The 72089-nt window shown below is 37.3% G+C and overlaps 3 protein-coding genes across 8 annotated transcripts in view; 1 reads left to right on the plus strand and 2 right to left on the minus strand.

Annotated features, from left to right (window-relative positions):
* Positions 1–13879: 13879 nt before the first annotated feature.
* On the minus strand, positions 13880–17548 carry socs3b (suppressor of cytokine signaling 3b). Its single transcript, XM_060857435.1, has 2 exons — positions 16898–17548; positions 13880–16159 (listed from the first exon to the last, which is right to left on the minus strand). Exon 2 carries the CDS (start codon positions 15998–16000, stop codon positions 15329–15331), a length of 672 nt encoding a protein of 223 aa, XP_060713418.1. The 5' UTR covers positions 16001–16159; positions 16898–17548; the 3' UTR covers positions 13880–15328.
* Positions 17549–19476: 1928 nt separating this feature from the next.
* Positions 19477–37604, plus strand: LOC132837656 (CDP-diacylglycerol--glycerol-3-phosphate 3-phosphatidyltransferase, mitochondrial). 3 transcript variants are annotated; one of them, XR_009647552.1, is made up of 12 exons: positions 19477–19621; positions 25082–25268; positions 26177–26254; positions 26468–26564; positions 26792–26981; positions 27497–27675; positions 29164–29576; positions 30760–30835; positions 32109–32257; positions 33108–33273; positions 35298–35373; positions 37374–37604. XR_009647552.1 is itself a non-coding variant. In XM_060857461.1 (11 exons), the coding sequence occupies exons 1-10, from the start codon at positions 19506–19508 to the stop codon at positions 33225–33227; spliced, it is 1605 nt and encodes a 534-aa protein (XP_060713444.1). In that variant the 5' UTR covers positions 19477–19505; the 3' UTR covers positions 33228–33273; positions 37374–37604. The 3 variants fall into 3 exon arrangements, 2 of the variants coding, with proteins under 2 accessions (XP_060713444.1, XP_060713434.1); XM_060857461.1 differs by lacking the exon at positions 35298–35373; XM_060857451.1 differs by lacking the exon at positions 37374–37604 and having other exon boundaries at positions 35298–35935.
* A 5033-nt stretch (positions 37605–42637) lies between these two features.
* Positions 42638–72089, minus strand: part of cyth1b (cytohesin 1b) — a 36955-nt gene continuing 7503 nt past the window's right edge. The window contains exons 1-13 of one of the 4 annotated variants that reach the window (XM_060857473.1): positions 71222–71724; positions 52253–52335; positions 49384–49448; positions 48427–48493; positions 47935–48053; positions 47203–47283; positions 46983–47095; positions 46654–46802; positions 46428–46539; positions 44919–44995; positions 44687–44758; positions 44437–44591; positions 42638–44134 (exon numbers count right to left, since the gene is read on the minus strand). In XM_060857473.1, the coding sequence (XP_060713456.1) occupies positions 44056–44134; positions 44437–44591; positions 44687–44758; positions 44919–44995; positions 46428–46539; positions 46654–46802; positions 46983–47095; positions 47203–47283; positions 47935–48053; positions 48427–48493; positions 49384–49448; positions 52253–52335; positions 71222–71300 (1251 nt within the window). In that variant the 5' untranslated portion in view covers positions 71301–71724 and the 3' untranslated portion in view covers positions 42638–44055. Of the gene's footprint in view, positions 44135–44436; positions 44592–44686; positions 44759–44918; positions 44998–46426; positions 46540–46653; positions 46803–46982; positions 47096–47202; positions 47284–47934; positions 48054–48426; positions 48494–49383; positions 49449–52252; positions 52336–57951; positions 58232–60717; positions 60891–71221; positions 71725–72089 lie in introns of those variants that run through there. The other 3 variants (XM_060857480.1, XM_060857497.1, XM_060857489.1) reach the window with 3 other exon arrangements.

A 72089-nucleotide genomic window follows, 5' to 3' on the forward strand; every position in this document is an offset into this window, starting at 1 on the left:
ACTGACTATGGGGGGATCGGTGGGGGTCTCACTGGCAGCATTGCTTTCAAACTCAACACTAGTAGCCTTCCAAATGGTCCCCATGTTGCAGTGCCTAATACAAGCCTCCCTGCAAACCTATCTGTACATATTTGCAAAAGAATGTCATACTAAATAAAGTGCAGCACAAAATTGGTAGCTATAAAACTTTTAGCCATTATAGCACAGGGAAGTAGGATGCACTATAATATCTCTAGCTCAGAGCTATAAAGGATTGATGATTGAAATGATGACTGAGACAAAATCAATGGGAACACAGTTTAACCTCTAACTCGTCCTGATGTTTTTAAATATCACACTGTCTGAGGCAGGACCTATTGAAATATTACACATATTGGTTAATATAATGATTGCCTGTTAGAGGACAGATCACTCTTAGAGGACATTTTCACACCCCAGGTAGTGTACAGCATACAGTATACATCAACCTAACAGAGGAAATAGCAAGAAATATTTTTCTTCACAAAAACTACAAGAGATATGCATTCATACTGGATGTTTACTTTTTGATTTACCACAACTGCCAAATTATTTCAGTTATTCATTCTTTCAATCCTAATTTTTCTTAGATGCATATTTTATAAATGGAACTTCTCTATATTGCATCAATGTATTTTTTAAATATACAGAAATTACAATGAATTATTGCCAAGATCATAGCCATCATAAAGTCACCAAATGTGTTTGTAGAAAAGTGTTTATCTATGCTTTCATGTTAACATAAATTGCTATTATTAGGAACATTATTAAAAAAAATTTCTCTATACGATCAAGCAAAAAACCTGTTAGAGAGACTTATCCGTTAGTATTAGTTAATACATCAATAAAAACTGTACAGTTTGAGTTTTTATTTATTTATTTATTTATTTTTAGATATCAGCTGTGACTAGGTGCACTGTAGTATAGTGTATGTGGCAGAAATGGGTTAAAATATTAAAATCATTAACAATATAAAATAATATTTAAAACATTAAATCAATATCTATTAACAGTTCACTCCACATATACTAGTTGGGCTGATCATGCACTTTTAAACCGAGTCTCTGGCTCTGCTTTAATTCTGACTTTTTTCTGTTGAACAGTATGAGTCCCATGGCAGCAGAGCTATAGTCATTCTGGCAGATGCTGATGCTGTATGAAGGAATGTGGCTGAAAGTACTTCTGGTTCCTGGAATGCCTTTGGCTTTATCTGCAGTGACTTTAATGCAATTACCTCAGCTCAGGCTCACAAAGAGGGTTTCCTGGAACTCCAGAGGGGCCTCTGTTATGACAGGTTTACCGAGTTAACATAAGTACACCTGTCTGCAGTATTCAATTTTATGGTAGTTACTAATTCATACTCACAGAGAACTCTCAACGACACACACTCCCTCTGTTAAAGCCAGAGATATGATTCATTTAAGACTAAAACGTAGATTTAAAGTGTGAAAGTTCAGAGCCAAGCTCTCAATCATTCTTTCAAACTTCCAAAGACAAACAGGTTAAATAAAAATCTTTGGAAACTAAAAAGATATTAGTTTTGTTGAAGTTTACTTAATCAATGAAAAAACATATTTGACAAAGATTTTGGTAAATGGAGCAAAACAAAAAGCGCAACCCATAAACCAAAAAAAAGCATAGAATCTTGACGTAACAGAACGTGTTTCAGACAGGTTTCCTAAAGACTTACCAGAGAGTCAGGCTAAAAACGCTTTTCCATAGCTGAAACTTTTGCCTGAGGGAGGAATTTGCCATAGTTTTGCACTGCAGGGAAGCCATGAGTCATGCTTATTTGGCTTGAGCTGGATGGGTGGCTTTTCTTCTCTACATTTCTTATTCTCAGCAGATCTCTCATTACTTCAGGCAGAGCAGGAAAATAATGTTGCTATGGGGACAAATTTTATTTGTATTTATTACCTTTAATTTAAATCCAAATCCTGTTTGTACAGGCCAAAGAAATACTTTAAATAAACAGCAAGTATTGAGAATGAACCAAAATGAACATCTAACGATTAACGAGAACTTGAAACTACATTCCACGAATGTTAATCAAACCATCAGCCAGTAAATCTTATGCATTGTGTTTTATTTTCCGGTAACAAACCTTGATTTTATGATATGTTGTTGTTTAGTGTCACATTAATGCAGTTAATTGTGCAGTTAATTTTAACAAGAATTTTATTTATGCATACTGTGTTTCTTCCAGAGAATAACTGGTAAACTCCACATCATAATGTGAGTCAAAGGATGGTGTGATTCAGATATCCTCTTCCTTTAAACCCTCTTTCAAAAAGTCACTTGAGTGACTTACAGTATGTCAAATTTCCATTCATAAAAACTTTTAAAATCAGACTAAAGGCTAAGCCAATGGCTGCCCCAACAGATGCCTTTTCAATCTCTGCTAATGCCAGTCATATCTATATTTTGGTTCTAAAAGAGATTAATACATGAACAGTGGGGAAAATATTAGCAGCATATACATAGAAAGCACTATGCATTATGCCATGTATAGTTTCATTGACATCATCCTAATGAGAAGAGCTAAGGGAGGAGTGTGGTCAACCACAAGGGGAGGTGTAAGGTGACCCACTGCTAGTCACACAGCCTAGCCTGAAGTTAGCAATCTAGCCTTACAGGACATGTCTTGCTCAAGGCACTTTGTGGTAAAAAGGAAAAGGGCTTCCTGACATTGAGTATGAGTCATCTTCTCAGTGTCTGAATGCAATTCCTTGAATGGTTGGATTGGGCAATGACTGGTTAGAACATCTCCTTACCCACATGTGATAATTGCACCCCTTCTTACCAACCCTCCTCTCCACACCACACACACACACACACACACACACACACACACACACACACACACACACACACACACACACACACACACATCAAAAAGAAACAGCTGATAAACTTGAGCAATGCATTGTGCCTCATACAAATGACTAGGTTATAGTGGGTTACAGTGTAAATAGACCTCCCAAAAAAACAGTTAAATGATTTTTTTTAACATAACAGATAAATAGCAGATAAATAACACTACAAAGGATTATCAGTGAAAAAAATCCTTTTAGGATTCAATTATTCTAACACAAAGTGTACACAAAATGCTTGAGTACTAATTCTGCCAATGATTCAGATCAAGACTAAGCCGTACCAGTCGAGGTTATTTGCTATGAATCATGAATCATCTCCGAATCAAACTTTTAACACACTGTAACCTGTCCCATTTTAATTTGACACAGTGATCATTGTTGTTTGAAAGCCTAATAACACACTGGTTTGTTTTGTTCATTTTGGTAGTACATGACATATTAATGCCTGTGTCCTGTGTCTTAATCTGTAATTTCAGTCAGCTATCCCAGCTCTTTTGTGGCAGAGTAAACATGGACTGACCTTCCTGAAAATAGTGTCTCAATCCTGTAATGATCTATGACCCCTCACTCAATTTCAACAACAGGATACAGCATTTACACAGAGCTGTAACATTAATATGAAGCAATCAGTAAAATAATAGCAAAGAAATCATAGTGCTTACTGAAACTGGGACCTCAAGTGAGTCAAATTCTCAAATGTCACAGAAAAAAAAATATACAGCATGTGCATATACCAAAAATGCATATATACCAAATCTGTATGTTTGTAAATGTCAAAAGACCAGGTAAGGTTTTAATGTAATGTTTAATCTTCAGCTGTCCAGTTTCAGTCAACGCATGTCTACGATAGTCTCAGATTCCTGTTCTCGTCTGACAGAAGTGGAGCTCAAAGTGTTCTTCTCTTGTTGTAGTCTATCTACCTCAGAGTTTGATGTGTTGTGCTCATCCCATTGCAGAAAGGGTGATTATTTGAGCTACCATATTGTTGTCATCTCAAAAGACTGCCAATTCTCCTCTGACATCTCTCATTTGCACCCACTGCATTTTACCACTGAAGTTGCCTTATACACAAATATACTTTTCAATAATAATTATCTGAGTTTAGTCTGAAATTCCAGTGATGTTGATGTTGTAAAAGGGCTTTAGTAATGACGCATGGTGTGCGCACATGAAGACTGAGTGTAGCGTGTGAGGACACATCTGCTCCTGAAGGTGACTCACACCATTCTTGTTCTCTCCCATAGCCATTTAAAGTCTGTTCGAATCTCAAGCAGTGCTGTGCTCATCTTCACATTGGAAGAACTTTATAAACCTAAGAGAAAAGTTGCAAGAAAGCAGTGGTTTTGCTTTTTTACTCTGCTACTTTAGACTTTGTTGTCTTTAGTCTTTCAAGTTCCAATTTCAGTAACATAAATAATTACACTTTAGGCCGAGGGAACATTTTCCACACTGCTTCAGCCTGTGTATCTAAATAAGTGTAGGCAATTAGTTTGTGTGAATGGATAGATCAAATGTTCATTAAGCAAGACGTTTACCATTTTTTTGAGAGTCTTAATTACTTTTTCCTACTGTAGTGGTTAGTCTGTAGTTGCTCAGTGAGGTTAGATATAATCTGTACTCTACTATGCCACTAACTGACTCTGAATGTGCAGTTTATAGTGAGGTGCAACTGCTGGATCACACGTGTGAAAGTGAGTCAGAGGGAGCCTGTGAGTCTGTCCCATGGCCCCCACACAGCCTTGGCCATGACCTTATTTAAACTCGGAATTAAAGCCACAATGTAAACTGGAGCCTAGTCACCAGCAAGGTGACAGACAGCCCAGTGTACCTAATCTACTGTTACAGCATTTTAGCTCAGTGTATAGGAGGTGCTAGAAAGTGGAGCTAAAATAAGCTGAGCTAAAAGTATTAAAGTGAACGCACAGTTATGTCACTCCTACCTTATTTAACAACTAACTTACTTACTTAACACTTTGAAGATGTGAGGAAAGTCCTGACACAGTGCTTCTGATAGAAAAAAATGTGGATAATGCTTATGCATCTACACATACAAGGATTTTTATGCTTATTTTTCTTCTTTTATTGCAAAAACATGGATGACGCCCTTCATGTGTAACATCCCAGAATGCAATGCATTCTCTTTTTAACTCATCCAGCCTTACAGTGCGGGAAATCATGCATCATCCTGGAGCTCATTTGTGTTTCCGCTAACCCTGCTGTTGCCATAGAAATCAGTGTTGGTTTTGAAGGTTTCTATACATTTCCAGAAAGATGGATTCACAAATTTTTCTTGGCAGTCCCCCTGCTACACTGACACTGAGAATATGGCGGTTTTGCCATTGCAACAGCTCTCCAAAACCGAATGAGTCATTGGGGCTGTGTCCTCTGGAGTGTGGATTTCCAGCAAAGATTTCTGCCTTGCAAGAATCTTCACTTCTTCCATTAAAAATGTGATTAGTCCACCTTAAAAAGTGTTTCAATTACAGATGTGTTACTGATAAACTAGTTTAGTGTCAAACAATGCATGTGAACATTAGCATAGCTAGTGGCATAAATTTCCTGTTGCTCCTAACATGACTCATCACCACCAAGGCCACAATGACCATTTAGCACAGCCAGGAAAATATGCTCTGTTCACTGAACAAGTCATTTCCAATGTGCTTTGTTTTATTTTCCCAACAATGAGCTTCTTATATCTAAGTAACTAACACACCCTCACTCCACAGGGAAGAATCAATGACCTCTAGTCATTCTGTCACATAACAACCATAGCATCTGGGAAAATGCCTGACTGATGAATGCTGGGTAAACTGTTTCCAGGAAAACTGGCAGAGTAACAAGTATTTACAATTACTTAATAGCAAATTGTATTTACTTAGATTTCAGCATTAATTCAGCATTCAGCATTTACATTAATTGTGATTAATCTCATTCATAGCAATCTTCTCTTCAAAATTTACCCACGTCCTCTTTGCAACATTATTTGTTATTTTGGTCTGTCTTTTCTCGTATGTAAAACCCTCTTCAGATTCCTTCAGCATATCAACAGAACTTCATAATTCTCTTTAATTTTAGTAGACTGCAGTGTTGATTGCATTTATGTTTTGAGTCATTGTCTGTTTGCACCACATTTGCATAACCACAAATTGTCCTTTCCCAGAGACAGCAAAGTATCCCCAAATGATACACTATCCTTAATAGGTAGGATGACAAGAGGTTTCGGTGGTGGCGTACTTGGCTTTTTTTTCTTCCAAAAATAGCATTGTATATTTTTTGCCAAGAACATTTTTCTCATCCCAGCACAGACTTATTGTGGATGGTTAATTTCCATGTTCAGTAAAAACAAAAGTTTGATTTTATGATTAATGTAGAAATCTAGATAATTCCAAATGGTTTACAGACTTTTTGTTGTAACTGGAAAACTACATAGTATTATACACTACACTATTTTACACTACAACATCCAGTGGTTATGCAACTATTTTCAAGAGCTCAGTGTTATCCACAACTGTCTGAGTGCCTTTCTATTTTTATCACAGTTTTTAGGGTGTATTTAGGAAGGAAGGCACATTGTCTTACAGTTGTTCCTTTTGCGTCAGTTGCTGCTTACATCCACACCAGCATTCGTCAGCACTTTTTGCATCACTGCAAAAAAGAGAATATAAATTGTGAAACCCTTCAGAGGAAACATCTTTTTTGTGCAATTGGAAATGTTGATTTCATGAAAAGCAGTAAGAGACTAAAATAGTGTGATTTCAACATTTGCTTCTTGTCTACCTTTATGTGTTTGATGGAACAAACAAAAGCTCTCCAAATATATTTCCTCAGATTATAAATCTAAATAACCAAATTCCAGTTACATCCCAGTTAGACTTGATGTGCATATGTCTACTTAAATTATTGTACTTTTTGTAATCCTAAATTCTATACCCAGAAATACACCGTAATGATTCAACCCACAAGCTTGATTATATATAATGGACAATCAAATCATTTAGTGCTAGTGTCCAAATCTATAGATGCATTGCTGTGGCTAATATTTATACGTCTTTAGATAAGCAGAGTAAACCAGTCAAATTAATAAGAGACCAAAATTTTATTCATGCCAAGATGCAGAAGTGAGCATCTGAGTACAAAACATTAAGTACAAAAGTGGTGTTTTACAGCATGATTTAGCACTGGCTTATTCTGGCTTATTATAAACATGGTGAAAATTCATTTCACTTCATTAGCATCAAGCTGACACATTGCCAGTAGTTCTAACAGTTCATGTTAAAATGTATTAATTTGCAGAAATGCACAAGTTAATATTTTTACTTGGCTTAAGTAAACACTATTCTTTTTATATAGTTTGGAGTTAAATTAGTGCTGTGAATATTGAAACTTTTGATACTTTTTAATAAAGATGCATAAATGTAGGAAGACACAGTTTAACAGACTTATCCACAAGTCTCAAACTTCTGATATGTTATCAGTTTCACATTTTCTAAGAACAAGGATCGCCATTCAGACGATACACATTCACAGGATACACATAATATTTTTTCAAGGCATTAAGCTGTTTAAACATATCCCATTCCAGCAAACTATCAAGTATTCCTGTAAGGGATCAAGCTTTAGCTAGCCATCACATCTATCTAGGAAGCAGCACAGTGTTGCGGCTTCTCCATTTTCAGGAAATACGGGGGTTCAGATGTGGCCTAAACCAAGTTTTTCTTTAAAGCTGTAAATGGGGGTTGTGGTTACTGTTATACGAATATCTTTGGGAATGGGAGAGGAGAAAAACCGTGTCACATATCAGTTTGAATAGAAAAGCTGTGCACTACACATTGAGGTAAGTTCTTTGTGTTCCAGTAAGCTGAATCACCCCCACCACAGGAATAAAGGTGAAGCAGATGTCAAACAAAAGTAACAGCTTTTTCACATACTATTTATTCAAGAACCGTTTTATTTATTTTCCTCTTTTCTCATGTTGTCCTTTTGTTTTTGTCTCTTAAAACTATCATTTCTGTCTATGCATGATGCTGTTCAAAAATCTGACACTTTTATTTCACACACACACCTTTTGTAAAACAGTGCACAAAGGTGTGTGTGTGTTCATTGCATGTGGCTTTGTGCTTGTATACACATTTGCAATTGGTTTCTTGGTACAGCTAGCGTATGTTGTTTTGATGGTGCTGTAGGTGTATGCGGTAAGTGGTTTCATGTTTATGTGTGAAGAACTTTACTCAAGTGTTCAGGTGTTACCTGTATTCTTTTCAACTGAGCAGACAGGAAGCCCCTTTCATTTCTCTGGTTTCCTGTCCGCTCAAGTCTAGAATGCACTGTGCTTGCAGTATCTTTCTTTTTGTCTCTGCCAGTTGACAGCTTTTCCTGACTCTTGTGCTTTGATATTTTGATTGCAACCTATTACATTGACTCAGTCCTTCCTGGGTTGTTATATTGTAATATCTTTGTTAAGCTGTATCATCTTTGTGAAGTTGTTGCACATCATGGCTTAATTTAATGAGCATAGAAGTCAGAAACGCAAATCATTTTTTGACAAATCATCATTGTGACAGTATGCATACAGACTTTGTGCAAGTTCACAAAGTGTACAATGGACATCTCTGGTGGATTTCTATGCACAGTTAGTATGACACTAGTTTGCCAGACACTCGATTTATTTTTCCATCATGTGAAAGTCACTAGATTTTTAACTTCCACCACATTGAGTTCATGTGCTTTTAAACAATCTATTCTCTTATTTATTTCTTTATTTCTTTATTTTACCCACAAAGACAATACTAGCATGTCTGCATCTTCACACCTTGATTAATTATCATATCATTGATTTAGGCTGTCACAGTGGATTACATTAATGGATATAGCAGGCTTACACACTTCACAAATATGAATCATTTTTAAATTGTGATACACACTCTAAAGTGAAAACATATCCGTTGTCAGGACATTGTTCAAAACAAAGAGAAAAGAAAGCAGGGAGTAAGTAAGAAAAAAAGTGAGTGGTAAGGAGGGGGAAATGAGTTCTTACAGTAAAGGAACGTGAGTTAGAGCATGAGCTCCCGCTCTGTACCTCCCCTTCCTGCCTTCCTACCTCCCCTTCCTACCTCCCCTTCTTGACTTGACTGTGTCCTCTCTCGCTCTCGCTCTCTCTCTCTCTCTCTCTCTCTCTCTCTCTCTCTCTCACACACATATACACACACACACACACATTTTAACTCTCTCAAACACATACACTACTTTTATTCTCTCTCCTTCTTTCTCTTGCTTCTTTTTCTTGCTCACTTGTGCAAATACAAATTATGTATACAGTACTTTAATCAGCCTCTTTTTCTCACAGGCACACAAACACAATATGCAAGCAGTAAAGAGTCAACTCAATTAAAAAGCCTCTTTCCTGGAAACCAGGCTCTGATGGCACAGGAGGTATGTAGGGAATGGGAACCATGTGTTACTAGGGGAAGGGTTTGTGTGTGTGTGTGTCTGTGTGTGTGTGTGTGTGTGTGTGTGTGTGTGTGTGTGTGTGTGTGTGTGTGTGTGTGTGTGTGTGTGTGTGTGTGTGTGTGTGTGTGTGTAAAAGTGTGTAAAGTTGAGAGACAGGTTACAATTAAGGAACACTTATAGACATGTACTTGAGGAGTTAAATGATGAGAAATATGAAGAGGAACACAGTGTGCAAGTAACATAGATTCACCTTGAAATTTACATAGATTCACCTAGAAGTTTGTCATTATATATTACTTATACATTATACATAACATTTCTTTCTCACACTTTCTTCTCAGCACACTCATTTAATGGCCCTAAGCCATTAATTGTTTGGCCACACAGACCCCATTTTAAATCTTTCCCATAAACAATCTTTCATCCCAACCTGCACATGGTGACCTCCCACAGAACCAACACAATCAACAGATTGTGATAGGATATCATAGGCCCCTGGGAAAACAATCTTAAACAGGCTGGATTTAGTCACATGTAAATCATGTGTGTACTGGTTGTCTGTAGGTGTGTGAGCATCACTGTGCAAGTCTTGTCTGGACAGTGTCACTGAGTTCCTCACTGTTTTCATAGCAGTTTCCTGATGCTGATGTCACTGAGTCTGCAGAAATGATGGTAAAGCTGAACTGCTTTGCAGATTCACATTAGCCACATTTGCAAAATGAGGTTGAGGGAACTGAGACAGTAGATTAGAACAGTAGATTGTCTTTGAATATTTGGTCAGGTTCTTCTCCCCAGTAGATTGTCTTTGAATATTTGGTCAGGTTCTTCTCCCCTTTAGGCGACTGTCAATAAATGATCTGTTAAAAGGACACAAAGTTCAATAAAAATTAGTCAAAGGACAAGGAGCAGTTCTTGCTACTAATCAAAGTTGTTTTTCCAGTTCAGAAAGCTTCCGCTCTTACATTAGCATTCAGTCACTTTAGCCAGTGGTACCACAGTATAATTGGTTGGGTGTACCCAGCTAACCCTAACCATCAAACTGTATAATGTTGGCAAAAAGTATGTTTTCCCATAGATATTTGTTTGCTGTTGAGGTTATTATTTCAAGTGGCATTTTGGTCTCTTTAAACTTTATTATAGTAATTCTTTTATGAAAAATTATTGAGTTGGGATGCCACATAACAAGCACTGAAATGGTTTTACTAAGAGCTTTAACATAATAATTCAAGAACAAGTCTTATTTAGCACCTTATATTTAATTGCTTCTAATTGTTGTGCATCATATTCCATGAGAAACTTGGCTTATTGGCTCAAATTATTTTCTTAGCAAGTAATCCCTAAAAACAAGAGATGGCACATCCCAGAACCCGTGTGCGAACACTGCAGTGACGAATGAATGAACACACAAAAATGAATAGGGGCAAATGCTAACAACTCTCTTTGGTTAATACCTTCATGGTTCTAGCTGACGTGTTTTGGGGGTTCGGCTTTAGAGACAACACTGAAGGGAGGGGTTGAATTTGTTTGAATGTACTGTTTCAAACATCTACCAAAATCCCTGACTGTAACTTTAAATCATATGGTGCACTGTGTATACAGTGAATTTCTTCTTCTTGAATGCACATAAATATGCAACACAAGCAAAGCATTCATTTTCATATACGTTCCACATTTCACACATCCTCTCACACTCTTGCCATATGTACACACAAACACACGCACTCAAAACAGTCTTCCCTGAGCCTCTGCAGTCGTACAGGATGTATAAAAAAATGACCTCACATTCCTTTCCTGTTAGGTCAACCACAATATGGGACTGACACACGAGAGGACTGGACTGCTTCCCAGCACACACCAGCCCTCTGGAGTCCTGTTACTCCCAGTCACTCAGTCATACACACACACACACACACACACACACACTCTTTTGAGTGCACACAGCAAAAGTGGGTACACTGCTTCTTCAGATTCAAACTCTGTAGACCCACAAACTGTGTATTATTCAACATCTAAATTTTAGACGTTTCTAAATATTTAAAAAATTATTAAAATATGAAATAGATCAATTTTGTAAATGTTTTAACCCATTTATATTTTGTTCTTCAACAATGTGTGTAACACCATAAACCAGTTTTTTTTTCATATCAACTATTAAAAAACATTGTGCCTTCAGTGTACAAAGTATGTGTAACAAGCAGTGATTATGTGCTTATCTTGCACATTTATTGATACCATGTACAATACTACATTAGTAGTATAATCTATTAAGCCTGTCTGGGTGAATGTAATTACAACCATTCACACAGAATGCATATCTACTTTACAGTTCTTATAATCGTGATAGCCATTGGAGCGTCCGGCTTCAAGTGTTCTGACTTCAGGAAATGAACAGTGATTGCTGAAATCTTCATAATAGAAACTCAGGAGTGTGCATTGCAGTAGTGAACATCTCCCATCAAGAGGCTTACAATAGGCCCCTCAGAGGGCAGAAAGAGATCAGTAAGCTGATTTACAGGAAAGTCCTGATTAAACTGTGTGTTGATAACTGTGAAATGTAAACTTCCTGAATTGCAGTTCTGAAATTTTTTTCTTTCTCTCTTCATTTTCTATCCTATGTAGAGCAAAACTGGTGTGGGTGTGTGTGTGTGTGTGTGTGATATTTTGTGTACATACAAACAATGCTTTATTTGTGAAGTGGGGGGGGGTGATTTTCGGGAACTCAAAGGCCCTGGGGCTTTGTGTTTGGTGGGCGTTGGCTCTGACTACTTCAGCTGTGGACCTGGTGACTACAGCTTTTGTTTCTGGACTTTGAAGGAGATGCATGTAAGAAAGGGGGGGCATAAACAAGTGTATGACATGTGACATGAATGGAATACACTAGATTACAGTAAGATGCTGCCATTGTGTGTGTCTTCGGGATAGCAAGTGTATGCCTCATTGGCCAAGCATTTCCCATAATAATAAGCAGTTTCTTAATGTACAACTTTTCCCTCTGTAACACCCCAGGCCTTCTCATCTCATTCATAAAAGCACGCCATGGTTTTTGTTTGGATGTCTGGTTTTAATGAGCATGGAATTTACCCACAATGCTCTGGCAGGAATAAAATTGAAGGAGATGAACACTTCCACTGTACTTTGTGCAAATGTATAAGTGATGCCTGAACTTCAAATTATGCTTGCACAATTACAAAAAACAACCTCCAAATTCTACAACAGCTGGTAAACTTGGTCAACACTGACAGAAAAACTGCATGGTTGAATATGAACACTGTGTGCTATTGTTTATGTCCTGTTATGAGGTGGGGCCTCCATGTATCTGACTTGTTTGTCCAGTGCATATCACAGATGTTTGACTGGCCTGAGATCTGGATTTGACTGGATTTTAAGCTTCTGCAGCAATGTTTAGGTAGGTACTATGTGTCAAAGAACATTATTGCTAGTAACCAAGGTTTCCCCGCAGTACATTCATTAGAGCATCATCTTGCTCTGCTGGCTTGACTTCTTCTCATGTGCATCTTGGTGCCATCTTTTTTCAAGGTAAGTGACACACACACCTGGCTGTCCACAGTATGTAAAAGAAAACATTATTCAACAGGCCAGACCTATTTCTACTATTACTCCATGGTCTGCATATGTGTGTGTATTAATCTTCATGATTTATGTTTAAAAAATAAAAAATGTAATCTATATCTCCCCACTCCTTCTTTGTCATACAGAAGGACTAAAGTCTTGATGACTGAGTAAGTCAAGACTGGGCAGACACACATTACAATCTTCTTTAATAATACTTTAATAATAGCACTTGACTCTGTATGTACTCTTCATTTCAAGGGAAAGTATGTTTTCTTCTTGCTCAAATGCTAACACTTATAATGACAAAAATCTTTCTATTTCAAACATCTAGCTTAATTTGACAATTCACTGTGGATCATTTATTTAATTTTCAATTTGACATTAAGTGTTTTTTCATCTGCATCTTCTTTTATTATGTGTCAATTAAAATAAGAAGTGAAAGAGTTTTAATAACAGCTTTTACTTACAGTGCAAAATAATCAATCAACGAATGGGTAATCAATGAGACATTAAGAGTCAGGAATTGGAGTCTCATCCTTAAAGCTAATGCTTTACAGAATGACTATGACCTGTAAACAAAACAATACACTAAGCCCATGCTATACATGTCATGGTAATCAAAATAATAATCAAATTTATATTGTAATGTTTTCACATTACACAGACATTATGGCATGATGTATGATGTGGATTAAGCTATAAAACAAATATTCAGCACGAAAAAGTGTCAAGAGTTTGGATTAGGGCTGAACAAAATGTAAAATGTGGCGTCCTGAGAGCACAGTTGTGGAATATATAGGCATGATGTGAGCTTCAGACTTTTGTTTATCATAGACAGCGGTGATTGGTTACATTTGTCACTGTGCATGCCCATGGGCATCACAGGTATTAAATAGCACTTTTTTTTAAATGTGCATGTAATAATGTAGTAACAAACTTAAAATAAGTTAAGCACACAAGATCCATTTTGTAAAAATAGTATTCTTTAATATAAATTATCGAAATATTTTATAAATATAAATATGTGCAAAGTTCCTTGCTGCATTTTCTGTTGTAATGCCATTGTTTTCAGGTTTTCTGATTTTCAAGCTTGCACTGTGGGTCATTAGACTAGACCTTAAGATGTCAAATCTTTATAAAAGACAGAGTACAAAAACATGTTGTCCTCTTGTGGTGACACATGTAAACATCGTCTCTATATGACAAAAAAAAAAAAGAGAAAGCAAAAAGAAGTTGAACCATAAGCCCTTCCATTGACTTACAATACATTCATTTAATTGTAGACAGCATGTGCTGCTGAAGAAACACTACGTCATTGTTACTGAATGAGGGATATGAGGCATGACTGATTACTTCTTAGCACATACAGAAAGAACGATTCTGGTTTGAGAGGAACACAATCCTCCATGTCAAATTCCAGGATTGGTAAATAAGGGTTTTGCATACTGTGCTTGCCTTTTTTTCACAGTACATAAACTGTCAACTCTTGAAAGTTTGTGTTGTATTGTAATATCATCATAAGCATGTTGAATGTTCTATAAACAATTTCCCAGCAAAACTAAGACACTTTGCCTGTCAAAAATAAAGCAACAACAGTCCACTGAGCTTTCCTTCTGAGACTACAGTAATATCGGAGTCCTCTCTTGTCTACTTTAATCATTTGTATTGATGCATTTTCAAACATCAGTCTTGTCTTTTAACCCCACACAGATGCCAGTGTGAACACACCGGTGCTAGTAATGAATACCCGCCCCATTTGCTTCCCCATCTCAACCTATGAGGCAATTACACTTGGCAGCCCACTGTGGAAATGTATATGTCATTTAAAACAGCCGACGCTAGGCACTCCCTCAAACACAGACGTCCAAAACTCTTCTTTTAAAAGTGGGTCGAGTGGAGATATAACTGTGCGAAACAGCTTTTTATTCATATAGTAAAGGCTGCAAATCAGCCATAGCAGCACATTCAACCCTTGTACTGATAAACTATCAACTGTGTTAATATTCAACAGGGTTTGTGTTTTTTTTCCAAACAGACGCAAGAACACACTCCAAAGGTAAGAAGATAAAACACTATGACTCTGATCATCTGCTTTTGGTCCTGGCTGCTCTGCTGTTCATCCTATTGCATGCAAGTCCATACTTTGTGCTGTCCATCACATAGCAACCCCTTGCCAAAGGTCGCACTATAGAGAGCGAAGGCACAGTAAGCCACAGTTGGCCTGCAATACTGATAGATGCTGAGAGCTTCTCAGAGCAGACAGCTCACGTACTTATTGAACTCCAGAGCTTTGTAACACTGTACTGCTTCCCATCCTCTTGTGGTCTTTTGCTGGTCAATTCCACCACTGCCCAACATACAGATCTGTATACGTGGTTATCTGTTCACTGTGCTCCAGAACCATGTGATGGTTGTTATATAGGTGCATCATACTCCTGAAGAAACTCTTGGAGCGACTGAGGCAGCTGGTCCCGTTTACTAGACACATCTATGTGGCCATTAAGTGTCTTGCGGCAGAGATGCTGCAGTGTGGACATGCTGGAGGCCAGAGGACGGAGCAGCTCCAGTGGGATTTTCTCTCCTCCAGAGTAAATGAAGTATGTACTCCCATCTGCCCCACTGCTGCCACCTTCACTGTCCACTCCAGATGGGACTACAGACACGGCCCCCGCTTCTCTGGCAGAGGGCATGTAATGATGAATAAGTTTCAGCACACAATCAAAACGTGGCACAGTTTGCAAGCTGCGTGGGTCTGTTTGCAAAAAGAAGGAGCAGGCATCGCATTGGATGCGCAGGTTCTTTGTGCCTGTGGCCGTCTTCACGCTTAAAGTGAAAAAGTGGCGGTTGTCAGAGCTGTCACGCACCAAAAAAGTGCCAGGTGGCTCACTGCTCAGCAAGGCACTGGCCTCCTTCCCACTCACAGCGTCCCAGTAAAAGCCGCTCTCCTGCAGCTTACGCACAGCCGCCAACACCATTTGATACTGCGCCCTGGAGCTGAAGGTCTTGTAGCGGTGGGCAGGCAGGCGTACTCCGCCTTGGAAGGGGCTGCTGCTCATGGCGCCGTCGAGCCTGCTGTGTGTTACCATGGCGCTCTGCCCGTGCCCCGTCCCGGCTTGGGGGTCCAGGGCCGCAGGCTCGTCCCAGCCAGGGTGCACAGGCACCACACAGCACCAACACAATGCCCACAGCTCCGGCGCCTTCTCAACATCCAGAATCAAGGATGGCTCAACGGGTATGGGATGCAGCTGGAAAAAGACAAAGTGCACAGTTTCAGTATTTGCATGAGTGATTCGTGTTAGCCTAAAGTGTATCCCTTGTAAAAAGGCTCAGTTTCATGTCCATATTAAAATATAAGGAGTATGAATTAAGCAAATTCGCCTAATAATCATGGAGACAGATAAACTGGCGTACAAACGACGCTTTATTTTTAGTTAACTGCCGAGTGTGTACATCTGATACAGGCAACACTTCGATCGCAGAAAGGCTTTTGGAGCGAGATGTGTGAATGGGCTGCTCCAGTTCATTGTGAATGACCCATTTCCTCATTCGTGCCAAGCGGACTGTTTCTCATGTTGCACTGGAGAGACTCTGTGCTCGACACAAAAGCACAAAGGGACAAGCGAGCACCTCTTTAACCACTAAACACCAAGCTGCAGTCTTCATAACGAAAGGTGGTGTGATTTACAAACACAATCACGGAATATTTCAACAAAGCGCATTCTAATAAATAGCAAAAGCCCTGAAACACCAAACCGCCGCTGCGCAAATACGCAATACAGCGCATGATTATTGATTTATTTATTTACTTATTTATTTAAATCATGCATTGATTTTTTTTTCCGATTCACCCCGAAATGTAGCAGTCATTCATACAGACCCTTAAATACACCGCTAATAGACAGTCCACCTGTATGATTTACATACAATACATTGTTAATATAGGACAGAGAAAAAGCGCAAAAATAATCAGCTTGTATAGTTACCTTGAAAGTCTTATCCGAGCCAATATTGTAGTGCTGTTTAAACAGATCTCTTTCTCTCTCTCGCTCTCTCTCTCTTCTGGAGGGCTCCTTTTAAAACCTTTGTAAATGCGGTGTTAAAAGTGGTGCTGTCGGGAAACGTTTTAATGGCAGACGAGTTTGTGTAGAGTGTGATAACGTTCTCACGTCTCCCCCTGATGAGGGGTAGTGGAAGTCTTGCTCTCCACATCTAGTGGGAGCCCACTGATATTTCTGAACGGCTCCACCCCTTTGCCTTCCAGTAAGCAAGCGCGCGCGCGCGCGCGCACACACACACACACACACACACACACACGTTTTCGCTCACTCACTTGGCGGATTGCCCATAAATAATCAGCATGACCTTTTTCTACGAGACGATTCCTGGTATTCACACTCCTCCCTTCCCCCACTTCTCTTCCCCGTCAGGCTACAAGGTGAAAAAAGTTGAAGCGCCCTTGCAGAATAAAGCTTCAACAGACCGCACTGATGTAACACACCGCTTCCTTTTGCTTTTGTTTTTTTTCCGAATTTTTGCAATTTCCTTTCATTATTCAGTCGCAACGATGTTTTATCGCTTAGATTACTGAAACTCTATTCGATTCCAGGAAATCAAATATGTATTCTACAGACAAATAAATTACACGTCTGTCTCTCTCTCTCTCTCTCTCTCTCTCTCTCTCTCTCTCTCTGTGTGTGTGTGTGTGTTTTATCATAAACTTCTGCTTGTCGAAGCCCATATAGGACCCATACCTATAGACAGATTTAACATGGCAGCTCTGACTCGGTAAAGCTTCCCTGTACGCCATCTATAGGATGGAGAGAGCAGGAGACTAGGAGACTGCATCCTAAACCGTATACTACAACCTTGTTTTGTGTGTGTGTTTGTGTGTGTGTGTGTATATATATATATATATATATATATATATATATATATATATATATATATATATGTGTGTGTGTGTGTGTGTGTGTGTGTGTGTGTGTGTGTGTGTGTGTGTGTAAACAAACACACACACACACATTTAATAATATATATATATATATATATATATATATATATATATATATATATATATATATATATATATATATATATATAAAAGAAAGAGAAAGCTAAGGATCCTGTATCTGTAATAAACATCTACTAATTTTAATTATTTTTATTTATTTCACTGCTCAAAATCTAGAAAGAAAATTATTCATAATCCATCTATGAGAAGAGAATATGCTGTTCAGTTGATCATGAATATTAGGATCTTAAATCGCAGCTTCTGAAAAATTCCACTGCTTTTTATAAAATCCTCCCTGTTGTCAAAGCCCATTGTGATCTATATTATAGGACATCAGGTATTAATGACAAGCTGTAATCTTGATACCCAGTAATTGCTGATACACATCCAGGTCGTTCAAATGATCATTGTTAAAAAAAACCAACAACCGGGAAATATAATAGCTATTAGTAATACTTCTATTATAAAGCCAAATATTTTGATATATTTTGCTTTACATTTGTATTGTGACAGAAATTTGTATTTTATCTTTTAAGGGAAAATATGAATGAATATTTCACACCTACCTATTTGACGCTCCAGAAGGTTAAGTTTCAAGTGAATTAATAATTATGTTGGCATTGTAGAAGCCAACGTTCTGTTTTCCTATTTAAGCTTAGACAAAAATTGATCAAGAGTAACTCCTCCTAGGGCTTTCGAGCCACATGAAAAAAATTCGGATATGTTGTAGACGCTGGTCTGAAGTTTGTTGCTATTAATTTTCTAAGCGATCCGAGTTCCGGTACTTCCGGTACCAGGTCTCAAAATGGCCTTTTTTCCCATAGACTTGCATTATAAAGTTTGGAGGTTTATAACTCGGCAAGCTTTCGAACTATCTACACCAAACTTGGCCAGCTCCTTTAGGGTGATACTCTGAACAAAGTTTTAAATTGGTGTACCGACTGGCCTTTTGGTTGTCCCACAGCCACGCCCCCAATTTATGCTAAATCAAAAAACTTTTTACAACATGGACATGTGACATATCAAAACACTCAGAACAATGAGGGGAACTTCCTCACGCGTATTCTGATGACGTCACGTTAAAATAAAAAATTTGTACAACATGGGCATGTGACATATCAAAACACTCAGCACAATAAGAGAAACTGCCTCGCGGGTATTCTGATGATGTCACATGCTCGTCTCCACTTGCCTCCAAAAAGCACCGGGCTTTGCGAATACTTGCCTCATCAAAGCCAACATCAAAGTTTGTTGCGACGAACTTTATAAATCTAGTTAATCATTATAATTCTAATTAAATAATCAATGAATGAATGAAAGAATCACTTTTATAACTCATTATAGACAAGTAGGAGTATAAATTTCTCATCATTAAAACAGTCTAATACAATATTAAAACATGCCTAAAGACCCCCCCAAATAATAAAAACATCATGGTGAAATGCATTTTATTCGCCATTCAGAGGTTTATGTTTTGTTCACACTGAACACGCGTTAATAAACATACTCTGAACTAGTTGGCTTGTTGCACCGAACAGTCGTTCACATAAAGTTTTGACTTTTCAAACAGCTTTGGAAAAATGGCGGCCCCCATGACATGGAGGAGACTTGTGTACTCGCTTTACACTCCGGCTGTCTCTGGAATTTTATCTAAAATTTCGGACAAGTTCTGTAGGACACGTGATAGAAGAAGAGGGTAATTGTTAAGTTATTGTTTGCCTGATTTAAGAAGTTGTTTTGTCGTGAAGCGTTTTATTGTTTGCTTGTCTGTGTGTCGGTTACACGCTCTGCTTTAGCATCTTCTTTTCACTTACTTAGTGAAATCACTTGACCTGCTTAGTTAGAGCTATTCGTATTATTAGTTTGGGTTTCATTTATATCGAGTTGTTTGTCTTGTTTGAATGTTTAACTGTTAATTTACGTATATTCTTTTTCAATGAAACCTGAAATATCTGTTGTTTACCTTTAGCTTAGCTTAGCTTAGCTTAGCTTAACTTAGCTGGACGTTTGACATATTCATAATAAATAACGTTAAGCATTATTGTGAGGGTTTGCTGGCGTTAATAAGGTGGATGCAGTGTGTTCTCTAGCCTGAGCAACAGCGAAAAGCTTTGCGATCTTTAGTTGTGTGTCAAACAACTAAAAAGGAACAACTTTCCAGAGCAAAAAATAAATCTTTATTTGTACGTTTTATATGCAATGGGTTTGGAAAACAGAATTTACTGGTAGTAGTTTTTCCATACTTGGTTCTCGTAAATAGCATTAAGTACTTTATGATTTGGCTTGTCTGTAGGTATTAAAAGACATGAAACTTAATGAATGAAGCTCACAACCTTGGAGTAACCATGGACAATCCACTGTCCTTTTCCTCGTAATGTGACATGCTCATGTCAGTTCCTTCTCTACAACATTAGAAGGATTCGGACATTTTGGTCCACACAGGCTGCTCAGGTACTTGTTCAGTCTCTTTTCATCTCAAGACTACACTACTGTAACTGCTGGCAGGTCTACCTATAAACGCAATTCATCCCCTGCAAATGATCCAAAATGCAGCTGCACGGCTTGTTTACAACCTACCTAAGTTCTTGCATGCCACCCCGCTGCTGCGGTCCATCCCCTGGCTTCCAGTAGCTGCACGCATCAGATTCAAAACACTGATGATGGCCTACAAAGCCAATTATGGATCTGCTTCCTCTTACCTCTTATCACTCCTCACACTGCACCTCACACACTCAGAGCTACCAGCACTGCTCGACTGATTCCACCATCTCTCAGGGTAAGAGGGGTAAATATACAAAAAGACTCTTTTCTGTTCTGGTACCAAGGTGGTGGAATGAACTTCCCCTAGGGGTCCGGTCAGCTGAGTCACTGGTTATCAAATCAAATCAAATTTTTAAATCAAATTTTATTTGTCACATACACATCCGGTATTCAAGCATAGAAAGGAATGGAATTATGGTTAAAAATAAAACCAAAAGGAGTTAGATAAATAAAAGTATAAAATATATGAAAATATATGTGAAAGGATATTTGCAGTACAAATTAAAAATGATTTTGTAATTGGTTATCTTCAAACGACAGTTACTTATTCATGAAATACTTGAACTAGCACTTCCTTCCCTGTTTGTTCTATGTGTATTTAAAAATGTTTTTAGACATGTTTTGGTGTGAAATGCTTCCCACATTGAAAGGTGAACAAAGTGCAATTTAGAGATACTAGTTGTATAGGCAAAGTTGTATAGTACAGTTGTACAGTAGTTGTGTGGGCCTTTGAATCTTTGTAAAGCAAGCAGTTGCTGTGAGCCTTCCTATCATAGTAGGAACCATATCATGCCAAGGTGGAAATAGTATTACAACATATTCAATGCTATCATTTAGTAATGAATAATCTATTATTGAACACCATTAAGTGGTTCCCTACATTTACAGTATGAAAAAAGGAACAATGACAGTCACATGAGCCTATGATGGTGCAGAAAGTAACTATTTACTTAATAAGATGATTTTTGTATGACACTTTTGTAGAACAGTCTGTTTAGGGAGCACTGTTTTGATTGCATTTTCAAGCATTTTGTAATATTTGAGGATGATATCCTGCTAGAGCCAGCTGGTGAAATCAGTATCGTTTGCAGTGCATACCTGTTTTACAGTGCTAAAAATATTTGTTGGTTCATATTTGTAAACAAACACAGGAAAAGGCACCCTTTTAACCACATCGTTAAAGCAATATAAAGCAGTTTTCTTCTGCTCTGGATTCTTTTATTTTGTGAATTTTATTTCTTTGGATCTGTCATTTTCTTTTATCTGCTTCCCCATGTGTCTGCTTGTGACGTATCTGCTTATGTTCCTGATCTGTCAGTAAAGGTATTTTTTGCGAGTTTGCCTGCTATTATAATCCTTGTTTCACTGATTTCTCTTCCACTTGAAGGGGGCACAAATGAATCCTCCTAGATTGAGTCAACTCTGTGTATGACATGGGTTGTGTGTGCAGTCTGGTTGAACAGGTGAAGTAGCTGGCAGTCCACTGCCTTCCTGCGTTTCTAAATTCATTTTTAAGAATACTAAAGAACATAATGTGCACTGTAAGTTATGATCCTGCATTTAGTCGACTTGTGTGTATTGAGACTGCTGGTGGGATAAAAAATAGTTTGTTTCAAATTTATCCAACTATTTCTTTAAATTGATTCTGATATTTGTGTTCCAGAGGATTTTGATGTGTATCAAATGGCGTGACTTATTAACACTCCTGCCTTTAAATCACAGCATGTACCTGGATGTGTATTTATTCAGATATAGTTTAAACATCTTTAATTACAGTGGATCTAATGTAATTAGTGGAACACTTATTGTGATCCAATGCACCATAATGTCAACATGTGTTTTGCAGTTCATTTTTTTAAAATCATTATGTACAGGACTATAAATACATTATGCTTGAATGCTGTAATGACTAAGAACAGGTGTGAACACACTGCATTAGTGGGACTGGTTTGTAAGCGAGTGACAGTTATCAGATAATAGAAGGCAGGAGTTAATTGGTGCAGACACAGCCAGTGACTCATTCCTGTCTTTTGTTTTATTTGATTTCTTCTAGGGTGTTTATAGCATGTATAGTGTAATGGTTTCCGGAATCATAAAAGGCACCTCCTTTTGTTTTGAGAAGAAAAATTAGAATTTGTGTGGTCAGAGTGGGTTCAGCCGAGAAAAACACGTCTGGGATCGGTTTGTGTGAACTCCGGATAACCTTCATGTTTGGCAGAAGATCTGAGTATAAATGTAGATTTAGACTTCATGCTGTCTATCCCAGGCCAAATTATTGCCTTCCCGTTATCTGAGTACTGTCGGTTTTGGCACTAGCTCTTGTACTCTGTTTAGGTAGCTGTGCTGTGCTGCGTTGCTCGAGAGTGATAATATACTGAACGTATCAAGTGTTAAAAGAAAAGAAAACGCTTGACACAAAAACAATTGGTAATTCTGGTATTTATTTTATTTTATTCATAATAAATACATACAACTTCAGCTTTCACTGATATCTTTTGTGCTGGATATTTTAATGTATTCTATAACAATCTCTCTTAGTCTTCTAGTTTTTTTCTTTATCAATGTTTTATTGAGTTCTACATTTGGGAAACAGTGAAGGAATTCTTACTTGTATTTGTTACTCTTCACTTGGCCTTTTTCAACCGAATTACTGACTCTATTATTGTATAACAACCAATTCAGTCTTGTGTTCATTGAGTGACTCATACGTTTGACCAGTGACACTTGAGTTCTTTATGGAGTTCTTGTGGTGAGGGACCTGTAGTGAAATTGTTAAGGCCAATTCACACCAGCCATGTTTCTCCTACTGAAGCATTTTATAATGCGTATCAAGTCCATAAAGTTAATTTTACAGCAGACACCCGTTTTACACCACACCACAGCACTGCACTGCAATTGCACAGCTTCCAGTACAGACCTGTGTGTTAATCAGTGTCGTAATAAACTGCACTTCACAAGTGTCGCGTGCAGGACGGGTGTGGGTTCCTTTCTATTAGGATAATACAGTGTCATGTAGTGGCACAACATGAAATGAGATGAGAGCAGTCACATGACCATGTAGCAATAAGTTCAGGTTTTATACTGGAAATGCCCTTAACTCAAAATTCTAGACAAATCCTGCTTTTGAAAATACTGCTTTAGTTTAGAAGGCACCAAAAAAATCTTGATGAGCGTTGCTGTTTGAAAGTGACAACAACTAAGAGAGCTGAGCAAAAGTGTTTAAAACTGCATAAATAGTAAATATAGTAAAAATGTATAGTAAATATAAAGTATATTTATATTTTTATATGTTTTGAGAATCTGAAAAAATGGTCAGCTTTTATGATCAAAATTCAGACATCATTTATTTTCTTATGGCCGAAATCCAGAGTCCTGACTGCGAAGTATTATTTCTATTTAATCATTTAGTCAGTCCTTTCACCGAAAGCAATAGCTTGTATCTCAAGCATCGGCAGTGAAGTGCTGATGGCTGGTTTTGAACTTATAGTCTTTTAGTCACTAATGCACATTCTAAACTTCTGCTTTTCTATAAAAAACAGTGTAAGCAACAAAAACTTCAGCAGCTTTTTACCTTGGAGGATGTGGCACATGGCTGTATTGTGTCAGATATTTTGTAATGCTGTAATTTAGTGTGTCTGTGGTTTTCTCAATCTATGTTCATCATTTTGCAAACTTTGAATTCTTTGTAGCCATTGTCAGCATAAGCCAGCAGGGTGTTGAAACATCTCCATTACATACTGAGGTTTAGGAAACATTTTCAGAGTACAGTCACTCTTTAGCAAGATGCTGAAGTCACCCTGACTGTATTTCAGAGTGTGAAGTTTCACTCTTTACTGGAAAAGAGAAGGTTGAGTGTGTAACTAGTTTTTTCTTGCTGGCGTTCACACCTTGTGTAAGTCTACTTTTTTCTATGGTGCATGTATAGGTCATGTGTATAATGATAGAATTGTAGTATTGGTTTTAAAATGACTTCAGGATATTTTAAGCAATATTACACTGTCCTAGCCATCAGTAGAAACTGGCCTGGGAAATTATTAATAGTACAATTTTGATAGAATTTGGCTTATAGGTAATGGGTATGGGTAATATTGTCATTAACCTGTAGCCCAATCCATGAGACCTTATAAAAACTTCCCATCAAAGCATGTCAGGTTCTTCAACAATCAGAGACGAGTCTTATTTGCAAATGCTTTGATGCCCAGAAATAGTTATTTTAAGTGTAAAAATCTAATTGTATTCACCTCTAAACCTATTGTTATCTTGAAGTTAAATGAGTGCAAATGTATTCTTTGTTCCCTTTTTAAATACTGCTGTCATCAAGATGTTGAAACAGGGAAATCGGGTCTGAAGAAATGCATTAACCAGAAATGATCTCATTCTGGCTCGTTGCTCACGCATGTTCAAGCTTCATCACCGTTTCAACACATCCATGTGTACAGTTTTAGAAGGAAGAGTATTTCCTTACAAACATTTTCCTTTTTGTTTTATATCCTTTTATTTTAATTTGCAGAATAGTTTCTTTCCCTGTATAGGATGTTCCCCTCCCTTTTTAAAAAAGAAATAAAGAAAGAGAGAGAGAGAATTATTTATCTTCCCTGCTTTGTTCACTCTGTAGGTCCTCACTGCTGCTCCTGGCACCTCTCTTGGCAGATACAGACTCTATGGTGTCCAGACTGCCAGGCTCCACTGAGGGTCTCCACACACGCTTCCACTGGATTGCTGACCATGTGCCAGCATTCAGAGTTCCAGGGGGCCACATACACATCCTTCACTCCCCCAATGAGTTCTATCAGGTTATGAAGGTGTGTGGGGGTGGCTATAGGTTGAGTGGGTGTAAGCGGGTGGCTATACGTTGAGTGCAGAGAGAGTGCTGGTCGTGTTTGTGTGACCAAAAAGTGTTAAACTTCCTGCATATCTGTCTGTTAATGCATTTAATTTTTTTTTCAAACCAAAATTTGTGTGATGCATGTTTCAGGTTTTTTGTGTTTGACAAAAGTAATAAAAGTAATAGAAACCAGATCTCCAACTGTAATTTTGAGATGTTGATCTTCATCTCCTCTAACTTGCTGGTGGAGAGACCTGATCCACTGATTCCAGCAGGACACATTTTGCCTGAGCTTGGCTTTGTGAGAAAGTTAAACTTACTGATTTCATTCTATAATCAATGTGGGACAATTTGAATCTACAGCTAGAGATCAGACCAATGTATAAAAATCTGGCAAACTGTACATGTATCATGACTTTAAACCAGGAAACTACTACTATAGCATTTTATACAATTTATGTACAATATAATTGTATATTTAACCATTTTTATTTATCTAGCTCACAATTTCAGCCCATTAGGTAATTAATGTCTAAGAGTTGGAAATGTAATGTTTTTCAAATGTGCAAAAACAAATCATGTTCATTTCTGGGAAATAATGAATAATATTTTTTATGGGATGAAATATTCTAGGTCAGTTGTCTATACACTGTATGGCCAAAAGTATTTGGCAATCTGACCAACATGCTCAAATATGCATTTTAGTCCTCCTTTTCTGTTCTACTACATTTTGGCACGTGACTGTGGGACTTGGCTAAGGGAAGGTCCATGAGTTCAAAAACCATATATTTTGGCCATAATAAGCTATTTATGAAACACAATGTCAATGTAACATTAAACACCAGTGCCTTTAATTTGTTGTCTGTGTGTTTTGTGTTTATACAGGAACGAATCAAGACAGCCAGAAGTCGAGTAGTGATTGCGTCCTTGTATCTTGGCACAGGACCACTAGAACAGGATCTTGTATGTTTTCATCAAGTATTTTATCTTTCAGGTGAAGCGTGTATGAGTTGCAGGAGTATTGTGAATGAATTATCTCTTAGGCTAAGCAGCTAATAAATTCGGCAACAACATAATGGTGTTTGCAGAAAATAATTACTTGAAATAATGCAATAAAATATTTCATTATATATTTAACAGTTAGGTATTGATTTATCTTTTTCACTTTTCTGGTAGGTTGAGTGTATGGAGCAGGCACTCAAACGTTCTCAGGAAGAAGCTTCTCCTGATTTAAAAGTGTCTGTGCTACTTGACTACACAAGGGGATCAAGAGGTTTGGAGTACTGTTGACGCTGATGGTTTTTTTGTCTCTTATGTTCTCTTTGCCATTCAAAAAAAAAAACTGTTCATAACCAGTATGACAGCATACCATACTCTTCCTGAAACACCACATTCATCCCCCCATGTCTGTTTTTGTAAAATGACTGAGCTGTCAGTGTGGAATGTGTGTACAGGCATCTGTCTGGTTATATTAGTGTGTAATATTTGTGTTTGCTCCAGGAAAGAATAACTCTCGAACAATGCTGTTGCCGTTGCTGCAGCGCTTTCCAGAGCAGATGAGAGTGTCTTTGTATCACACTCCAGACCTGCGTGGGCTGCTACGCCTCCTGGTGCCTGAACGCTTCAACGAGACTATTGGTGTACAGCATATCAAAGTTTACCTGTTTGACAACAGTCTCATCATCAGTGGGTATGAACCGATGAACAACTCGTGCATACGTTGTCTGAGCATATACCTGCAGTACATTCACATGCAATAAATGACAGCATGCTAAGCTTCAATATATGTGAGAATGCACAGAGAGTATCTGAATGTTGCTTGATGCATACTGTATTGGCCTTCAAACATGTATTGTAGAAGCTTTTATAAATGTTAAAAATGTTCAGTGAGCTTTCAGATGTTACAAAAAAAAAAAGCATTCTGTGTAAATAAAAAAAAAAATGCTTAAATGAATGCAGGCCAAACATTATCTCTGAAATGTCACAGGTTTCTCAGGAAGTTTTAATATATTATAAAGTTAAGGAAGATCACAATCACAGTATGTCACATATTTGTTCAGTTTGATATTCTTCTTGTATTATATGTAATAATCATTACAGAGTCGGTGTATTTTTACCAGTAAGGGCCGGTCATTTGTATTGTTTTGTCATCTGTAACCTGACACATCAAACATGTTTGATAATTCATATAATCCTGTTTCACAGAGCTAATCTGAGTGATTCGTACTTCACTAATCGTCAGGATCGTTACGTGCTGTTAGAGGACTGCAAAGAGGTGGCTGATTTCTTTTCGGAGTTAGTGGGAGCAGTGAGTGACATATCACTTCAGCTTGCACCTGATGACAGCGTTCACATGTTGGAGGGAATGGTGCACCCTTACAAAGGCAAGTGGTTCTGTCCGCTAAGATGGAAATCATCAAAATATTGCACCAACAATGTTACTTAATTACTGTGATTTAAGAAGTGCTTAAGGAAGAAGAGAGACACTGATGAACACTGGATTGTTCTTTCTGATGTATAGTACATTACAAAACACTCACTAACACTGTCGAATTCTGAATATAGTCACACGTTACATTTTCCATATCAGATCCAGTTCCTGATCTATAATATCCAGAAGCCTGAAATCTAGAAACCTGGTGACCTTTCTTTCAGTTGTGTGTCTTACATTCATACTGCTCCCCAAACCCATAGACAAGTGAATGAGTGATTTACTCTCTATAAGCCCAGATCTGTAATTCAAGCACCATCATGGAGAAGCCAGCGCCGGACCATGACATAACCACTCCAGAAGGAGACAACAGTTCATCACACATCCCAGAAATAGAGTGGTGATGTCATCTTTCTGGTGGTAAACGATCTGCGAATGGAGGGAGGTAGGGCGGGTGGAATGGATAGATGAACGGGAAGGTGAGATCTAGGTCTTGCTGGAGTCTGCCGGGATGGTAATAAAAATAATATAAAAAGAGATTAACTGATGTGCTGGAGGTGAAGGAACAGCATGCGGGAAAACAATGACTGGAACATCATTAAAAAGAATAACAAAGAATGACCAGTAGCCTCATATGTAATTAGATTATTTTTTATGCCATCACACATTACAAATAAATTAAACAGAGGATAGAGAGCGCCTGAGCATACACTTCATACACACTCAGTGAACTGGAGAGATGGCTCATTGAGAAGCCCATCTGCTGACTGTGCACTTCATTGCCTGTGTAGCTCCAGTAATCGGATCCCCCTGCTTGTCGGTAAAAGCAGCTGAACTCCACAGCCCTCTTAACTGGATGTGTTTGGTCCTCCGAGGCTTTAGAGGCTTGGGGTTTCTGGTGCACTGCCTGCGGGGAAAGCCCCTGTGTTCACCATTAAAGCAAAGCTTGTTTGCTCGACTCATTTGTGGCTTTAATTCCAATCAGCCTGTCCCACTCCATTCTTAACATATCATCACTGTGGAGACTGCCACCAAACTGGCCCTAGATCGGTTAGTTTTGCCTGTACGTTGAAGTTATTCATTATTTACAGATTGCATCTCTTTCTCTGACTCACTGTGCCACATTATGTCTAGCAGAGGCGCCAGGCTTTGACAGAGCGCCTTTCTAGATGGTCAGCAGTTATTGACCTGCGTCTCTGAGGTTTGGATCATGCATTTGCAGGATCCTTATATGAGCAACAGCCTCTCATGGAGGGCCTATCAAATGAAAAAGTCATTATGGTGGTGGTGTTTAATAAGTATATACATCAGATTTAAAAAGACTACACTGCTGAAAATCATGAACACAAAAAGGAAAGGATAAGAGACCTCGCCTAGTTGCCTCTCTGAGATTATTGCTTTAGCCAGCATTTTACCTCTTATTCTATTTTTTTATTTTCAGGTAATCGGGTAGATTTCTCAGCTTTAGCACAGCAGCATATTATGGGAGTAATGAATTCAGCCAAGACACGACAGCACATGCTGGAGATGGATTCCTGCTCAGAAGTGGAATGTCGAGAAGAGCATAGTGACACCTGGGTCTTCCCACTTGTGCAAATGAAACCTTTGGGTATCCAGTTGGATGAGGAGGTAACGCAGAGACTGCTGACGGAGGCAGATGGGGACTCCACAATATATCTAACATCGGGCTACTTTAACCTGACAAAAACCTACATGAGACTAGTACTGGGAGCTGCTGCAGATTATCGCATCCTCATGGCCTCACCAGAGGTCAATGGTTTTTTTGGGGCCAAAGGTGTGGCAGGTGCCATTCCCGAAGCTTACATTCACCTTGCCAATCAGTTCTATAGCAAGGTGAGCAAGTACTTTGTTTAGCAAGTATTCCTTTCTTGTTGCACGGGACATGATGAATATACAGTCCTCTCTGAAAGTACTGGAAATGGCAAGGCCATCTTATTTGTTCTTTTGTTATACGCAAAATAAATTTGGTTTTGAGATCAAAAGATGAATATGAGGTTATGGTTAGCTTTCATTTCCTACTATATAAATCTTATTGTGTTAAACAGCATTTATGTTATTTAGTTTCTAAATAACAATATTGTTTAACAATATTGTTATTGTTACACAATCAATAAAGGTTACTAAGGCTGTTCCACGAGCAGCCATGCAAGCAAGTCTTGACACTTGCAGATTGTATGTCTGGGGGGGCACGGTGGCTTTGTGGTTAGCACGTTCGCCTTACACCTCCAGGGTTGGGGGTTCGATTCCCGCCTCCTCCTTGTGTGTGTGGAGTTTGCATGTTCTCCCCGTGCCTCGGGGGTTTCCTCCGGGTACTCCGGTTTCCTCCTCCGGTCCAAAGACATGCATGGTAGGTTGATTGGCATCTCTGGAAAATTGTCCGTAGTGTGTGAGTGCGTGAGTGAATGAGAGTGTGTGTGCCCTGTAATGGGTTGGCACTCCGTCCAGGGTGTATCCTGCCTTGATGCTCGATGACGCCTGAGATAGGCACAGGCTCCCCATGACCCGAGGTAGTTCGGATAAGCGGTAGAAAATGAGTGAGAGTGAGAGTCACAGAGGATGAATACTGGCAGAATAATGGGGATTTTTTAAATTTTATTTATTTATTTATTTATTTTTTTTAAATCTTTCTGCAAAGATCATTTTGAGTAATGAGACAGTTTATGTGCTGTAAGAAAACACACATAAGCTTAATCAGACCAGTCTGTAATCTAGCTGTTATGGAATGGAATCTAATGTTGCTGGAATGGAATCTACAAATTAAATTTTTTTCCTTTTTTCTTTTGGGGGTAACAAGTTTTTGAAAGTTCATTTACCTATGTTTGAGATGTACACAAAATAGAAGCATATTTCAATTCACACACAGTTTTCTCTCACACATTCTAATCCATGGGGGGGCGCCCCCCCCCCCCCCCACAAAAAAAAAAACAAAAAAAAAAACACAATTCTATATGGGGTGCTTTTTTCTTTTGTTGCACTAAAATGTTCATAGACTAACGCTGCAGTTATTTATATCTAGGTGTGTGAGCTGGGTCAACAGGATAGAGTCCACCTGCATGAGTATCATCGGCCTGACTGGACTTTCCATGCCAAGGGTGAGTTTAATTTATTTTTTGTTATGGTTTATATAATCAATTCTCTGTATTATTAACCCTGGGGTTAAATAAACCTAATGAACACTGCAGCCTAGCCGGTAAACTCAGTGGAAATGCATTTCCACTCAATTTTAAATACAACTCAGTGAGAGGTAAAAACATCATTTATCCCTCACTCCTGCTACTTATTTAATATAGTAACTTGTGTATTTTGTTTCATATTTTAATGCCTGTTCAGAGTGCATTAAATGGCTTCAACATTCATGTGATAAGAGTTCATAGACTTGGAGAGACCAGAAATGAGTGAGAGACTCAGAGTTCAGTAAATATGGGCAGCATCAGTGCAATTCAATTTCATGCTCCCGTTAAGAAGTCCCGCTTATTAGATAAAGCCTTGTCAATGCCGTCATTTCTAGTAAACATAGAGGCAGAAGTGGGAATCGACAGGGTGCAGAGGTCCTCTTGGTCAAGCAGGAAAAGAATCAATGACCATTAACTGGCATTCTGGCCCTCTGCCTACGATAGACCTATTCACCCTAGGCAGGGGCCAATGAGCTGGAATAAGTGATTAAATGAGAGATGAACACAGAGGCGAGGAAAGAGGTTGTGTATGAGGTAGTAACTCCCTTAACTAGGCTGTTTTTAAAATTGAATGATTTAGTTCAGGCACAGAGAAAGATCAGATTACCTCAAAGCCTTTTGGGATGCATAATTAATCGTTTGTACATACAAGGAAATCCTGAGTAATAAGTTTTGAGTAGCTTCCCGTCAGTTGTGTTACCTGATATTCAACTACCTTCGGATAAAATGCTTCTCTGATGTATTTTATGTGGAATTATGTAGAGAATATTCTTGCTTGCAGTGATTAACATTTACAAAGCTTAAAAACCATCTATGATGTAAAGATGCCATATTTTAGATTGTTGACTTTGTCTTTGCACTGAAGACGTGGAAGGATTTATTTGTTCTGAAATACCAGCGTATCATATTTCATGTTCAGAGTTTCCTGTAAGGGATGAATAGAAACCATGTTTGTTGTTGAACTCACAAATCCAGTGCCAGCAATGAAACGTTGCCAAATTGAAATAGGGAAGTCTAATCTGGGTAATGTTCACACTTTCTGGTAGCTTACAGGCTTGAGTTCTTAAAGAAAAAGCATGAACTAGCATGAATTAAGGTTTCTTTTAAAATATTCTAATTAATTATTCAGCTAATTAAATGTGTGTATATGCATAAGGTTAATTAAGATTCAGGTTAACGTCTGTCATTACAGGATTGTGGTACTACCTGGAAGGAAATCCCCATCCCTGTCTGACTCTTATAGGCTCACCCAATTTTGGTTATCGCTCTGTGCACAGAGACCTAGAGGCTCAGATAGCCATAGTAACAGAAAATGATGAACTCCAGACTCAACTGCAACAGGTCAGAATCACTCCTACATGAAGATATTTTGCTCTCTGTAAAATTGAACACAACTATTTTTGCACACTGTCTTATATAATCATATAACTAATAGGATCTTTTTACAGTATGACAGAAAAGCCTTTGCATCCCCTGCAGTTTACCCCATAATATATGATTAGACCATGTGATCCTTCTGGGAAACCTGTATCTGAGTGGTAATAAAGCTTGAGTAACCATAAATGGGGTCAGATGCTCTTTAACTCCTTGGACAAGCTGAGGTTCCTGTCAGTCTTTAGCAGATGGAAGTTATATAAGCTTATAGCACTTTTAGCACTCCCCACACACACCCAGTCACTGGCTAACAAATATGATGAATTCAGCATAGACTAAGGTCCAGTACAGCCTGTAATATTGTTTGCACTTCTATGCCAAATTCTATGCTATTAATTTTGCTGGCATAGTAAAACCACCATAAACGCACAATGCTCTGTCTAGGCTTCTTTGGGAGTTGTTTCCATTGAAGAAGCAAATATAAGTAAAACATTTATCATCCATTTTCTGTCTGAAACATCAGTTACTTAATGTTAATTTCTTGTTTATGGAACAGTAGCATTAAAGCAATATCATACTCAAAATCATGCTGTTGTACTAAATATCAGCAGGGCTCTAATTACGGGTAGTCAAAACACTGCCATGCAGAATTTCAGTATAACGACACTCTTGCTATTGCGATATTTCTTAATTATACCACCATGAAACCTGGGTGCTGATTAACTACTAACTGCATGCTATTTATTCAATGCTGCCAGATTGTTTCAAGATTCAATATTAATAGAAAACTCTTCATACTATTGGTTTCTTTGTCCAGGAGCGAGACCTGTTGTATCGGAAATCCACAGAGGTGTCCGGCACCACCTTTAAACAACCCAATCGTTATGTGAAGTTATGGGTGAAGTTGGTCACTCCTCTAATTAAGAACTTCTTCTGAGATACTGCAAGCCAGAGTGATTTAGACCTCTTACAGTCCATACCAGGTTGGTTCATTTTAGACTTGGTGTACTGACTATGCTACTGAGGAGCCTCTACTCATTATATTAAAAGAAACAACCTTGATTCATTTCATGACATGATGAAGTGAGTCTAATGGAAATCAGTTGTACTGTGTTCAACAGTCAATACTGGGCAATGTATCTGTAAATCAGTACCACATTTACCTAGACTTTAGAGAGACCATGAATTGCTTTTGTGTATAAGAAGATGCACAAAAAAATTTGTTGTTATTATTTTGGTTTATTTGAAGCACATTCAATGTTTCTTTAAATATAAACGCACATAAAGCCCAAGCTGGCAGATAGTGGGTTTTTAAGAATCCGCAAAGTCACTGCAGTGGTACCCCAAGCAAAAATCTTGTCACATAGCCGAGTGTAGAGTAGTGTGGCAAGACCACAGCACAAACTTGGACATAAATTATTCCAGTGCTTTCATTCTTTAAGCACTGCCAGTGACCTCATTCAGCCCACTGCTGAAAACATCTGGAGCTGTTTTGTTCATGTTGTCTGTATTTCAGGGATGGCCTACATTTAAGATGCAGATTGAGAAACACCAGATCTAAAAAGCTTTACATTAATGAAAAGACGTTTACTGATGTAAATGAAAGGGTTAAACACTGATGAAATGCATACAAGTTTTTCCCTAATATACTGTTAGACTGCCCTCTTGTGATTATTTTGGAAAATTGAAATGTATCCATAACACAAGAACACGTTTGATGTTAATATCCTTGTAATTAAGGCATACAATCAAGAAACAAATGAATTTTGGTCAAGGAACGAACAATTTAATAATCGAATTATGGCATAAATAATATAGAAATAACAAGTTTCTTTTCTGTTCAGTTATGCTGCACTAGACACTAAGAAGCAGACATACAAAAGCTAACACCCATTTAATTGGTTTCTCTTTAGTTTTCTGATTAAAGGTCAAAACGTAGGTGTGCACATGCATACGTGTTTTGTACACAGGACACTCTTATACATTCTTTTTCTCCTGGTGGTCAATGGGAATGGCATTATTGAAGATTACTGGCATATTAGCTGTCAAATTCCTTAAAAAAGGCATCAACAATTGCACCAGTCTGGATACCCCTATCGAGCTCCTGTGAAAATGTTACAAACAAAATTTAACGCTCATAATGTTTTCTAGCAAAAGATCACTGATGTAATTCATGTGGACTGCCCTGCATTTATTATTACTGAGCTGCTTTAAATGAAATCTCATGATATATTTGATAATTGGCTGATAGTTTGAATGAGGCAGGCAGCGTGGGGAAACAATACAACACTGATGAATTTTAGGAAAAAATGACAATGGCATCATGTAGGAGTGAAGATTGGGGCAGTCTAAGAATTGCTGATATTTGGGGAATCTGGGGAAGGTATTCTTTACAAGCCAGTGACAAGATTATTACCTTTAACAAGCAAGTGATGTCAACAATCCTTGGCTGAGCAGTTGATGTGAATTTGTACAACAATGTACATATTTATTACCAGAAGCTCCTTGTCTAGGACAGCAAATTGCAGTCATAATTATTTTTATTATAATATGACTTTAATATCTAAACATGAACCAGATAAAAGTTGCAGTTAGTGTCACTGATTATGCTAGATCATATATAGATATATATTACACACACATGTAAATAAATATATACACGTATATAAATAAAAAAAATTTCAAATTTGATTTCATGGATAATAAATGAGCTAAATAAATGTAGGTAAATGAAAGGAGTTGTGCAGATTTAACACAGGTTAAACTGTATGATGTGGAAAAGCAATTTCACTGTGATCAACTTTTGCAAGGTTTCATTTCAGTATGGCTTATATACATTTGCCTTTTTGATGTTTTTAACCGTGTCTGCTTTAAAAATGTGCCTGTTTATTAAAAATATTAAATCTAGTGAGCAGCTTCTTTTTACTTTGTTTATTTGGTTTGTATGAAGGAGACAAAATGCAAGTTATAACAGTGTTTGAAAGCCATATTTTGCCTTTCTTTTAAGCGTTCTATATTTGATGTTCTGAATGACATTCCTGATTGAGAGTCTTATGCCAGTTGGTCTGTAAACAGCCTTGAAGGTCAGTTCTTTATTTATTCTCTCTGCCAACCATTCTAATATGTATTATTATTATTAGTGTTTTTGGTTCTATAAATAGTATTTTTAAAATAAAGGCTTGGATGTGATGTGTGTTTAATCCAGTATTGAGGTCCTAAAACATATAATTTCAAATAATCTTACCTTCCACGAAAAGGCCATAGATAAAAGCACCATCTCTGGGTGCACTGGTCATGTCCTCCCTATTCTTTTTAGTCACCTCCTATAGCCAAACGCATCTAGTCCAAAGGCCATTCATGTTTCCTGGCTGTGGACTGCACGATGGCAGTGAGGAAAGACTGGGGTTTGAAAAAGCCAGGAAGCCAAGCTGCAGCAGGCATGGAAAAGTCAGATGTCCATGTCTCCAGTTCCTATAGATACAGCATTTTATTGAGATGTCGTTTCTTGATACAATTTAATTTCATTTTTTGATAAAAGCTTTCTTTTTATAAAAACAAAAATAAACCATGGCTCAGTAAACCTCTGGTCTAGGCTACAGAACACATCAATGTCACATCAAACCTAATTATTATTTAACTGATTCAGCTGTCTTTATATATATATATATATATATATATATATATATATATATATATATATATATATATATATATATATATATATGGAAAGGAGTGTAACATATTTGAAATACTCAGACAGTCATTTAGGTACAGTATGCTCTCTCCTTGTCTCCTCGACTTCATTATTCAGAAGGAATTACCTCTATATATGAATTCAAATCATAGCCCTCAAGCCATTGTGGGCAATTTAAAAGTAAAAAGTGAACGTTTAAATGTTTCTCACCTTGATTCTGAGGAGATCTTTATACCAATCACCCAGCCCCTTTCCTAGCTTTTCCATGTCTGCAGTTTTTTATGTTTTTAACCGTGTCTGCTTTAAAAATTTGCCTGTTTTATTAAAAATATTGAATCTAGTGAGCAGCTTCTTTTTACTTTGTTTAGTTTGTATGAAGGACACAAAATAAAAAAAAAAAACAGTTTAACAGTGCAAGTTATAAGAGTGTTCGGAAGCCATATTTTGCCTTTTTTTTTTTTTTTTTAAACGTTCTATATTTGAAAGGAAAGCCTGGCACCAGCTGCAGTTCTTGCTCTAACATATCTGTCTGCATATATTCCTGAAGATATGTCCTGCATAGTCTACTGTCTCAGTCAGCAGTAATATGGCCACCATACATTGTGGGATGATGAGAGACCCAGGTGTAGGGGCTGGCTCAGCGCTCATGAACACACAATAATATATTAATGAAATTAAATATAGTAAGCTAGTAAGAATATAAAATGAACTGCCATTTGAAAATATACTTATATCAAAATGCATCATGTAATGGTTTAAAAGTACACACCACATCTTGTGTGAACATAATCACTTTGTCATATGACTGAAGTTGTACATGATAAGTGGAATTTTGAGTGTATAGCAGCATCTGTGGGTGTATAGCTGTAGAATGACCCAGTGTTTCTAAAGCAGCCTCAGCCACTACCTCCTGGCCCTGACCCAGAGACCCATTGTGAAACCTGCCATTATCAATGCTAAAGCCCTTCTTCATGCTTTATTTTTGATTTTCATTTGTTTTTAAGGATTTTTAGCAAATAATATTTTAAGGGTCAGATAAGCGGTAGAAAATGAGTGAGTGAGTGAATATTTTAAGGGCATTAGTGACTAGTTAAAAGAGTTGGATGCTTGATCAAAGCCAGAGAATGCCTTGTTAGAGTAGACACTGCAGTTTGCCTCTAACCTCCTCCCAAGTTAAAAATGCGAATTTCGTTGTTTTACTGCACACTTTACACCAGTGTAGTGATCAGAGTGATGTTTAAGTTTTACTGTAATGTTTATTATGGAGTCAAATAACAAATTTAAATAATGATAGTCACAACCTCCTTTTGATAAGTGTTTCTGCTCATAACTATTATAAAAATGTAGGCGTAAAAGGAGAGTATTTTAATCCTGATTCTAACTCTGCAGCCTATACAGAGATAGTGCCGCTATGACCGCTAACGCGTCAACTCCAGGAGAGAGGATAAAGAACATAGGAGTGGCTGCTCTCTTCAAAGGACACAGCAAACGCAACACTGTGGCCATCAACATAATGGATCAAAAATCACTACAGGGTCCAAACAGCTCATTACAGTAACTGCTGCATTTACAAATGTATACATCAGACATCAGAATAAAGAAAAAACTTTGATTCTGTGACTTTGATTGTTGCATGGTTATTGGTGCCACATGAGCTAGTTTGTGTGTACGTGTTTCCTCATACCTGATAGCATAACACTTTGTCAGGTCTCATGCATCTTATCATACTCCGCTTCTGTATGGTGCTCCTTTTCTTCCATTCTTGGGGAAACCTCTCCTTCTCTTTAGCCTCAGACTCTACAAACCTCTTCCAGCGTGTGGCAAATCCTTTTATACCTGTGTCCAGATTTCTAAACTCATCCATTTCAGCCAAGTCTACCAATACACAAGACAAAATAGTTAAACTAAAGATAATTCAAAACGATTCAAATTGTATTAGTTATCACCTTGCAAACCTCTTTAAGGGCATTACTAGTTCTATTCCTCCAAACCTTTATACCACCCCAGCTCTGATTGGACAGGAAGTCAAAAGGTGATACGTGACCTGCTTTGAAAGGGAATCTTAGCTGGAAATACAGTTCTGAAGGGTTGATCTCTTTATTCTGTTGATTCAAGCCAGTTTTAGAAATGTTAGCTTCTTCTATAGTAACAATAGCCATAAGATCATGATTTTCATAAAATAACTTACTTTCCCTTTTTAATTGTATTTCTTCCAAGCAGGGGGTTCAAAACAGTCTCACTGATATTTTCAGTCAACAGGACATCTCCACTGGAGACTGCATTCTTTATTATGCCAAGGTATCTGGATAAAAAAGAACAAAGGTTATGTAAATGCTCTTAAAAATAATACACATCCGAGTCACATTTATAAGTGCCTTAGCAACATTCTTTTGTCATTCTCACTCTGCTCCACTATAACACTACTTATAATTACTCTTCATTAACAATACCCAGTCATCTCAGACCCTTTATACTAATAACAGTCGCCATTGATAAATTCATTATACTACTGAACTGGGTTAATCAAAGCCATGTTTCTATAAAACACTGGTTTATCCTGCTGGTAGACCATTGTACCCTGAAAAGAATCACAGCAAATCTTAAAAGTAAAACGAAATCATTTTAAGACACCTGACCATGCTTCTTGCCATATAAGAACTTTATGCACACAATTTCATAGTAAAATATTTATTTGTCTCTTCCTCTCTCTATTAATTTTCTTGTCTCTCTTATGTTATGTTATCAATAAATATATTCATATCTAGGTGTTGCTACTGTGCATGCTGAACAGGGCATCTTGGCCAGGGAAGCTCGCAGCAAACACATAAAAGTGCCTTTGTGAAATACAATTATAAGCAGAAGACAACCAAATAATGTACAAACAAAATGGGTCTGAGAAAATGTACCCTCCAAGCCTACCTGGAGTTGAGGATCAATAGTAAACTGCCTGCAGTGGGGTACATGCAAGCAACATACTGGCAGTTTTGTGTCTTTTAGTGCAAGTATCTGTCTGTCATACCTAGAAAAATAAAACAATGTTAAATTAAAAAAACAAAAAAAAAACAACAACTATTAACTAGATTTGTAAAGTTCGTCGAGACAAACTTTGATGTTGGCTTTGACGGTGCAAGTATTCGCAAAGGCCGGTGCTTTTTGGAGGCGAGTGGACATAAGGGTTAGTGTTACTTTTGGAGGCAAGTGGACAGAAAGATTGTGAAAGCTACTGGACCGCTAGGGTGCCAATACTTTTGGAGGCGAGCGGACATGAGCATGTGACATGATCCGAATACCCATGAGGCAGTTCCCCTCATTGTGCTGAGTGTTTTGATATGTCACATGTCCGTGTTGTGCAAATTTTTTATTTTCACGTGATGACACGTGACGACACGTGACGTGACGTGACCATAACACACGTGAGGCACTTCCCTTCATTGGGCTGAGTGTTTTGATATATGACATGTCCATGTTGTGCAAATTTTTGATTTCGCTTATTTTGGGGGCGGGGCTACACGTGACGTCACGTGACGTGACCAAAATGCACGTGGGGCAGTTCCCCTCATTGTGTTGAGTGTTTTGATATGTCACATGTCCATGTTGTGCAAATTTTTTATTTTCACGTGATGACACGTGACGACACGTGACGTGACGTGACCATAACACACGTGAGGCACTTCCCCTCATTGGGCTGAGTGTTTTGATATGTCACATGTCCATGTTGTGCAAATTTTTGATTTCGCTTATTTTGGGGGCGGGGCTATACACGTGACGTCACGTGACGTGACCAAAATACACGTGGGGCAGTTCCCCTCATTGGGCTGAGTGTTTTGATATGTCACATGTCCATATTGTGCTCATTTTTGATTTCGCTTATTTTGGGGGCGGGGCTACACGTGACGTCACGTGACGTGACCAAAATACACGTGGGGCAGTTCCCCTCATTGGGCTGAGTGTTTTGATATGTCACATGTCCATATTGTGCTCATTTTTGATTTCGCTTATTTTGGGGGCGGGGCTACACGTGACGTCACGTGACGTGACCAAAATACACGTGGGGCAGTTCCCCTCATTGTGCTGAGTGTTTTGATATGTCACATGTCCATGTTGTGCAAATTTTTGATTTCGCTTATTTTGGGGGCGGGGCTACACGTGACGTCACGTGACGTTACCAAAATACACGTGGGGCAGTTCCCCTCATTGTGTTGAGTGTTTTGATATGTCACATGTCCATGTTGTGCAAATTTTTTATTTTCACGTGATGACACGTGACGACACGTGACGTGACGTGACCATAACACACGTGAGGCACTTCCCCTCATTGGGCTGAGTGTTTTGATATGTCACATGTCCATGTTGTGCAAATTTTTGATTTCGCTTATTTTGGGGGCGGGGCTATACACGTGACGTCACGTGACGTGACCAAAATACACGTGGGGCAGTTCCCCTCATTGGGCTGAGTGTTTTGATATATGACATGTCCATATTGTGCTCATTTTTGATTTCGCTTATTCTGGGGGCGGGGCTACACGTGACGTCACCAGTATACCCGGTGGGGTGCCAATACTTTTGGCAAAAAGTGGCTACTGAGGGTTTGGACATTTCATGTCAATACTGCAGTCATTATGGGATTCTACTTATTATTATACTGCATAGAACACAGGAGAGAAGCCGTGCCTGAGCTCTGCGCACGCTGCGTGTGTGAAAGCTTAGAGGAATTTTAGGAATTCCCCATTCAAGTCTATGGGACGTTCCATCGTCGACTACGGGAAAACCGAAAGTTCCGTCGGAACGCCGAGTCCGGAACTTTGTCCGGAAAATCGCTCGAAAACTTGCCGAGTTATAAACCTCCAAAATTTATAATGGAAGTGGATACGAAAAAAGGCCACTTTGAGCTTCCGTACCGGGAATGCCGGAATTCCGATCGCTTAGAAAAGTAGGAGCAACAAACTTCAGACCAGGGTCTACGACATATCCGAATTTGGTGCATGTGGCTCGAAAGCCCTAGGACGAGTTACTCTTGATAAATTTGTGGCTAAGAATAATAATAATAATAATAATAATAATAATAATAATAATAATAAGCTTATAAAGGAAATCAGAATGTTGGCTTCTACAAAGCCAACATAATTAGAGGTATGCACACCTTGGAGCATTGTAGTAGTGTAGAAGTTAAAAGGTACAGATTGAATCATATACTGATCTGTGCTAAGGCTGTGCAATTTGTCTCCCATGAGCTGACTTTCCACTACCAGCCTTTTCTACCAACATCACTGGCCTTTTTCTCTCTATTAGAGATGAAATAAGGTACACAAATGGTCTCAGCAGTGTGAACCAAGGAGGCCTGTGTGGGAATCATTTAAAATTGTTTTTTTTTGTTTGTTTCTTTGTTTCTTGTCTATTGTAGTATAGACTGAGAAACATATCATTAACCTGCAGTAAGATATCTGGATCCAGAGTGAATTTAGATATTTTTCTGCTGTCTGTGAATGAAATAGTCAAAAACTGTGCCCTCTGATGGAAACTTGATGGTCTTGAACTCACTGACCCACCATTTGCTGAATTCCAGATAGTAATCAATTAGCTAAATAAAAGAAAGCATTATAACTTTTATTACATTTCCAAATAAATATGAAGAGATCAATAAGAACAAAAAACTCAAATAAAAAGCTATGCCATTAATCAGAAGAGGATCTGATCCTTAACCATGGAACTTCCAAAGGCCCATACACAGGCAAAAACCAATTAAAGCTCATGGAGTTTTTTGCTGGAGTCAGGTGGAATGTTTTCAGGAACCAGAAGGAACTCCATGAGGTACAATAGTGTTTGAACTAGTGTTATTTCTGGGATTGGGATGATTACATAGTGCATGTATCACAGTTATACTGTGTTTATGCAGTTTTCTCAAAGGAGTTTGTAATCTCAGGTAGCAGGAGGAAAGTCTTTCTTTTGCCCTCAATTCTCAGCATGTACGCTTGAAGAGACACGTCTGGCCCTAAGTGCATCTTCTTCATGTCATCTTTATGTGCATTGAATGAATAACTTTTAAAGGCAATACAATATGATTTAGCGTCTACATGTAACTACTAACGAGTTTATCTGGCTAAACTTCAAAAAGCTCAAATTAACCACATTCGCCATTGCATTCACAAACTGAAGTTTCAAACAAAAATGTTTTGTATATTGTTTAAAAAATTCCAAAACTTCTACTCTTTTGTCTTCCTTATCCATATTTTCTGCCCAGGTTTGCATTAAATACATGCCAACATGTTTAACGAACTAGATTTAACCGACTGCTTTGCCTAAGCCTCAGGAATATTAACCGTTATAACGGTCACTGTACAGTATGTATAGGATTTTCCAGAAAATGCAGACAGTGCAGTTGTGAACATTTAAGTAAGCGATTTTGCATTTTTGTTATTGTTGTGATGGTGAACAGAGCAATTTCTTTTGTAAGAAATTTTACTTTATTTATAAATAATATTTATTGCTAATATTGCAAATAACAAACACGAAACTGCCTCACAAGCAAATAAAACGAAATTTCAGGTGCAGATTTGAATTTTGCTAAAACCCTTTCACAGCAGTAATTTTTTAATACTATAACTAAGCAGGCAATACACTTTGTTACATGGCAAGATCATTAACTAAGCGAAGAAAACGGTTCAAAAAGCTGCGTTTTAATGTACAATATAAATATTCCTTCCTAGAAGATATAATTTCCATGTGATTAAAAACTAGGCTAATGCCCTAAACATTCAATACAAAACCAGACGACCAAAAACATTTTATTGTGTCTGGATTTCTGACATGATAAAATATTTTTTAGTTCATTTGATTTAGAGTTTTATTTCAAGACTCAAGACTACATGGCAATTGCAAAAAAATCTAAATGATAAAGGTCTTCTCAAAACCATATTTTTATACAAACACATTCAGACAAAAATACAACTTTTAAAGTATATACAGAAGTGATACATTGACATTGCCTCCTCTAATATTTCTGTGCACTTCAATAAAGAAACAAGTTAAATACTGAAATCTCTTGCATTCCGAACTATTTTAGTAAAGCAACCCATCCTCACCATCATTATTATTATTACTACTCCATTTTAATATTTAAAATGTAAAATTGTTCTCCCACATTAACTAAGAAAAAACATACAACAGGCCGTGCTGTTGCACAAAGATGATGCACAAGCCAAGAGGGACAAAAATGCCAAACCTACTTTAAGTGTATCACTGGATCAGGTCAAACAAATACAAAAGCCCCAAGGTAATATAGAGAAGAAAAAAAAGAAAACAGAAAATATGTCTTCTTTACACTGTACATTACAGGATGTAAGGCCACTTTCATTGTTATGAACAAAAGACTGAACAAATCAGTATAAAAACAATCCACTGCTTCAGTCATTAAGGCATATAAAAATAGCTTTGGAAATGAGACATGCAAATATCTTCATTTCAAGAAGCAGACAAAATATAACAGCAGACAATACAAAGAAAATTATTACAAACATGTAAAAAGCCACATGAATGTCATTATGGAAGCTGATCAAGAAACACAGCTTATGAAATATTCAGGAGAACGTGCAGATAATATACTTATCCTGCTGTCTGTACATGTATCAAACAAATAAAAACAAAATCTGAAATACATATTTGTCAGCAGCTTTTACATCAGTTGCCTTGTAGAGTCAGACCTGCTGATTTAAAATGTTCATAGAGTGACACAGGCTATACATAATAAATTTACACATTATTTTGTAACATTTGCAGTTTAAGAGCCTCTGTCCAATGCTATAATCCTTCAATACATACAAATCCCTGAATGAGTATGTATGCATGTTTATTCAAAAAGCATAATAAAGTAAATCAAAGTCAAAAGCAGTGTCACACAAGGCTCACAAAACTCCCAGTGAAGTTAACCATTTCCACATGAAAACACCAGAGCATTCCTGAGTAGGACTGGTCCAGTCCACAGTTATGGCTTCTAGGTTTCATTTGTCCACTTGCAAAATCACAGGTCATTTCTTTCTTGGGTGTCCTTCACTTAGCCTTCAGGAATCAGGAAAATCTACTGCCTCTTTATAGAGGACACCTTCTTCTTCCTGGCTGCAAGCATTTCATAGAAGGGGTCCCTGCTGATGGCAGCTCTGGAGACAGGAGAAAAAATTCTGTTACAATACTTTGGCACTTTTGTACACTTAATACTAATAATAATACTTAATCTCACATGCTTAAATCACTAAATCACATAAATAAATGTATTCTAATTATGCCTACACCCTCCTTTTCCATTAAATCCAAAGTTACATTATATGTAGTAGTAGCCCTTTATTGTCACTGGTCACAGGTACCAGCAAAATTAGCCATCAACCTGTCCATACATACAATACATACAAATATATGTATTATATAGTGTGCATATAATCAATGAACTTGGATGACCACTAACTTAATACTGCTGATCCATTCCTCTTTTTCTTCAATGGTTGGGGCTGAGATTCTGTAGAATGTGTGGTTTCCCTCGACCACTCGACCATCTGCCTCAGTCTTGCAGGCCTTGATCACTTGATCCTTATTGTCTGGGATGAAGAGCTCAAAGCAGTTCTGTGAAGACAGTTATTGAAACAATTAATGTGCATGCATGCATACAGACACATTATACCATGTATAGAAATATAGTGAAGAAAAGGAGAACATACTGGTTTCTTTGAATCCTCCACTTCTCTGATGCTCAGATTTTCCAGGGGTATAATCCCTCTTGGCTCTTTATCCTAAACAAAGTTAATAATGATTCAGAAATAAAACATGCTCAACCATCTGCATGGTTATGTTTCATTAGTGCATGGCCATATAATTGGTTGCTCACCAAAGAAGATTTTACAAATTGAACATATCAAACACAAATGAACCCCCAAATTATGGGTTACTTACAGTTGTGTATTCAAAGTAATAAAGGCAGTTATCTGTCAAGATAAACCACCTTCTTTTCCATGTTTTGACCCGTCCCCCTGTAAAATGGAAAGACAGCCCAGTGAAAAAATGTATAACCGAATGCTGATAGTGAGAACTGGGTTAACAGCCAAGAGAGCGGACGAGACGACGGCAAAAAAGAAATAAAGCAGGATGAGGTTTGGAGCACTGCAGCGGGCAGACATGTGCATGGTTAAGTTACATTAGTGCATAGGCAAGTAATGGGTTTACTCGTTACCAAAATGTAAAAGAATCCCACAAAATGGATAAAAAGTAAGTAATCAAATGTAAATGACAAAAGAAATGCAGAGAGGACTCTAATAAATTATAAAGTAAGATACCAGCTATATGTCCATCACAACACAAGGAGGTTTTCTTACTTTGCTTTATCTTAATGTCTTTCGCATGTTTAAAATGTCTTAAAATGGATTTTTAAGTATTATGTGGTAATGTAGTTATATATAGCAGAATCCAAGCATGGAGCTTTCCTTAGAAGGAAACAATAATAAGTATTATACTCTAAACAAAAAATAAGTGTTTCTGGTTCTCAGCAGAACTGTGTTAATTTGGAAGAATCAAAGCCAGATCTGCCTTTATGCCTTTATGCAGATCTGTGGCAACTAAACAAAATAAACTGCAGAACATGTAAGGCAACCTTTGATAAAACCTCTCTGATGCGCACGATTAAGCTTTCATTATGTTACAGAAATTGCAATCATGAGCAAAGAATAAAGAAACCTGCAGCATCCAGGATTAAAGGCTTATGGCTAAACTCCAAGTTCACGCAGTAGCATTATGGGGCTTCACACATTGCAAGCAATGTAGCAATGTGCAGGAAATGCCACATTCCAGCATAGCTCAGCATTATGAAACTAATAAGAAACATAAAACCATTTCATTTTTCCAATGAAATATCGGTTTAAAAAAAAATCTAATGGACCAAAAAGTAAATAATGAGAGCAAAGCACACCACATAAAGCACCCAGAAGCACAGCATATTGGCTAATGGGAAGAACCGGTGTACATACCTCCTGTAGAAAGTGAACATGAAAATAGAATAAAGTGGAAAAAAGAAAAAGTGTAATAAAAATCACAAAAAATAACCAAAAAAAGTATTAAAATCACTGCAATTACAATATTTTCACTTCTATAACTCTCCACCAGATGGCAACCTAAACAAACAGAAATAACTAGCCAAATGCCTACGGTCCTTTAGGACATTAATGTTCATATTCAGTAATGTTATTATTTTATTGACTTCTACATATATCGTGTGTCATCACTTTGTAGGAGACAAAGGCTCATCTGACACTACCATGTACAGTGTTGGCATGATTGTGTCATGTTGTAAAATAAGAATAAAACATCAGTGTGGATTTATAGAACATTTAATTTAACACATGTAAAACAACAACCTTATTAAAAGAAATGTGAAAAAAAAAAAAAAAAAGAGTAAAATATGCCACTCACCCAATTTCAGCAACCAGCCCTCACGGTCTGGATTAAAGAATGTGTGTGTTAGGTCATTGCCATCGTCTTCTGGTATCTTAAAGGGCTCATTCTTGATGCTTTCATAAAGGTTCTGTAGATATGGACATGCATTAAAGAAGCCTTAACATAATTGTACTAACACACACACACACGCACGCACGCACATGCACACACTCTGTGTGACACATAAACCATGAAATCTGACCCTGAGCAAGTCCTCTGGTAGGTCTCCCCCATCATTGATGCCTCTGTTCATGGCTATGAAGCGCTCAGCTGAAGGCTTGTCCTTTACATTAGGGTTGTGTAGGCTTGTATTCAACATGATGACGGCAAATGAAAGAACATAGCAAGTATCTGCAGAGAAAAAAAAAAGCAATCTTTATTTTTATTTTTTTAGATATGTAAGCACTTCAGTCTCACTAAGAAGATTAGCCAAAAGATCATGGATGAGTAACTGTGAGTAGGCAGGAAAAGGTCAAATTAGCTTTTGCAGAATTAAATATTAGCATTGCAATGAAACAAGCATAGACTTGCCTGTGGACTGAAAGACACCTGTGTTGCACTGACAGTAACGCTGTGCAAAAGCCTCCATCATGCGGTCTATCTTCTGGGCTTCACCAGGTAACCGGAAACTCCACAAGAATTGTCTTCATGGTACAATGACAGAAAATAGAAAAAAACAAGATTATTACAATAGCAAAGCAACAAAAATGGCATTGTGTATGATCATCATCCCTAGGTTTTCCTACTTTACCGGAGTGCTTGGACCAGGTTGAGATCCGTAAATTCATGAAGCTCCACAAAAGCATGAAGAATCTTAATATTGAATTCATCTCTGGAAGCAATAGGATGAAGGACATGATTTAAAAGATTACTCCAATAATAGATGTTAATTACTTTCAAGAAGATTTTACTTAAATAATTTTAACTTTACGATATCAAGGAGCAGATAGATAGATGGATAGATAGAGAGAAACAACTTTATTGTCATTGCATTGTACAGGTACACAGCAACAAAATGCAGTTTGGCATCTACCAGAATGCAAAATGTAGCAGTCCTGCAAAAGTGCAGATAAATATCTAGCATATTTACAGCAAGTGGTATATATAAAAGCATATACAGTGAATAAATATAAAGGCTATAACAGTGCAGAGATGTGTGGACATACAGGAGTATAGTGAATAAATATAAAGGCACACAGTGAATAAATATAAAGGCTATAACAGTGCAGAGATGTGTGGACATACAGGAGTACAGTGAATAAATATAAAGGCACACAGTGAATAAATATAAAGGCTATAACAGTGCAGAGGTGTGTGGACATCATTAAGAATTACAGAATTACAGAAATGGTTCTAAGGCTATGGCATTAAAGAGGACTAATTAAGCTGAAAGCCTGAAAATAAGTCTCAACAGTGGGAGACTGACAGCAGTTCTGTATTACACAACCACATCAATTCAGTCGAGAAAACGTGTCATTCTCACCTTTCACCTAGATAATCTCCAATGGCCGTCTTGTTGAGGCCCTCACCCTTATAGAGGAACTGAGCGATATCCTCACAGGTATTCTTCAGCAGGTCGTTCTCTATGAGGAACTGGATCCCCTGGGAATAAACAGCAAAGTCAACTTTCCATGTGTCCTGATGGGGGGTACAACAGCCCTAACACTCTATTAATGCAATACTTAACAAATGTGATTTCAGGATATTATGTTACGTTATTAGGATATTTTTCTCCTCTATTTCAATTGTGTATGTGTATGTAGTCTGAACAAATATTTGAATGATGTAATAATAAAATAGAGGATAAAAAGTTGAAGAAATACAGATGCAAACAAAAATGTACATGTTTTAAAATACAAGTGCTAATTATACTAACTATACATATGGAAAGGCAATTAAATGCAAAAAGACCATCACAGAGTCCAAGGTAAATACAATAAATAGAAGTCAATAAAAACACAGACACACTGTATACCTTTTTGGGATCCATGTTGAATTTCTTTCGGCCCATGGCCACCTGTTTATTCCTTTGCATATTTTTCCTGTGAAAATAAAAATCATCCAAGCTGAATCAGTGATGCATTCTGTTGATTTTAAGAAAATAAAAGACCAGAGAGGCATGGTAATATGAGCCTGTTAAAGAATGCAGCTTCTTAACACACTATGCATGTAACAGCATCCTAATGGCATCATTAATAACCTCAGGATCTCAGTGCATTAGCAGATTGGGAGAATTCCCACTGCGCAGAGGGCACTGCGTTATAAATTAAGAGAGGTTTTCATCCTCAATGCATCAGCTACTATATTACTAGAAGATGACACTTAATAAAGAAAAAGGAAAGGCAAAGGAGAAATAAGAACAGAAGCCAGAAGCATAAGGGGGATTCAGCAAAATTCAGTTCCTTGAGAATCACAATTTCACTATTAAAATTCTGTGTCAAACTCCAAGTAAGTGCAAATTTAAAAAAAAAAAAAAAAGGAAAAAAAAAACACTACTGTAAAAATAAAAAATAAGAATGCTTTTTAAATCATTGGTTATTACAAAAATGTCACAAAATGTCTTCAATTTTGGACACATTGGCCCTACAATGTTTCAACAAACAACCTACGGAATGAGCAAGCAAATATAACAAAGTCTCATGAACTGGACATTAGCCAACAATCTCCAAACCTAACAGCAAACTTTATGATGAAGTCTAGTGCTTCAACATTCACTAAATCCTTTGGGATCATAGTTCACTTGTAGCTCACTGACCTGAGGAGCCATTATAACCTGCAATGTATCTATGCATGTTCATATCACATGGCTAAAGTTACAAAATGAAGTACAGAGTATATTTAATCTCGTTGATCTCGTCTTGCTCTTTGATCTATTACTTAAATGTCTATCATGCCCAGTGTTTTAGGGAAAGACGCACACGCGCACACACACCTTTCTTCAGTGGACCCCAGGTTCTCAATCTCATTCGTCACCTCTGCTATCTCATCCTTGAGTCTCTAAAAGTGAGAGAAGAGAAAGGAGAGAACGAAGCAAGTGATGACAAACATGGAAGTCAAGCTCATGTTCTTATATTTAAAAATGAAGGCTGGAAAGGTATCAATCTACTGCGACCATGACTTCATTATTATTCAGACATTTCAGCATATGGGCTTTAGTCTGCCCCAAGCATGAGATATGAATGGCATGAACAAGTAGGCTAGTGAGAGACATAAAGGACTGAAAAAAAATGAGGTGCATGAGAAAGAATGTACAAATGAGAAATGTAATCCTGAGTAATGCTTTCATCTCTAATGAGTAGTTGGTGATACAGTAGCTGCTGGGAAGGGCAAAGGCCTCAGAGTTATGTTGCTCCCCCTCCATCTGTAAGTCATCCACAAAACCCCAGGGTTTCAGGACACCCACTAACAAACACAAGGAAATATCACCTGAATGTGCACTTGTGTAGGTTTAGGAGATTGCAGCCATTTGTTTGTAGCCACCATCATATAACTGTACTGCATTAGCAATTCATCACCTTCCAGCAGATCAGACAGATAAATAACCAGCAACACACACACACAAAGAAGGAGGGGAAAGTGCATTGGCAAATGTTAGTGTGTGTCTGTGTGTCTTTCAAAGGTCACATATGACACTGTGGAAGAAGTCAAATAAGAAATAAAAAAAATTAAAAAGATACAAACAAGCTTGCAAGTCAGGGGGAAAATGATGCAGGCCTCATCAACATCACTCTCTGCTTCAAGGAGAATCAGTGATCAATTATACAGGGGCAGCTGACCAAGCTGAACGTTTCAGTGTTTTGCTCTGGTAGAAGAAGATAAGCAGACATAATTGCTGAAGGAAAGGACTAACATTGCTGAGACGGAACAAAAAAAAGAGCAGGTTAACAATGCATTGTGTCAGAGTTGCTAGGCGATGAGTGTAGAAGAATGGCAACAATGAGCAGTCTATTTGCATTTGTCCATCTGTCTTCACAACTTTATGCTACCATTTTCCTTCTCTATTGCTCACCCTTCAGCTTGTCTTACTATCCCAAAGATATGTTGAATGCCACAGAGATAAACTGGGTCAAGTCCTCTGCTCTGTCTTCCCAAGAAAACAACGTACAAGAAACACATTACATTTTATTTGTGTAGCGCTTTTGTTAACAAGCTGTCAGAAAGCAGCTTTACAGAAATCCAGATGTAGATTTAGATCTCTAATGAGTGGCAGGGAAAGAAAGAACCTTCATATGAGCATACTGTAAATAGGAGTCCTGTCTTTATGATTAATGAACTAATACAGGAAAAAAAGGCTGTACATTTAAGTATATTCAATATTAAGGACAAAAACCGCATTGCTAGCATGATTCATTAGCTAGGACGATACATAATGATCTATATTGCCATTAACTCTAATACACATAACTCTAATACTTTGCTGCAGTAAATGCAGCGTACTTCATGTGAAGGTGACGTTCCCATGACTTCGCATGACCCGGCCAAACAAAATCACATCACAAGGCTTTCCAGTTAAGACCATGTAAAGTTCTAACTTTAGTCTGTAAACGATCAGCCTGAAGGTCTGACCTAACCCCATTGATAAATGTTTTTACTTCACAATAAACCATTTAAATGTCAGATCAACATACACAAAGCTAGCAGTGTTACACTGAACAATATCATCACTGACAGTACTGAGAAATAATCTAACCATATATAGCTCATCACAAGACTTTCATGTGATACGTTTCCCTGACAACTCTTAAAAACTACACGATCTTTAAAACTCTATCAGCTAAAACATTTGCAATAAATACAATTGATGCCAGGAAGACAGAAATGTGTAGTTGCATAAAGGCAATATTGTGGCAACAGTTTAAAAAAGGAGATAAAAAAAGGGAAAGTGCAAGCAACAGCTTAAAGGTCAGAGTTGACTATATGTGGTGAAAAACAAAGCAATCTTAAAGCAGAAAGTGTTTCCAATTAATAAATGCGTTGAAGAATTATGAACATTCATTCTGAATTCCAGAATCCAGGTTTAATAATATTTATGGTCAGGGATGTCACTTTCCTATTCAGCTTGTGTATGGAAGAATAAATTTCAGTGCAAAGTGGCAATTAAATAATGTTCATGCAAGCTGAATTTAAAATATATGCAAACATTCTATTAACATTTTCCACAACTGATCAAGCGAAATAATCTAAGCAGGAGAAGGATTAATGATCAGCATTGGTAGAGGGTAATGTGAGGATAATGTGAGTAACTGAATTTGCAACACCATCTCCTCCATACATGTTCCTCTCAAGATCTCAGCTCATACTGTCATTTTCTGAGTGATGGATGTGTTCCACCCACTTTAACCTGGAAGTGCCACAGGTTTTCGTTTGCAAAAAGTACACACTTGCGGAACTTGTGATATTAACTCAGAAAATCTGAACTGGCATCTGGCATTTTAATACAAAGCAAAAGCTAAATCTCTTTAATACAAAGCAAAGATTTGTAACAGGAGCGTTTATGTCTAGAATGAACAAGACTTAGTCCCAAGCTAGGTTAGTACTTACTGCTTACATGTAATAAAAATAAGAAAAGTATTTTAATTAGCAACACCAGCTGCAAAATAAGATGTAAATGTGGCCACTGGAGCTGAGAAAAGATCCATATCCATATCTCTATGGATCCTTCCCAAATGCAAGGGAAGAGTGGGCTACTAGGAGAGAGGTCACAAGTGCAAATAAGATCAGAAGAGTCTACTCCTTCTCTCAGCGTACTTAAAGCTTCATGTTGCAGAAAATACTTTAAAACAGGTAAAGAGAATCCTCACCTGGATGTCCTCAAGCAGCTCCTGCTTTCGGCGCCGTATATTCTCCAGCTCCTGCTTCTCCTCTGGCGTCAGGTCATCTGGCACTGGGTGAAGGAAAAAGAGAATTATGAGGGTGTTGAATACGAGATAATTATATTTGTAACCAAATAAACTGTTTAGATGGCTCTGTGCTTGAATTTTAAAATGTGGGCAGAAATGTTAAATGTACACAGACGCACAAATAAAACACTCAAACTTCTGTTAAAAGAATGAATATTCTTTAGGCGGCGGATGTAGATGTAACTTAAGGTAAGCTAGATATAAATATGTAATCTTCCTGGGGCTCAGCTCAGACATTCACCATCTACAACAGTGGTAGCTTTTCCACTAGTGGTCTTTTTTCTCAGGTAATCTATACGAAATGAGAGACATGCAGTGATACTGGAATACAAAAATACAAGAAGAATTCCTAATCTGAATAGAAACAATTCAATTTCTGGGCCTTATTTATGCAATGCAAAAAAGTTAAATAAAAATGTCTTGCTGTTCTTATTTATGTCAACCACAATGACCTACTTACACATTTCAAATCCGTTAACACAGTAGACTGACCTCAGCATCAGACATGTAATAATACAGTTTTCAATAATATAACTAACAAAACATAAATAAGCAAAACCTATGCCCATTTTGTATCCAAACTGTCAGTTAATCAATATTAATTTGTTGATTACAGAGATGTTGTATGAATGCAATTGTGTGGATATAATCTGCGTAGTTGTAATTACCTATGATGCTCCTTATGACCTTATTCATATAACTGCAAATTTTATTATAATGATATTGCTTAAATATGGTGCTTCATATTGAATGCAAATGAATGAATGCATGCATGAACCATGAATGCAAATTCAGGTAAATCATGACAGCTCAGATGGACTGGGCAACAAGAGTTTTTGGCCCCCTGCCCCCACACCCCCCACTCAGGACAAAAAGAAATGGAGTCTAAGACTGTTATCTACGGAAGCGTATTGAATTCACTTGAATAAAAAAAAAAATCTACTCTGTTTTTCTGAATTAACGACTTAATTATCTCAGAATTATGAGATAATTTTTCAGGAAAAATTTTTTTTTGCTGTTTTTCTGAATTAACGACTTAATGTGGATTGCATGGAAGTAAACATGTCCCGCCTTTCAAGTTTAATCCGGTTTTATTTTACTTTGGGTTTGAGACATTGGGAGATACTGCTGTCTTTAAGTAATATAAATGGTATTGTTATTAGTGCATCAACTTTGCGCAGACACCTCAAGACTTTGCGCCTGTTCAGACGAAAAGAACATTCTGATCTGCTTGACGTTGCTGTGTGTCTCTAGGATCAGTTGAACCGATATGGTATGCTTCACGGTAGCCGTATCACCATTCGTGAAAACCCGTCGATTGCACCATTGATGCAGATCCCATATGGTTTGAGTTTATCATATGAATCAACATGCCATAAAAAGTTCGGGCCTGGATTATGATACAAACGTCGCCAAAGACGATTCCGGCGCCTCAGTTGCACTCCATGGAGATCCAGTATTTTCAACAATTGCCTGATTGTCTCTTGTGTCACCACATAGCCAGCCTGAATGCATCTTATATCCATGAAGCATACCATATCGGTTCAACTGATTAAACTTGAAAGGCGGGACATGTTTACTTCCATGCAATCCATATTAAGTCGTTAATTCAGAAAAACAGAGCAAAAATGTTTTTTCCCTGAAAAATTCTCATAATTCTGAGATAATTATGTTGTTAATTCAGAAAAACAGTAGATTTTTTTTACTCAAGTGAATGCAATACGCTTCCGTAGTTATCCATGCGTGTCGACTTCATTCACAATTCATCATTAAAAATTCCTGAGTCAGCGTTTTTGCCCCACCCCCACCTTAACCAAATACCAATTTACTAGTCACACAAGCACATTTCTACACGACTTAGTGCTAATCACTATGGTAACACCTTTACTAAAATTGCCTTACAAGCCAGTGAAGAAATAACCAGAAAAACTCACATACCACCCAACCCACCCCCAATTGATCAGGTCAGGGGTTCAAGCCACAGCACCGCAAAGCTACCACTGTTAGTCCCTTGAATAAGGCCCTTAACCGTCTCTGCTCCAGGGGTTTGGTAAAATGGCTGACCCTGTGCTATGAACCCAGCTTCTTAACATGCTTGGATTTACGAAACAAAAATCCCTGTGATGTGATGCATATGTGTGAAAATAAAGTCTTCTTATTAAGTCTGACTGTGTTCTGCCCCAGAAGATTTCTGTGAAAAGTGAAGTAGATGGTTCTTGGTTGTATATGTATATGGAGCACAAAGTTTCATAGCAAAGATGTTTGCTTATTGTACAATAACAACTGATTATCATGACAGAGCTGATGATCTCAGTGATTCTACACTGTTTTATTCTGTTTTAACCTTTTTGAGCCCTATAAATATACAAAATTATACTTTAAGAACCTTATCTACCACAAGCTTGTGTTGTTTTTGAAGGCACAGTCTCAGCTGTTGGATGAGCTTGGTTACTGTAGTGTTAATGAGGCCTTTTCATTGTGAGCTTATCTGAACAGTCATCAAAGCATCATTACACTGTCAGGCAGAACAGAATCAGAAATGATAAAAGAAGAATAAGGCACTTTAAACTTCAGACAGAATGCACATGCTCACTGGACAGTCTGCATCTGATCACACAAAACATTTAGAAGCTAAAATGGCATGAAAAATGCTTTAGACATAAAGCACACAATAAAATACAACTTAAAACATTTATTTATGCAATTACACTAAACTATCACTCCCTGAAGTGTGGGCATGGTGGAAGATCAACTTTGCCTGGGCATAGAACACCATGTCCCCATTAAAGCAACACCAACTGTAGCTGAATGTCACATATCAGCCTGTTTGTGAGTGTGATTGACTGTGAAATAGACTACCAGATCAACTGGTGTTCTGCTGCAAATATTTAAAATATTAGAAACTGTGAGATTTTTAATTCAAACTTTTACATTTTTTAACTTCCATTTATTAAACGCAAACCCAAATTCTAGCCAAAATTAAATTACTCTAGGCCCTATTCCCACACATATACTGTACTGCACCAGATAATCGACAGAATGTGTTGTGTGTGTGTGTGAGAGTGTGAAGCCACAGTGTGCTGAATGCAGTATGAGTGCTACCAGGAAGAGATTTAGAAGCAGGTCATTTCCACATCTATAACAGAAAAGTAAATACCTTGATTGTGGATCACAGGAGAAAAAAAATACCCCACTTAGTCTGCATTGTATACCAAAAAATACCACACATTAAACTCCTTATTTATAAATAAATGCCTTATTATGTGCTCAACAGATTTTTATAACCAATATATTCGCCTCTACTTTATGTAAAGCGGAAAAACATTTTTAGGTGGAGAAATGGTGTAGCAGCATCCACCCAATCATGGTACAGGAACTTTAGCTTTTTGTCATTTATGAATTTAGAACGGAGCAAAAATCATATTTTTTGCTGCAGCAACATTTTTTAAATGTAACACAAACAGCTAATCTGCATATTAACACACAATATCACTATTTCATAAATACAAGCATTGTTGAATCGTTATTACGATGCAACACAGATACAAAACACTTCTAATGATTTACTTTTTTGTATTTACTTTTATTTTAAATGCATCTTAATTGTATTCACTGGCAACCCCTATATAAAATACAGTCCACAACAAGAAGACCAACTCTTTATTTTGCTATACATTTTAGACATATATTACATGAGACAAGGATTGACTTGGGCACTCAAAAACCTTCCTCCTTGTTGCAGTGGCAGTGCGTTTTGGGTCATTGTTTTGCTGGGGGATAATGTTCTTCCCAATTAGAATGGAGGCACTTCTATGTAAATTAGTTTCTGTTGACTTCTGTCTTCATTCTGCTGCTACCATCATGAGTTTTGTAATCAATAATGATTAGTGAACCTGTTCCAGAATCAGTCACACAGGCCCAAGAAGCCATGACACTACCTCCACCATGCTTGAACAATGAGTTTGTATGTTTTAGATCACAAGAAGACCCTTCCTTCCTCCAAATTTGGGCCTTTCGTTCCATTTGAAAGAACTTAACCTTGGTTCCAGAACATTTGCATTTCTTTGTAAATACCAAACTGGCCTTATGATGATGAGTGGTTTACATCTTGAAGTATGGCCTGTACATTTCTTTGAAATCTTCATCAAACCATGGATCACACTTTCACACCATGAAGTTTGGTGGTGGTTCTTTTTCTTTTTAAATCAAAACTCCAACAATTTTTCAGTCATCAACTGCTGCAGTTTTCCTTAACTGACCTGTTTGATATCTGTTTTTTAATTACACCAGTACATTATTTCTCATTTCAAATGGCTCCCATAGACAGCTCTCTGGTCTTCCTGCTGGTTTATCCTTTTTACAACAGCAAATGATTTCTTCACAGGTGAAAACCAGGGCTCAAACTAAGTAGACATTCTGATGTATTTATTGTTTAAACAATCAAACTAATATGGCACTGAACAAAACAAACACTGTCAGTCACATGTTCCTGTGTTTCTGATCAACTGGAAAATGGGTGAGTTCATACAAAAAAGGTGCTATTTTCCAAGTTTAACAAATTTAGATGTACATATCAGGAAGAAAATTAGGCTAAAACTTTGATCCCTTGTCTCATTTATCTTTTGATCTCAAGTCCAAATGTATTCAATATATAGCAAAAGTACAGCAGTGAATTGTACAGCCATAGTCCTAAACTATCACCAATATGCTACCACAGTTTTAACTTGCTGTGATTAAGGATTATGGTTCTAAGGATTATGGACAAGTGCAAGTGTTTGTGATCCGAGCTTGGCCAGTGAGACATGACTAAAATAAATATAGAAGATTATATTCTCACTGAGAAATGTATCATGTTAATGTAATAAAAGCATGCAGTGATGGCAAGAGCTGGCTTTGGCCTATTTGCTCTATAATCACAAAAACAAACTAAAGCAGATTTTTTACGTTGCCATAATGACCAAAGATTCATGTTTAGTCTATTCTTTACAAATATATACAAAATATAATGTATATGAGGACTACAAGATGCATGTTACTAATTCAACATAGTATAAGTCAATATACCAAACAGAATATATATTTATATTTTTAAAAAATGGTTAATTATGTTAGAATTGAATTGTTATAGTTACAAGACAAATATATTTTAGATTCCAACAATGACCTAGTCAGAACTGTGCTGTGTGGAAATGAACAAGTGGTTAAAGTTCACACTGTTCCAACAACTTCACTGATTGTAGTGAAAACCAAACTTGCAAACAACCTGCTGTTGTCTAACACAGGACAGAGAAGCCAGTTTCCCTGCATATACACTGATAAGAGAAAAGCCAGCAAACAGTAGAAATAAACCAACAAATCACAACTGAAAAGAGCCTTATCAAAGCACAAAATGTACTTGGGATTGAGCCCAAGGCCTGAAGTAATGCTAACATTTATGTAAATACACTAGGAGGAAAAAGTGCATATATGTGATTGGCTATAAGTGAATAAAACACTTTAAACTGTAAAATGTCTTCAATTCTTCACTAAATATTGTCCACCCTGAATGGTCACCTAAATAAGTCCTTCTGCTTAGAGTGAGGACTGCCATAAACACTTACTTTATTTCTTTATAGTAAGCTTTGATCCAATCAGCCTTTCCACTCAGATCTGAGGATCAGGATTAGCATCCTATTAACACAACCAGGACCTCCCAGTGTCTGAGTAATCCCTAGTGAGCCATTCAGTCTCTTAGAAGATGATGCTAGAAGAACAGATCGCTGCCACAATCCCAGAGGGAGAAGATGATGGGAAGTAGATGCTGGAAAAGAGTACAGGACGTTGGCACTGCAGGCAATAAAGCTTTACTACAGCTGGTCTCTTTACTCTCTGTACTATCTTTAAAACCACTCATCGGGATAAATCCTCCTGTAGTCTCCTCCCTCCTCTCATCCAGAAGAAACACACAGATGGAAGTATGCTCAGCTCCGCCTAGTGGTAATGCTGTATACTAACTGTGAAATGTTTTAGGGAGGGACAGCTGAAATAAGAGAAGCTGCACATTGTGAGGCAGACAGGAGAAAACAAGAAAGGAAGGAAACACAGCAGTACAGGAGTTGCATAGATAGGGTGGATCCATTTCAGATTTGTTTTTATCTCATGTTTTAGTAACATAGAGCGCAAACAATCCTGTCCTTTGTAGATGTATTTGCTTTCAAGATGTCCTCCAATCCAATTCACTCTTTATGAGTGGAAATACAAACAGACAGCATCAGACGTACAATCTGTACAGTGTTTGTGCTCTGACCCTATGCTAGAAATCAGTGCACATTATTAACAAAATGCATAACATTACCATATAATGTTATGCATTCATATATATTGCATTCATGATTTTTTTTTTAACTGGTTTGCAATAAAAATAACTATTTAATCAATGTTCAACAAGTCATTTTGAAAACTGAATACGATTCTGCTATGTATTATGCTGCACAATGAATCTTATGTAACTTAATTTGTTATTTCCTCTACTAATATAGTTGTAGGGTACAATTTAAATTACAATGACATTGAACAAATTTGTTTATACATTATCTAATAAATAGCATCCAGTGAAAAACATGCCACATTCACTTGGGTGACCAAAAAAAAAAAAAAAAAAAACATGAAATAAAAACAAACTGTGTCATAGTAACTGGTTTAGTACGCATAAGCCAGCATCAGGAGCAAAATTAGGTTTCAGGAAAATGTAATCTGGTGAACAGCTAACTAACTAATTTGTTGTGTATGAGCGAGAGATTATATGTTGAACAAAGAACAGAAGAATTGCCTTGCAACATCATAACAATAATAAAAATTTCCTCCATAAAGATGCACTCAAACCCTCATTCAATCTAATTTTCTGATATTAGTAGCTTAGCATTGTCAAAGTTAACCACAAAGTGAATTTAAAGCAGATGGGAATAAAATGAACCGATGCTGGAGATGAAACCCTTTTTAAATGTACCATGTCATCTTCCACTCAAGTAAAAGTTTGTTTGCCAGATGGATTTTATTCTCCTTCACGGTGACAACTGCTCATAGAAACAAGTGACAGCAAACTGCTTGTACAGCCTAAATTAATGTAACCATCAGCTGGTCTAAATTTGATTACACTGTATTTCATAGAACACCAAAAACATTACTGATACTGAACTCTATATTGTTGAGTATACAGTAGGCAAATATTTCAGACATACTGTAATTTGTACAAGTATAGTGTTCAGAATACTGTTTATTCACCATCGTCTTGCCTGTCTTCTGGCAATCTTTTAGTCAATAGTCCATCTGCTGACAGGAGAAAGGTACACAATTTATGTGATATTGCACCGAACAGCTTCGTTCTCAACATACTAACAGTACACATCACTAAAAGAAGGATGGTGATAGAGAAAAAGTGGAAAAAGACTAAAAGTAGAAGCATTTGTTTACACCATGTGTGATGGCAACCAAGAGTGAATCACCAAACCACATTTTCTTTTCTGTTCCAGATTACCAGAAGAACCACAAAAGCAATAAAACTTTAAACTTAACTGTTCATCATTCATGTTCTTCACACATTAGACTACATTTGTAAGATATTTTTGAATCCCCCAGTCTTCATACTGGGGGAAGGAAAATTGGGAAGTGCTTTCGCTCTTTCTCTGACGCACCATGGCAACCCTTTCAGCAGAATGCCTGTGGATTAGTTAGAAAGACTCGAGTGCAAAACTAAAAATAGCAAATGCACAAGTGTGTGCAATAAATGTGATGGTGTCTACCAGCCCAACCAGTGAGTCTTAATACTCTCCTTGATACAGATGGAAAAATAAGGAAGGATCTTTATTTATAGAGCCCCTTTTTGGGGTTATTGCACTGCAACATATTCTTCCATCTGACACAATCTGGAAACTCATTCAACAGATTGAAACATTGTTGAAAACGTATAGAAATAAGTTGCAGACAAATAAATAAATAAACAAACAAACAAACAGAAAACTTGGCAAGCAAAACAGCATAAAACTAAAATACAATTGTTACGATTCATTTATAAATAAATAAAATAAATAAATTAAGCTCACTGCTATGACCTCGTTATTAAACACAGTGATTGTAAAGCTGAAGCTCTTATAATAAAACAGAATTTATCATAATAATTAAATCTGTAGCAGAGGTCAGAGGTCAGCCTAAGGTCGTTCAGATCAATAAAAGTTTAGCTAAAAACAATTGCTGTCGAGCTTCATTAAGGTCAAGCACATTTACGTTAGAAAACAACATGGACCTGTTGCGTGTTCAGGGACATGTAGAAAAATACAGCTACATCAAATCTAAGACATGAACCGAGTCATAAACAGAATCATTTCACTCACCGACTCCTGCTTCGGATTTCAACACCATTGCTGACACTCCTTCAAACTTATACCGAGTAAATACACTCACAAACCTGTTATCTCTGCACTCACGTGAAACAGGAATAAGAAGAAAACAATAGCTTCAAAGTATCAACTAGTTCACCCGAAGTCTGGGTGCTAAAACGCCATGCTCCATAAAGGGGGCGTGTCTTTCTAGGCATTCATTTCCAACAGCCAATCACTGACGCTAGGTGTAGAAGCTCCGCCCCTCTGGGTACTTTTGTCCACCTCACACGCAAGTATATCCTCGCAACGCACGTACATGTGTTTGACGTCACGTCCCTCTTCACGTGGATTTCAAGAAAAGCACCAGTTCTTACTAATAAACATTTAGATAACTGGAGGCGTTTAGACAGCTCTCTGACTAATGTAATAATGTGTAATTATATATATATATATATATATATAGATATATATATAGATAGTAGTTGAACTTGTGCTCTTGCTCTTCTATTATTATCACTTTTATATAATGTAGGGCACACATTCATTTATCTTCAGCTATTTATCCCAGTTAAGGGCTGAAACTAAAATGATTACCCTTCAGCTTACAGACATAAGCAAAGATTGTTCTCTTCTCTGTTTTCTCTCACTGTAATAAACTATCATTTTTGTTAGATATTCACAGTGGCTATGAATTTTAGTAGCACAGACAGAAAAAAGTTCTGTTACATAATTCCCCCTTTAGCATCAGTAAAAGGTCAGGTTTCACACAAATCTGAGATTATAATTAGTGCCCTATCCTGAAGCAGAGAGACTCTCTAAAACATTATAAGTTATAAGACAGTATAAATTCTAAGTTATAAGACAGTATAAATTATAAGTTATAAGACAGTATAAATTAAACTACCCAGAAAGGGTTTGTATATCAGTTGGGAATATGCAGTACTCAAACATATCGGTAGATGTCACACTCTATATCTTAATACATTTCTGGATTTTTGCACCTGGGAATATAAAACTCTTGAGAGTGTGTGTGGCATACAAATAACTGTGGAGCAAAATGGTTCCTAAGTAATTAAATTCATGTCTTAATAGTGGCACCCCATTTTTTTATATCTGCGGTTATTTATGTCTCTAACTGGGGTGACTAGTGTAGTTCTACTACTAAATATACTAACTGCAACTGTTCACAGAAAACCTGCATTTTGGGGGTTTAGCTTTGTTGTTTGTCCATCTAACAAGCCTCAAAAATCACATCAACTCTTTTAAAGAGTTAAGGATTTCTAAATGTCATACGTATTGCATGCAGAGAAGGAAAACACAGGAGAAACTGTTTGGAAACTGTCAGCTGTGGCATGAGACTGTTGCCATAGCAATAAATGCCACTCTGTTTTTTTCCAGAAACTAGAATTTAATTAAAGTGGATAAAGTTTGTGTGTGTGTGTGTGTGTGTGTGTGTGTGTGTGTGCCATGTTACAGACTTACTGTGCATCAAAATTGGTTAAGCAAACAAATTGGTCCAAATATTACAAGTGGCTTTGTTGTCATGGTGCCAGCTGGAGCAAAAAAAACCAATACACTAAGGATAATCTCCATCATATATTTACCAATTTTTCCACTATATATGATAACCATTACATTTTCAATGTAGCTCATTCCAAACCATAAATAAATGACAATTTATTTTACAATGTACAATATACAGCTTTTTTTAAACCAGTAATTTAATATAAACCTTCCAATAACTGAGTGGATCTGTTAAATGAGAAAAGCACAATTAGGGCCAAAATAAAATTGAAACAAGGAGTTTTGTCTCCAATAGAACAGATAAAAGGATGGTAAAGAACGTAAAATGCACCCTAAGAATTGCACAATTTAGATTATCCTTGCAGTTATAATCTTCTTATAATCAAGTTTCAATATTAAGTGTTAAACACCCCCTTCATAAAAATAGGCTGTTGGGAATCACTGCATGAAAGAAGCCTTTTCTAAGAACATATCACAAAATGCCAAATTCAGCAAGCAATGCTGAATTTGTTGCATTGTTTGCACATTTTCTGACAAACGTGGTATGCATACAAGTAAAAAAAACCTAATTCCCAATGCATTTAAGTCGTTGGGGCTGGTAGTTTTGGTCATACTTGTTAAACTGTAGAATGTCTCTGTACAACACAACACATTTTTCTGTCTACAATCACTGTCCAATTTATCTATGTGAATATGTGTTTCACTTGTGCTGAGCAAGTAGATGACACACTCTCTCCAGACGTTCACTTCAGAGCTGTGATATAAACAACAGACCTGCCAAGATTAAGGCAGTCAATAATTAATAGGCATCAGATTTAGATGGTTACAGATTTGCTTTGGTGAAAAAAGGAAATAAGTGTTACTTTCTTTTACTCTTTTAAGTGTTACAACACAAGCTTTAGGTAATACGCACATGGTTAACAATATGAGTAGAAAATATGACTGCCTTTGTGATAGTAAGGTAAAAATCTAACATGAAATGAATGTCTTCTGGGAAATCTTGTCTTAGGAAGTTGAAATCCAAAGGAGAAAGTGTGTGTGTGTGTGTGTGTGTGTGTGTGTGTGTGTGTGTGTGTGTGTGTGTGTGTGTGTGGACCTAATACACTAGACTTTCTGTTTCGGAGTTCTGTGGCTAAACAGATGTGTGCATGCAGATGAGACACATATCTGCATTCATTTAAATATCAGTCTCACTGAATTTGTATTTGGACTGCAAAACCTGCATAGAAATATATTTACTATTCCTGACCTAATTATATTGTAATTTGATTTCCTTCAAATATGCCCTTTTTGATGTAATCAGACATTAACAGTGAAAGATGGTGAAGTACTACCAAGAATACTAATTTCTAATATATGAAAAAAAATCAGTTTTATGCTGTGTTAATTTTCATGACGGGTGACAATAATTACAAAGGTGACTGTAATAAGACTCAATGCAGATCAAAATACGCTGAGCACGACACAAGGCTAATATGTAACCATGGAATTTCCTCTCCATCTGCATGCATATTTGATCAAGATTTTTCTAATACTAGAAAATGCATTTTTAAAAATCATGTGACCAAGAAGTGAAAAATAAAATGGTGAAGATGTTGCTGTTACAGAATATTCTGTTTTGTCATCAACAGGTTGACAGTGTGATTGTTAACTGATTATAAATTGGCCAGGTATTGCTGGGGAGAAAATCTCCATGTGAAGATATGCAGATTCATGATTGGTGAAATAGCTCCACCACAATATTCTGAGAGGGTATAAAATGTAATAAAATGTGTAGGAGGAGGCATCTGAAGGGAAGCCTGTATTAAATGACTGTGGTAACTATGGTGATGGAGAAATGGACCCACCTGCTGTGTCGACATTGAAACTCTAATCCTTTAAAAAAAAAAAAAAAAGAATAAAACTCCAAAACCAAGCATAGGACACATTGTGCTTACTCAAATCCCTTACTCTGAGTACCAGCTTTGGTTGTGGAACCATGTTTTTAATCCCACAGTCCTTCAGATTGACAATGTTAGGTTGAAAAACACTTGTCATATGTGAAGATTAGAGCTAGGTAACAATATAAATATCATGTTACATTATATAAAATGCATAAGGACAAGCAGGAAAATCCTAATTAGATACTGAGAAACCTGATTGCTATTGTCGTCATAATACTAACACAATCGCTCCATCTCTCTCTACCTGCCTAACAAAAAAAACACTCAATGTAGAAGCCATGCCCAAATGAGGAGAGAAGCCAGAGTCAGGTGAACAAGAAAAAAGTAAGGCCACAAAAGAAGAAACCAGAGCAGAGGTTATAATAATGTAGACGATGCTACATCATAAGTTAGCTCCAAATCTCTTTACTGTTCTGGTCCCATGCTGTGTTGCAAGGAAGGAGGCAATTAAGGTGAAGACCCCAAACAGTTGTTATGTGTTAAGTTAGGTCAGTCCTAAGAAGCATTTCTCCATTCAATCTGCGAAGGAATCTGTTCAAAAGATTAAGAATGCTGTCCTTAACCCTCTGCTGTTTTCATTTCAGTATAGGAATCATATGTCAAGGCAATGCTTAGATGATTTCCACTGCTTATCTGTCGTGGCATACATAAGTTTAGGATATTTGGAGTCACCAAAATAAACTATTACATTACCTGTTGTACATTACATTACCTGTACATTACCTCTCTATTTTAGTGGGCATTTTATACAAATATATGCAAGCCTACGAACTGACAGATTTCTGCACTCAAAAATTCAGACAGTCTAGAATACGAGATGTTTTACTACGAAAATGTGGTTCTTACACTACAACATTTCCATATTCATATCAAGAAATCTGGGGTTTTTGTTTTTTGTTTTTGAGAACTTTGTAGGGAATAAAAAACAGAAAAAATGGGTGATTTCATATGCCAAGGAAATTCTGCTCACACCTATGAAATGATTCATCTTCAACTGCTTTACACTTCTAGCCTGTGCAAGAATGCACAGAATGAATGAAGGAACGAATGAATGGCTGTGACTAAAGAAGGCATCCAAGCAGTGATATAATGTGCGATGAAAAAAGCAAATTAACTGGGACCTAAGAACCTGTCTGCACTTCACTTGGGAATCTGACTGCATTGCAATATTGTGTGAATATTATACTTTATTGGCCTGAGAAACACCTGCCACATGTGATGAACTAAGTTTGGTCTCCAACAAAGTTTGGTATTGTCTGATTCAAGAGCAGAAATGTAAACAAACAACCTTATTAAAATAGCACCCAAAGCCACACCAGAATGCTGACAACCTCCCCTCCAGTTTGGCAAGAAGCATGAGGCAGAGCTCCAGAGGCTATGTGTGTTCATGAGCTTGTTGCTCAGTGATTTGGCAGGTGCAAGCACATATCCTGACCAATTATTCCACATATTAGGACACCTACGCTCCTCACGTCATCATCACAACAAAACAGGCAGGGAGGAGCAGTGTGCACTGGGGAATGACAGAGCGACTGTGGCATGTATAAGAATTCTGAGGAGTAAAAAATAAAGAAGAAAAAAATAAAACATAAAATAAGATGAAATGGCAGTCTGGTGTGAGTCATTCATCCAGGCTCAAGTGGGTAATATAAAAAATAGATGCAGTAGATATGGAGCTGAACAGAACAGAACACAATAGAGTTGAGAATAAAAAGAGAGGAAAGAGAATCTGAAACCTTCTACAGGAATTCAATTCAGTTAAAGCATGAGGTCGGTATGTAAATGAGCAGGTTTAAAACTCTCAGTATGCAGTAATAATTCAGAACTTTGCACTCTTTGCCTTGGTTGAGTTGCCATCGTTACATGAAGCATGTGATCTTGAATGGCATAGAAAAATTAATTTATATTAAAATTCTGAGTTGATTAGTGCTTTTTACTGTCAGTTAGTTTAATCAAAACATTGGACTATGACCTGCCGTTAGTGGTGCCAGTATCTTTATTTTTTCTCTAGATTCCTCATTTCCTCACCTCCACTCTGACTAAACATATTCCAAAGCTTCCAAATCCTTCATACTAATAACCAGCAACTCATACACAACATACTAGTTGAACTGAGTCTGAGCTATAAATCCCTGAAAGTTTCTAATATTACTACACTGCATTCTGGAGCTTGAAGTCCGACGTTTGCTGTCTCCACTACTTCTACATTGGATTTCTCATTAATTTGACAATGAGTTTCACTAGAAAATGGTTATTGAGAAAAGAAGCGCTGACTGTTACCACTTCTGTGTGAGAGAAGTTTCAAAAAATCTCCTGTTAAACATCATTGTAACTGTTGTAGCATTGCACATTCCACTGTGATGTCTGTGCAACACACTTTTCTCACAGGATCAAGAATACATCATCAACCAGAAAGTTTGCATAGTACAAGAATGTCTCAGGGGAAAAGACAGGGATTAAGAGTTTAAACTCTAACACCATTAAGCTGCTACTGTTTCGTTCTTTGTCAATATTCTTAAGTGCTCAGCTCAACATTACGTCACTTTTCCTAATGAATGAATGAGTATAAAAGAATAAAAAACACAGTCAAATATACAGTATTGTTATGATACGATAATAATAATAAAATGATATAATGATAAAAAAAATTTCATTTCGTTACAAATGAAACAGAGAGCATTCACCGTAAATGACAGATACTGACAGAAATATTTTGTGATTTCTATACTGTATAACATAATCTCTTTCACCTTTATCAATTCAGTGCAATTTGACGTAACATGACTCGATGTACAAAAGCAATTATTTTATTAAAACAATGCTGGTCAAGTAAAGAAAATCTTTTTTTGTCTGAAGCTTTACAGAGTCTATTGTTATTTAAAATTGAAAGATCAATTAAAAGTGATTTACAACAATTAAAAGAATAGTCTTTCTGATATTGTGCCATTTCTGAAAAAGAACAAGAAGGTCAGTACAACAGACACAGAACAGAAATCAAAGGTAAAAAAAAAAAAAAAACATAAATATGAAGCCAAACTGATGTTGATTTGGCATTTACTTTTTCTTGTCACAGAATGTAACTGCCTCAGATGGAAATGTTACTCAGCAGGCCACCACACAGACATCACAGGAGATCCATAATGAATAGTCAGCAGCAAGAATACTGTGGCTTGCAGTCTAGTCATGTGTTCCTTCAGTTCTTTGTGTGTTCGCATTTATACGTGTATTTAATATTCATTAATTCCTTCGAATATTCTTTTTTCTTGTTTTAATTACTAATTCACAGCAAGACAGAGTGCAAAAGGCAGCTCAAAGCATTGATAAGTTACTCGCATCTTCACTAAACCACCGTTAAGAGCTATGAATATGCACTTATTAATCTCGACTTGGCAAGCAACTAGAATTTAGTGTGTTTGTGTACTGTAGAAAAGAAACAACGTTGTTTTTCTTTCTTGTCGCCAGAGCTTTAAAACTATTGTTCAAAACTGTACACTGTAATTATGATTTAGTCTTCCAGCGAACATGTATTTACAGCACACATGAAGGCAAAACAAGGAGAGTGGGAGTTAAGTCGAAGGCATGACAGTGATTTTAGCATGCAATTAGCATGCTGAGGAAATGGAGCAGCACCCTCCATTGCAAAAATACAACGTAAAGATCTTTAAAAAGTAATGAGTAAAATTAAAAGTAAAAAGTAAAAGTAAAATATGAGTAAGCAGCCCATCCTTATGGCTTTTGTATTAAGGTTTATACATGATGTAGGAGCTGGGAAATATTTTTCTCTGGTCAAAAAAAAGATAGAAATTATCTGAACAAATGTCAAGTCTATACAGTTAACAAATAAAGTAGCTTGTTTATTCTTAAGGGAGCAATTTATCCAGATCATGCTCACGGTGGATCCAGAGCCTAAAATGTGCAAGAAAAGAACATACTGGATGGGACACCAGTCACACGTTTGCACAATTTAGGATAGCCATTCTATCTATGCATGTATTAGAAGACAGGAGAAAACCAGGCATCCTCGAGAAACCCACCTGGAAATGTGATAAGTTGAAAAACTGCACACAGACAGTCACCCAAGCTCAGTTTTGAACTGGGGGATCTGGTGAGGTGACAATGCTATATTCTACATTACCATACCAACCTAAAACAGCTCAAGGACAAAGCCTTTGCATGTACTGATTGTGTATTAGAATGGTATTTACTGTTTTGAACGCTTGCTCAAGCACCCATGTGCTTTGATAAATAAACAGCAATGAGAATCCATACAAGGAATGACTGTACATATTAATGAATACTGAATAAGATAAGTCACAGAGTGTAAAGGAGCAGGTAGGTGTCAAACGCCTACATTTATTTTCACATGACCACACACAGTCCAGTCATAGTGTGAGATGTTTCTACCCTTATTTTCTCTCTCTCTCTCTCTCTCTCTATCTCTCTTTCTCACATTCACACACACACACACAAACACACACATACAGGAATAACAAGATGATTATGGCAGTCATCCGGCCTTTTATAGACTCATCATTAGTATTAGCAATTTCTAGAGCCCACTGTCTCTGTGTGTGTTTCTGTAGAGCCCACTGTGTGTGTGTGTGTGTGTGTGTGTGTGTGTGTGTGACTGAGAGAGAGAGAGAGAGAGAGAGAGAGAGAGAGAGAGAGAGAGATCCTCTGTAGGCCTTTACATCCTACACTTCTCCTGTTATTTTTTGCTCAGTTCCCTGTTGTCATGTGTTTTTGTTTCTGTCTTGCTCTCTTTTCCTTGAAGCTTTACAGCTACAAGGATTAGAGGTCAATGTATAATACAAGAGAAGTGAAATTGGTAGAGGTCAAGGTTTCACACACACACACAAAAAAAGCTGTCTGTAGTTCAGAAGCAACAGAACTGCATTCCTCTGGTCACAACAGGTTGGATCTCACATCATGCTCTTTTAAACTGTTTTTGTCTTACCATGCACCAGATGATACGTGGAACCATATGAAACTGAAATCCTTTTTGATGCCAGTCCCTACACACATCACAGTATGATATATAGATGAGAGGAGATAAAGCTAGTCAGCTGAGTACTGTAAGAGAGACCCACAGAGCAGGTGGCCACAACATACATCATCCGGTGCTCATTTGGTATGGGTATGAGTTTAAAAAGCCACCCACAAATGCTGAGTCAATGATATGATGACCAACATAACAGCCATATTTAAAATCTGGGTTTCTTCAAGAGTCAATTTGAGCTTCAGTAAAATCTAGCTTTTCATACCCACTTCCTTCAACAAAATACAGCAGCAAGAGAATCTGCAAGAAAATGTTTCCATGATTATATTTCCTATGTAAAAAAACATAAAACCACAGTAAAAGGTGAGGTGGAGTATATCATTTGCACCTGCATTTTATTAACCATTATTGTTAAATCCACAGAAACTTTTACAAAATGTCATTGGTTCATTTTTAATGTTGTCCTGCCTCAGCAAAATCTGTGATCACAAGCCACTCCGGCTCATTAGTTACAACAGATTGTATGACATGGTTTTCATATGTAAAACATTTCTTTCCAGTTACTTGGGATAAATGCATATGTAAGCAGAACCCAAGCAAAAAAGAGAATGAAAACTTGCAGCAAAGCAGTAAAAGGTTCCTCTGTTTAAAAAAAAACAGTCAAACAAAACAAGCTTACTCATGAGTTGCAACAACAGATCATAACACATGAAATATTCTAAAAGATATCATATATTTTAAATGATATTTAACAAGTGTTAGAGTAACCTTAGAGTAATACCCAGTTACCTAGTTATAAGTTTTTGTAATATTATGCACAGAAGGTCAGGGGAACGTGTAATAGAGCCAAAAGTTTATTCAGAGGTGTCAAATGCCTACTATAATTGCAGGTCAATGTAAGTGTGTGGATAAATGCAGTCAGTGTATAAGCTGTACAGTAGATGAAATGTGGGACTTTGTCATTGTCAGACATAATAGTATCTAGGTTTTATGATGGTAAGAGTGATGGTAAACACTGATAAAACTATATATTGATATGTGCTATAACACCACATTGAAGCAACTATGCTGAAGGGAGTAATTATTTAAGTAATTATTTAATCCTGCTCAAGATTGCAGAGTATCTGGAGGTTATCCTGGGAACACTGAACAAAAGGGGGAATAAATCCTGGATGGTGTTCTAGGACAAACAACGCACCCCACAAAACACACACACACACACACACACACACACATATGCACACAAATGCACACACACCCCTAGGTCAATCCACCTGCCTGCATATTATTATGTGATGGGAGGAAACCGGAGAACCCCAGATGGACACTAGATGAATTTTTGGTGCGATATATTAGTACAAAAATAATCAAATAGGTGACACAGAAACAGGTTGCTGACTATTTCATCACTTAGGAGCACTGAAGGTGACACTGACTTTCATGATGCATTTCTATGATTACAACAAGAAAAAGTAAAATAAACTAGAAGTCTATCAAAAGGTGAGATGAGTGAGGTGAGTTGTGTATCATGCAGATTCCCAGAATGCACAGAATGTATTTCATACTATTTAAGACAAACCATTATCTAGACAAAATCACATTTTGTAACTCAGTTAGCTCTGTCAATTTACTTGCTCTCAACATACACAGAATTTTAAAAATATTAAACAGCAGCAGGACACCAAAAGTTGCATTTTTTTCTCCAAGCTTACAACTAATTCAGTCGAGCTCAGATAATATCGATATTTCTTCAATGCACTGATATTTATATAATACATGATCACATTGGACCCTCAGTCCTTTTCTCTCTTTAATACACACACTCATACACACACACACACACACAAAATATTTCCACAATCTGTGGAGATTCTATCACCACGGTAACAACAACAGGCTGATCTACAATCTAATAGTGATTCAAATGTGAAACAATGTGGACTATTTTAATCATTTTCTCAATGTGAAATCATATTAAACATAGTCTGAGATAACCTTTGCATGAAAACTGACAAAAAAAAGCATACAGTCATGCTGAGTGCAGACCCACCTGCTGGTACAGCTGGGCACACACTGGGACACATGAACGCCTGGAAGCTGGAAGCACAAAGTTCGCTCACCGTCCCCATCTCAGTTTAGAGCACACCGACTCAATACACACTCCGATCTCACTTCACGAAGCGCAGAAATGAATGAGAGACTTATCTGCTTTGGAGAACAGACAGCCAAAGTGAAAGACAGTTTGCTTCCCTTTTCAGTCCTGGTAGTAGAAAAGGGAACTTGCGCAGATATTTTTTGCAGTTAGTGATTCCAAATGAAAACATTCATAGAGATGGATTCATTCAGACAGGATCACACCGGTGTGTGCTGTCTGTCAGTCTCTCAATCAGTCTGACTGAGTCTCCTTGTGCCTCATCTCCTCCCACTCAATAAATCCATTCTTTGCTTTCTTCTTATCACTGACACTATAGCTATTTGCCCATTTTGTTGAGCTTTTCTTGCAGCGAATCAGTTTCTCCCCTCCACTCTGTGTTTATATTCGTCCTGTGTGCTATTGTTGCCTCCCTTTTCGCTCTTGCACTGAAATAGTCTTAGAGCCAATAGGTTTCATACACATACGCATGAACACATTAACACTTCACACCACACCTCTTCATTTACACCCACACAGGCCAGTTTAGTCAGCACAAAACAGCATCATAATTCTGAGCATCAAGTCAAGGATATGTCAGTGGATATATAAATCCTGTGTGTCTGCTTGTGTGTGTGTTCATGCTAGGTGGGATCCCATATTGCATTTTCTTTTTTTATATCTGTACTCAGTGTCTGCCCGGAATTAGCTTTGTGTGTGGATGTTTACGTGCTTTTAAAAAAAGTCAAAAAAATGTCTGGTAGCAAGACAAAAAAAAAAATTCTGT

Source organism: Tachysurus vachellii, chromosome 2 (assembly GCF_030014155.1).
Source record: "Tachysurus vachellii isolate PV-2020 chromosome 2, HZAU_Pvac_v1, whole genome shotgun sequence".
Taxonomy (NCBI): Eukaryota; Metazoa; Chordata; class Actinopteri; order Siluriformes; family Bagridae; genus Tachysurus; species Tachysurus vachellii.

Coding starts and splice junctions, on each gene's coding strand:
- socs3b (XM_060857435.1), bottom strand. CDS start 16,000: ATGGTAACACACAGCAGGCTCGACGGCGCCATGAGCAGCAGCCCCTTC.
- LOC132837656 (XM_060857461.1), top strand. CDS start 19,506: ATGGCGGCCCCCATGACATGGAGGAGACTTGTGTACTCGCTTTACACT. Junction 26,982..27,496: donor AACAGTCTCATCATCAGTGG/GTATGAACCGAT, acceptor CCTGTTTCACAG/AGCTAATCTGAGTGATTCGT. Junction 32,258..33,107: donor TCCAGACTCAACTGCAACAG/GTCAGAATCACT, acceptor TTCTTTGTCCAG/GAGCGAGACCTGTTGTATCG.